We start from the raw sequence: 72,089 nt of genomic DNA on the forward strand, positions 1-72,089 counted from the left end.
AATGTAATTTGAAAATATGCTCTGAGACGCAGCCTTTGTATAAGAGTATAGGCTTCAGGGTCCACGTCTGTTTTCAACATCTCACTAGCTGTGTGACCTTGGACATGTTCCTTAACACCATGGAGCCTCAGTTTCCCAATCTGTATAATAGAAATAAATACTATCTCTCTGTCAGAGTACTTGTAAGAATTACAAGTTTCGTTTAGTGCCTGGTATAGGGTAAGAGTTAAAAAAGTAAACTACTAAAAAACATTTTATTAAAGTCTTAATGATTCAGAGATTGATTATTCCATTAGAAGATCATCATGCTTTTTCCCTTTCCTCCTCTTGCTTCCTGCCTGCCCACGTCACAGCTGCTTGCAAGCTATTATTCCAGGAGATTAAAAAATGAGATAAAATTCAATTCAGATGGCACAGCATCAGAAGTGGGAAAAGGACAGGCATTGGAGTCAACCAGGCCTAACTTGAACTCTGGATGGCTTTGGGTGGTTATATAACCGCCCTGAGCCTTTATTTTTTTCATCTGGAAACTGGAGGTAATTATATCTACCTATCAGGCTTCTTATGAGGATTAGAGTGTGTGTATGTGTGTTTGTTCACACACACACACACACACACACACACACACACACCCCTAGTACTGTTATTGGTAAACAGTAGGTGGGTAGGAAAGTATTGGATCAGTTCCAGACAGAAATGTCGTACTTGGCTAAGCTAAAGCTTCAGCATCCATCATAATTTATTTTGAAATGCTTTTGACTTCCCTCATCTCCATTACTAACATGGATGGCTAGAAGAAGTCACTCTCCACACAAAGGTCTTGCATCTCGTGCCATGAGGTTTAGTTTCCTCCCTTAGGGACAGCCTGAATGTCAACCAAGGTGGGGTAACTCCATGCATGTGGGGACCCAGCATGGCAATACAAATGAATAGAGAGTGAGGGCAGCAGGCAGACCTCCTGGGCATTCCGGAAATGGGTCAGAAGAAGATGAAGCCATAGCTGACTATGACATCTTTTCCACCCACTGCCTTGCAGTACCAAGAGTCAGGGAAACCAAATCAGAGACTAGGATGGCCTTTTCCTAACCACTACCTCCACCAGCTGTAAGGGAGCACTTCGGCTATCACAATGGAAATGACAGGGCTCCACCAGCTATACAGGATCACATCTTTGGAGGCAAGTAGTAGAACATTTTCATTATCAGCCTTTGGGAAATTAATAAGCTGAAGGTTCATGGGATGCTGACAGTGATATGACACATGCATTTTTACATAAACATTTGGACTTCATGTTTCTAGTTTAAATATTTTATCCACAGAGATGTCTGAGTCATCTCCTCACATCCTTCCCCCTTTCACTCTCCTTTGAAATGCAGACTATATATAAGATGCCAACTTCCTAAAGAAAAACATATAAACAAAAGAAAAAATTCCAAAAGTCACATTAACAATACATAAAATATCTGAATATCCGTTTGGACTCCTGGAGACCCACGTGTCACCCTTAAAGCAGCATTCAGAGATTTACTTTGCATTCCTTCCTACTCCCTAAATAATGCCCCCACTCAAAGTGGAAGGACTCTAACTTCATGACAGGCTAGGGGATGTTTTTACTGAAGCTCCTTAGTTGACATCACATTGCATAGAACAGAACACACTTGTCAATACCAGCATTACATTTCGCTAAGATGTGTATTGCAGGAGGAAGAAGAAATCTTATGAAAAGGCTCCTCTTTTTATAAAAAGGGACAATTATTTTAAAAATTGATGTTAAAAAACAACTCTTTCTGAATCACCCATTTTATATGAAACTTTCTAGTATAGACAAAATGGAAAATCAGAGTTCCACTTTATCCAACACCAGCCATAAGAAATGTTTCATACACAGAAGTGTTCTTTTTTTCCACAAGGCAGCAGCATTATTGAAAAAAAAGAAAGAAAGAAAAAAGCTCTGGCATTGCTCTTCAATATTGTTGTCTAATTAAACGGCAATGGAGTGGATGCGTAAAAATATGCATTAGAGGTGTGTAATGCGTAATGCGAAGAAGAGTAATCAAAGCCATTCAACAGGATTTAGGAAGGGATTTCAGTTGGCAGCTTACGAGACAGGAGCATATAATTTTGCTAATTTGAAATAGGTATTGTAACATATAAACATTACTGCTTTGCATATTTTAATGAAAACCACCTCTACACCAAAATGAATCCGTTAGCCTGAACTCTCTGCACACCACAGAGCTTCTACCTATTATGAGTTCAGCATAAATAAGGAAGGAACGCAAGCTGCATTAAAAGAATGGTCACCTCATTAAAATAGGTTAAAACCGAGCCCCTATTCCAAGCTACTATAACACCATAAAGTAAGTCTGATGACAGGTGTTGTATTAAATTTTTATATTGCAATGAACTTGTACTCACACAAACCAAATCTGCCTGTTTCCTTTGATATACACCTGCAACTTGTTAATTCAAGGGCCTTTATTAAGAAAGTATAAATTTAGCAACATCTATAGATTTGTAAAACCCCATTAGCTTGCTTGAGAATCTAGAGTAAATTCATTTAGAGTCTTATTTGCCTGGTTTACAAAGACATGGAAACTAATGATGACTTTTCCCAAAAGGATGTGCCTGCAGATAATACAGTTCTGCAAATTGACATATGTGTATTACCTAGACTTGGGGCTAAAAGCATTGAGAGAGATTTGGGTCCCGTGTGGACCTGAGGACATCACTTACCTGCCAGCCTGCTTCTCGCTGAAGTACTTTTTTCCAGTCTTCTTCCAGCCTGGGGGAGGTCTCATCCATTGCTGATGCTGCTTGCACAAACTGGATTCGCCAGCGGCTGTTACTCTCTTTCCTTGCAAGCCTTTACCAAAGCAGCAGCGAGGGCAGTTCAGGGGCAGACTGTCATGGAGAAAACGCCATGCCAGAGGATGAGGGATCGGGCAGGAAGAACCCACCAGGGAAAACATTTGGAATACATGGGGCTACCCCGATGGCTGCCAACTGGCCAGGCTAAAGGCCAGCTCAGCCATTGAGCATCCAGATATTAGGAACAGCCAAGCGCCAGGGCCAGTGGACAATGGGTCATTCTTATGCTTCTGGTGTAAAGGTCAGAGGAGGGCTGTGTGAAGGCATGCTCTATGCTCTAGAAATACGCATTTCTATGTGCGCTCCCATCTTCTCCTTGCCCCAACACACATACAGACACACACACACACACACACACACACACACACTCACACACACAGCAGAATTTGCACTGTTCTGCAGAGTTGCATCAGTGGGCTGGTGTATCCTAGAAGAAATAAACTACTTTACATAGTAGCAACACATTTCATTTGAATACATCTCTCCCAAAAAGCACCATATGAATCACTCAGCAGCCAGTAAACATGAATAATAGCAAGCTCCTTTGCGTGAAAATAGACTCATTCCCATAGTTGAATCCTGAGCATCCACAATGCCTCTCTCCTACCCCCATAAGATGTTCTGCAGCCAGGATTTCAACCTGAGCATGGACCTCAATCTTCTTCTCAAATTAGCATCCAAAATGATAGTTTGGAGGGACTCCTCAAATTTGGACCTTGACCAAGCCAAACCCAACCAAACTCTGTTCTCTTCTTTACCATTTCTCACACAGAAGGATACTCTCTCCTGCTGTTCAGAATCATGCCTCCCACCCCTAGAGAGTCTGATTTAATTGGTCTACGGTAGGGCCCAAGACACTGGTAAGCTTTTAAAGGCTCTCCAGATGCACCTAGGATTAGAATGACAAAGTGCAGTGTTGAGTATCAGCTAAGATTTCTCTTATCTAATCTCTCACCTGTTGCTTGAATCACTGTTACCCTGTCAATACTCATCCAAACAATCCCTACACCACCAATGACATGCAAACTCAGTACCTCGAAAGACAATCCCATTATGTGGTTGGTAACTTTGTCCCAAAATGAATTTATATCCTCTCCCTACAACTTCTACCCATGGATATACTGCTTCTGAATTCCATAAGGAATAAGACTAAAGCCTATTCTACTGGACAATGCTTCAGAGATCCAAAGACAGTAGTGCCCCACGCCCTCACCCTTCTACTAAAGTATCAGGTTAAATATTGTTAGGTCCTTCAGCAAACCATGTAAGATGGTTTCAGAGCATTTCCCCATTCTTGTTGCTGGCCTCAAAAGGCATTCTAATGCTCCCAGAAGTGATCATAATATCCCCGCTAGGATCTATCATTGCACATAGAGCCAAATAATCACATCCCTTGCTTGAAAACCTATCACAATATCAACCATAATTGTAATAACAAGAACAACCAGCATTTACTGAGCATGGACTTTGGTCCCCAACATTGTGTTAAATGCTTTATTAACCTTATCTAGCTTACCCTTTACAAACTTTCCTTGAAGTCATTATTATGCTCCTGATTTACAGATGAAGCATCCAAAAGAGATGAAGCATCCAAAAGAGATGAAGACATTTGCATGGGTAATGAGGCCAGGAGTGAGCCCAGATCTGATTCCAAGTTCTACTTTATGTTCGTCAATGCCCTTTGGTTGATGTAGTCTCAGATCCCATTGTCTCTTTCAACAATCACACCTGTAGCCTCACAGTTAACTACTACACTTGGGTTCACTCTTATCTGCAGATTATATGGGAATGTGTTTTATAGGCTGTAAATTGCTACACAAACCTAACTTGCCATTATTATCCTTTTAATAATCACAAGACTATACCTTCCACCTCATCTTTAGCAAAGCAGACAAATGCAAAACCCTTTCTTTACTTCCTTGGTTCCTCTGTTTTATTGGAAATATGCAGATGCTTCTCGGATGTTCTTCTGAAGTATAAGAAAGGCCAGAAGAGCAAGGGTCCAGGAAATTTCCCCAGTTGAGAAGCCTCACCAACCACCTGGTTCTTCCTCATCTCCTCTGAATCTTTATTAACAGCACCTCATAAGGAAAACTGGGAGCAATTAGTTTTACCATTTGAATCAAATCATCTGCAACATGGTTAAATCTCTTCTTACAGAAGGCAGCGCACAAAGCAGTTGGGAGCATAGTCTTTGAAGACAAACATATCTAGATTTGATAAGCAGTTCCATTATTTTCTAACATGATTTTCTAACTCTGTGTCCCTGGGCAGGTTATTCAGCTTCTTTGAACCCTGGTTTCCATGTCTGCAAAGGGGAAGTATGGATTATAGTCTCAGGTATATTATCATTCTCCAGTATCTCATGCCTCTCTGCTTCCTGGTGCACAGCAGACTGCATTTCCCTAACTCCCTTAAAATTAGGCATAACCACACGACTTGTTTTGACCAAGGAAATGTAAGAGAAATGATGGGCATTACTTTCCAGGGGGAGGCCTTAATCACTGGCACTTGACTCTCAGGCTGCTCTTCCTCTGCAGCAGCGATTACAGAAGCATGTGTTGATAAGACACACCTCACCATCGAAGCAGACAAGAATGTTTAGGCAACGCATGGAGAGCAGTTGCCTTGGAGAGTCACCTGGACCAACACAAAGCATTATGTGAACAAGAAATGAACTTCTCAGGTTGTTTGTTACCACAGCATAACCTAGCTTATCATGAGCAATACACTGTTCACTACAGAGCTGCTGTAAAAATAAAACGAAATAATCTAGCTAGAGCATAGATCCCAAGCATTGGGTAAGCCTGCAATATTATTTGAAATAGATTCCATTACTATCCCAGTCTGTTCTACTGATGCCTCTCACACCCCACTATTTCCTCTTTCTTTTGCAGTCTTGGTTTTTCCTGTTCATAAGGATAGTAGCGTTAAGTGTGGCAATTTCTACAGATGATGTAGAAATATGAATTTTAAAAAGAAAGAGTAAAAGCATTCAATAATATAGTGTCCCTCCGTCTCAGAATGCAAATTCAGAATAGCATAACTTTAATGCTACTGATCACTTAGCAAGGAAATTAATGAAAGCAACGTGAAGTATTAAATAGGAAATGTAGCTCAGTATGAATTCAGTGCTGATAAAACAAAAGTATGTGACTCCAAATTACAAACATAATGAGAACATACATGAATGCAAGAGTTTATTAAATAATATAGCTTTTTTCCACTATTCTTAAGTCAAGCAATCAAAAAAGAATCAGTTTTGTTTCTGTCTTTGTTACATGGTTTCACTAAATGAAGGATCAACTATGAAAATAAAGTGGAAAGAAAGTATGGATAACAATTCTGGCCAAATCATGACACTGATTATTTCAAGAAATCAAAATTTTTCATTTCAAGCGCTTGTACCTCTTAACACCATACAAACTTGAACCTGCTCTGGGAACCACTGGGAGAGTCTTCTTTTTAAAAAACATTTTCAAATGCAAGTGCTAACAACTATGCCTTGTGCAGTGGGTTAGCTTGTATCCTCCCAAAATATACATGGGAATCCTAACCCCAGTACATTAGAATGTGACCTTTTTTTGGAGATAGGGTCTTTACAAAGGTAATCAAACTAAAACAAGGTCATTAGGGTGGGCCTTAATCCAATATGACCAGCGTCCTTATAAAGAGGGGGAAATTTGGTTGCAGAGATGTATGCCCATGAGGAGAACGCCTTGTGAAGATGAAGGCAGAGATCAGGCTGATGCCTCTACAAGCAAAGGACTGCCAAGTACTGCCAGCAATCCACCAAAAGCTAGGGAGGGGTAGAGAATGGATTCTCCTTCACAGCCTTTAAAGGGGACCAACCCTGCTGATCTTGGACTTCTAGCCTCCAGAACTCCCATCCAAGTACTAACCAGGAATGACTCTGCTTAGCTTCCGAGATCAGGTGAGATCGGGCGCGTTCAGGGTGGTATGGCCACAGACAGAACTGTGAGACAATACATTTCTGTTGTTTAACTTTAAGCCATCTATTTCATAGTAATTTGTTAGGGCAGCCCTAACAAACTAATATACCCTGAACTAAAAATAAAATAAATTTTAAAATAAAATAAAATGTATGGCTAGAACGTAATCTTTAAATAGAGGAAACTAGGTATTTACAAATACTTTTTATCTACCCTCCCTATCCTCAAAATAAACAATACACTTTTAGAACACTGGGAATGTGAGCCTGTAGTCAGGTGGTTAAGCTGCCTGCCTCCCATATGGAAATTAATATCAAATTGATGCCAAAAAGTAATGGAAAGCCCTTTCCTTACCTACTATTTTTCCCCCAAGATAAGCAGCATATTAAGAATATGCTGACTAACAAGAAATCGAAAGAGTTTCAGAATTTGTAACATTTTCCTTATGTAAAAGTTATATATGAAAATAAAAAAGGAAAAATCTATACAAAATGCATCAATCAGTCCTCCTTTGATTTTTAAGGAAAATCCCTTTAACTTACAGAATAAAAATGAGTTAATACTTCATTTTAAGAATCAAAAGACTAGAAAATAAAGAGTTTTCCAGGTGAATTAAAACATGCACTCCACAGTGCTAAGTGCTGGCAGATTGCAATATACCTTGCTCTGTTAGATGTAGATACTCAGTCTAGAGGAGAAAACAAAAAGAAGCATATGGTGGCAGGTGCACGAGGACACTGAAAAAAATAAGTACAGAGCCATGGAGTCCCCAGGCATGGAAGAAATGCTATGATCTTTCACCAACCCATGGGATTTTGTACACACTGAAACTTAACATCCATGCCAGAATTTTTATGAGTCCCTACTGCCTGTATCATTATACATTCCCACCTTAAATTCATTTCAATGAAATTTACCCAGACTCAAATAGGGCATTATTTTCCCACAAACTTCTGTTTTTGCTTTTTTTTATTAGATGCAAATAGTAAGGTATTTATCTTCAGAAATTTGCTTTACCGTATCTAATCCACACCACCAGAGGTGTCTGTATATTAACTCTATAATAAAACAAAGAAACAAAAAATCACTGTCATAAGAGTGATAAAGCTAAAAATATGAATGCTGGCACTGTAGTCCTTATATTTCAGAAGGGGGGAAATATAGTATTGGTTTGCAGTTCACTGTTTCACTGGAATAATTATGCTCATCATTTTCTCTGTAAAATATCTCTACAGTGACACCCAGGACTTGGTGGCCAGTAGAACGCTGGTGGCTGATAGAATGAATACTTTCTAGTGTGCTCTTGTCCTTTGGGGCCCATGTAGCTGAGTTATATGCTTACCAAGATTCAGTTGTATCTGTTCCCAATCCTGTTTATGCCAGTTGTACCTATTAACGTAATTTCATAATTTAATTAGTTATATCTATAAAATATAAGTTTGGATGGAAAGAGAGTTGTTGCTTTTATGAAACAAGTCAAATGCTTTGGAAAGACCTTAAAGAAAAGTTGCTTTTCAAAAAATTGCTATGGGGGTGGAACAGGAATCACAAACTCTACACAGACTTGGCACTCAGGTTGTTGGTCACCGCCTTTAAATTCTTAATTCATTTTAAAGAAACTGAAGCTGATATTTGTAGAGGTTCCTTTAGGGATGTGGCTTACACAGCAAACACTTCGGAATTCCACTTTCTGGACCCAAACTTAGAGAAGAGGCCTCAGCAAAATAGTGGTGAATGAATGTGCATTTATGTATTTTAAACAAAAGTCAAATGTTTCATGCATGTATATGATTTATGATTCCCCAATTTAATCAACTTATGAGATTAGTCAGTCAACTACCATTTTCAAGTGTATGGAATAAGAACATTTCTATTATCAAAAAGAACAATGGTAAACCAAGAAGAAGTTTTTCTTGACCTACACATAATGAGCAGAGATAGAAAGCAATAGACTCCAATATTCAAACCAAAAAAACACAATCCATTTCAATACCTAAGTGTACTTACATCACTTAAGTGAGAAACAGCCTGGCTATGGTTATAAACGTTAAATTTCGTATAAATCTGAGCCATGTAGATGCCAATTAATTACTGCACGGCATTACCATGTCTTTCTATAACTATGTGATAATACCAACTGACTATAATCAGAAAGATTTAGTAGACACTTATTGATGGAAATCAGATGATTTCATCCACAGTGTCTGAATTACTTTGATATGTTTGAGCCCGAAGCAAAATAATGTAATAAAAAACAACATATAGAAGAGAACCTCAATTTTTCTCTACATATGAATCTGTCGCGGATTTGCGAAGAATCAAATCTAAGTCCAACCAGGTGAAGACATTCCATACATCATCCTTCCCAATTCAGTATAAAAATAATATTTGCCTTTCCAGTATGTTTATATCCTGTCCCTGGCCTTGTGATATCCTGGGCATCAAGAGAGCCCAGAGGCACAGAGTAGGGCCTTAGCAAATGTTCAACACAGCAGAGATGAATTACAGAATCTTTTCTGCAAAAAGTTTTCTTTAAAGACCATCTCAAGTCATAAGCCCCCAAAAATATAACCAACAGACTAATGAGTAGAGCGGGAAGGCAAATCTTATGAGTAAGCTGAATGAGAAATAGACCATATGGCATATTCGAAGCAAGCTGGAAACCTCTTCTCCTCTTCCCCTCCAGCTCCCCAAAAGTCCCCTAGCAGTCTAAAAATTCCACCAGTCATATCTTTGGGTTTTAAAAACTTTTCTGTCGTTGCCTATGAGATTGCAAATACTCCTAGAAGAGGATGACCTGAAGCTTTATTTGCTCACATTTTGTTACAAGTTATTTTCCAGTTCAGCTTGGAGAACAAGACTGCTTGCACCCAGGCAAGGAATGAGGATGGGACAAGAGGAAACTTAGAAGAGGCTACAGGAGAGGAGGTGGGGCAGTGCCAAACTCCCCCAGGCACAAATGAATTTAGAAAATATGAATTCAAAGACTCATGAAAATTGACTTTATAAGACACCAAAATCTTTTGATTGCAGCTTATTAAAACTACCCAATTGGTTTGTATACTTGTGACATGGAACTAAGTTCTGATGGCTGTTATAAGCCATCTGATGTCAGCTGAGGGGGAGGCATTTCTTCCCTCTCCATTCACTTCTGATACTAACATCTTAATGTGAGGGAAACCTCAGATGCGGTTTGAGAATTTCAAAACAGGAGGGAATTAAGATGGCAATTTGGCTGGAAGGTGCTCCAAGGCCTTGTTATCCAAAGCATACATACAGATCAGCATCACTCAGAAGCTTGTTTGAAATGCAGACTCTCAGGCCTCACTCTAGACCTACAGAATTTCATTTGCATTTTAACAAGACTGATTCCTTAAGTCTAAGAAGCAATAGGCTAGGAAGACTTACCTTGAAGGTCTGTTTGCATATCAAACTTTATGTATTATATTTATTTATTAACTTAAAGCATAGGTTTAGAATGGATTAGATAAAGAATGACTTACAAACATCATGAGGAAGAATTTAACCTCTTTCCCAACTGCTTGCTAATACCTCTGGAGAACCTTCTAAGTGATCACATTTTCAAAATTCTACTAGGATTTTTATAAGCATGATCCAGGAGGTGTGAAATGGTAAGACTCCAGCCCTTAAATCATGCAACACCTTCGACATACGTGGCTATTCCACTTATTAGTTCTGAAAAACAGCTGATGACAAGTGAATGACGCCTCCTCCGGACATTCAGATGACTGATTTTGTATAAATCAATATTGAGTGCCACAAAATGTCAGAAAATACCAAATGAGGAGAAAAGAATCAATAGATAACCTTGAAATTAAATGAGTGATGAATAATCTTTACCAACTAAAATAAATTACACCATGAAAACCAAGTTAAAGTAACATCGAGGGTCTGGCTTAAAACCACAAAAACAATATAATTTAGAGGTAAGGCCACTTGTGACTAACATGGCTGTTCATTTTTTTTTTTTTCCAGGAGAGTATTATGACAGGAACTACAAAATAAAAACTGAATTTAATTTCCTAGCTTCTATCTAAACAGCCGTAATTTTTTAAGGTTCTACAACAAATAAACTGTAATTTACAGATGTAGACCATGTATTAACCCATCAACCATGAAATTGAGCATACATTTGTTTAACACTTTCAGAGAGGTAGTAAGGGCAGAGAAACAAATTCCATGATTTCTTTAATTTACTTCATTTTAGATTTTAAGTGTTCCTTTCAAAAATGTTCCCAACACAAAAAAAATGATAAATGTTCGAGGTGATGGATATCCTAATCATCCTGATTTAGTCACTACACATCCTATGCGTCTATTAAAATGTCACAGATATTCCATAAATATGTACAATTATAACATATCCATTTTTAAAAAATAACCATAAATTTACAAACAGACCAAACTGGATTTCAGAATTCAAATTCAAATATTTTTCTGAGTCCTAAACTGGCATCATAGATACATTCAGTCCTGTAACAGAAATCAAGATAAATGTCTTTCTTCATGAATAAACAGATACAAAGGCATGTTTTTACATCATTTTATTGCCCCAGAATATGTTCATGGATTCATAAAGCACAAATTAAACACCTACTATGTGCTAGGTATGGTGCTGGATACTAACAATTGAGTGATGGGGAAAACACATTCATGCCACGGAGGCAAATCATGGCAGCTGCAAGTGGTACCTGAGCTCTGGAGAGCGGAATATGCCTGCCCGACCCAGGGATCACCCCATCCCAAACACTGCCCTGATATAGCTCAACTCATATTGCATAGTGCCCTTGCAGAAAAGCAGCGTGGGGACCCTGCCCCACCCGTAGTGGGCACCACCAAAACTAGATTTATAGTCGTAGTGTCTTTGAATAAAATCATTTCTGAAATGTTTTTACACCAGTGCAGACCACAGTACCAGGAATAATACCTCACGGTACTCTGACCTATGGATTCCTTTCTTCTTTTCAGACTCATTTCCAGATTCAAATATCCATGGATACCTACAAAACACCGATGTCCGCACAGGCTAATAAACTCTCCTCTGCTAGATTTCAGTCACTGAATAGCTGCTGAGGCCCAGTTTCTCCAAAGGTTCCCTGCAGAGGAAGGACAGCTAGAGACCAGCTGAGATGTTAAGTCTTTTGAGTTGCATTTAACAGCAAAGAGAAGCAAAAGTGCAGCTCCTTTTGGAAGGGTTAGGGATTGGGCGGGGACTGTATTTCTTGGACTTGGGCAGAAAGAGTGCAACCTGAGAACTTTCGATTTCTACCTCATTGGAAGAAATCCTCAAATATTCCCAGCTGCAGCTCCAGCCCTTAGGCAGGGGTTGCGGGCTATTCTTATTCATTGCGGAATGGCAGGGGAGGCAGAGAGTGGGAGGCCTCTTCTCCAAGAGGTAGCACAAGGGGCACAGATGCAACACTTGTAGATGCGAATTCTCATCTGAAGCTGAGGCTGTCACCCTACTGAAAACAACCCTGGGAATCAGGACTGTGAACAGATTTAGAAACAAAACTAAGCCAAGTCCGCCCCCTGGATGGTTGTTAGAGCATAGTAAATATATCGAACCAGGGGCATGAAATCATTCCACTGCTCCAGAAAATTCCCTGGCCTCACCCTTTGATACAGTGGTCAACTCAGAGGCCCAAAGATGTTGATCATCTGATACACACCACTCACTTCAATCTTTACAACAATTCTGTAGGATATCATCATCATCCCCATTTTAGAGATAAGGATACTGAAGCACGGAAAAGAACAATAGCTTTCCAAAGTTCCCCTGGCTTTAAAGGGGAGGAGCCTAGACCAAGTGGATGGTTCCAGAGCCTCCTCTGTTAGCCACACTCTCAACTGCCTTCCCTTCCTCATCAGCCTTTGCAACAACAGGCTAAAGGTGGTGTTGGTACCCGGCACCAGAGTTAAGACTCACCCCAGGGACTTTTCCAAGCCACATCCCAGCTGCTGCTAATACCTGGGTCCACCCAAAACAAATGGCAGTGACAGAGCCTGAGGGTGTGTGGGACACACAAAGGCAGGGCAGGGCATGCGGGATGGAGAGCAGAGCCCTCCAACATAGACCCCTGGGGCTCACAGCTGCCGCAAGAAGCCCTCGTCTCCCCTTCTGGTCCAATGGGTACTCACAAAGTCATTTGCTTTTAAGATGCGCCTAATGCCTTCTTTAAAACAGAAAAAAAAAAAAAAAAGCCTCGTCAGTATAAAACGAACCGGAATTAGAGCTGCTGCTTTGATGCCGTGTGTTATTTTTGGCTGAGTGTCCTGCTCCTCTGGATTCCGTTGGTAGGATGCTGAGGCTTACTCTAGTAACACAGGCTGACTGCTGTCCCCAAAGGACCCCGAGGAAAACAAGAGGAACTATCTCGCAGTCTTCAGCAGACAGGGGAGGTTTAACATAAATAAACTCCCACTTAACGTTTTCTCCAAAAAAGAATCCATTCATTATCTTTATTTCCGACACAGCATTTATGAATTTCCTTTCAGCAGGGCCCGTCAGGGCAAACGTCAGAACTCCGGGGTGCAACCTTGTGTGCGTGTTCTTTTCCTCCTAGGAAGATCAAGGCCGATGACTAGAAGAAAGGGGGATGTGGCCCCTATATTTAGCTCTCCTTACAACATCATGTCTCACGGGTATTAAAAATAGACCCACATCACTTGAAGACATACCGAAAAATCAAAGACAGAATGGCTTTCCAAGAGGAAGGTTTAAATGTTTTCTGCTTTCTTCCCTAGTCGAGTTCCATTAGGGAGATTTTTAAGAAGCAAAAGCTCCTTAAAAGTTGGGTAGGGTCCCCTTTTGTGGGAGGCCCAGCCAGGGTGGCTCCAGGGGTTTATGACATACTCTATCTCCTACTCCTCATTCCTGCAGCCATGGTTCTTTGTGGGCTGTATTGCAAGAGAAATCTGGGCTGGTCTTTGGTAAAAAGTGTGAAATAAGCTGTGTGGGGAAATTCTCCTCTGTCAATAACCTCCCCTCCCCTCACCCGGGCTCTGACATTCCCAAGGTCCCTGTCAGAGAGAAAGCAGCTCAGATTCAATTCACTGAGCAAATACGTGTTATTTGTGATGTGCCAGGCACTGTGCCAGGCAGGGCAAAGGGAGCAGAGGGGAGCAAAGGATGGATCGTCCTTGTTAGAGTGGGTGCCAGGTAATTCCACAAGTAAGGAAAGCTCGTCTCAGACCCCAGGCAACACAATTCAGAGAGAGATGACATCTTGTCATAAAGTATCAACATGAACGTCAAGCTGGAGGCAGGCGGCATTCAGAAGAGACAATGAAGAGGGTGGGGAAGGCGGACGCAATCTACCTGTGCCCAGGTGTGGAGGAAGGTCAGCACCGTGCTTAGTGTAACACCTCTCCCCAAAAATACATGCCCGGTGAACCCTGAGGAAAAAGTCTTTTAGAGCTGAGGGAAGGGATTTCCAGTTGGAGAAATCACAGAGTACTTAAAAATGCAGCCTCTTTCAGACACTGCAGTTTACCACCTATGTAACTTTAGGCAATTTACTTCCCTCTCCTGAGCCTCAATTTCCTCATCTGGAAAATGGGGATCACACTTCACTGGGCTGATGTGCTGATTAAATCATTTCATGACCGTACAATGCACGTGGATGGCACGTGGTTCGTGGTGAGCGCAGTGAATGGATATCACTCACGTGGAGGCTATTTACATGGGAGCACATTTCTCATACGCCTCAAATCACACGCAGCACCCACTCTTCTGGCAGAAAGGCTTAATGAACATTAGAGCAGAGTGAGAGTAAGACAGCGTGGCCTTTGCTTTTGGAAACGTCTAATTTTCAGACCTTGTGGTTCATCCTTCTTTACAGAGTAAGAAAACCTGACAGCCACCACCAGCTTCCAATCACCAAAGCAAAGAGGCAAACTTGAAGGAAATTATCTTCTAATGGGACTTATTTTCAGCTCCTCACACGTAGGGGTCACTCATAAAGAGTGATACAAACTTGGGGAGCATTTTCTGACCTATGGTAAGAGAAACAGGGCCTGGGGAGGGAACAGAAATAGCAGGGGGCGAAAGTCAATGTTTGGGAAGAGTACAGTGTTTCTCAGACTCCCCTCGGGGAATCTTACTCCAGTGCAGACTCTGAGTCAGTAGATCTGGAGCGAGGCTGGAACTCTGCACCCTGTAGGTGCCCAGGTGATGCCTGTGCTGTTGGAATAGCAAGGAAATGGTGCCTTCCTGGGGGCAAGAAAGGGCCCCACAGGGGAACCAGGAGAGCCCCAGATGAAGGAAGGGAATGTTGAAAACACAGTGATACTCAAACAAGATGGCAAGAGTACCGGATGATTTGAGGGGCAGCCAAGCCGGAGATGTAAATACAGAGACACGATGTCCGAGGGGAAGGTTTTCGGAGAAGAGGCCCCGGCTCACGGAGTTCCAGTGCATTACTCACGCTGGCTGGGAGTCAATCACAGCCTTTTAGAATTGTTGATGGCAAACATTTTGGAGAGTGCTGCGATAAAGGAATGTGCTCACAGCCATTAACTATGAAGCACTAACTCATTTCAGCAGCCTGACACAAATTATGCTACGCACTTGAAAAATAGCTATTGATCAGTGCCTTCTTTCTCATGCCTTCCAATACCCCAGATCAGCACTTCCATTTAGTCCCCTCCCCCGAGATGTCCTCACACACCTAGTTAGATCCTTCCCAAACCAAAAAATATGTCCCCAGACTTTACTTTCTTCTAGATCTTGCCTTTAAATACCAAGCCACTCAGAAAGAGGCAAACCAAAAGATATCTCAATTTTAAGTTTCACCACATATCTGCTTCCTGTGAACTTCCCAATGGCTTTTCTTTTCTCTGCTCATTATAGACACAAAGGCACAAATCAACTGATCTATCATTTCCTGGGTTAGAAGATAAGAAACTAAGAGGGCACACAAAGGACAGAACGTGGAATTAGCCATTAAAGAATTGAATCTGCTTCAGGGGCAGGTTGAATGGTAACACTTTGAGCACATTCAAGTAGCAGCTCGAGTCTCATGGAGAAAAAGGAAGCCCATGGTCTTACAAGCATCTTCCTCAATCTCCTTCTTAATCTCAAGAAAAACTAATGAGGCATGTAGATCTTCGGTGGCAGACTGATCGCAAAGATGTCTCCAGATCTCTGTCCCTCCTTATACTCACTTCTGTTGTCACGTCATTGCAACTTCTGCCAGTGGATAAGATAGTTGGGTCCATCTCCCCAGCCCTTGAATCTCAGCCGCCTTGTCTCTTGCTTTAGCCAAGAGAGTGTGGTGAAGGGGACAGTGTGTGATCTGAGGCTGGTGGCCTTGCACACTTCTGATCTCTCTCGTTTTCCTTTGCCTTCACTCAGAGAAAAAAGCCTGGGGTAGTCTGAGACCACTTAAAGCAAAGCCAAGGTTATCCTTGCTTGTTCAACCTGCCAGGCCCCAGCTGACCCACCAGCTGGTCCAGACAAAAGAGTGGGCCCAGCTGACATCAGCAGAGCCTGGCTTAGACCAGCAGATCTGCACGGATCACCCTTAGACTTCCGAGAAATAACAGAAACAAGAAATGATGGTTGCTTCAAGCCACTAAGTTTCGGAGTTCTTTGTGATAGAGCGTTATTTGGCAAAAATAACTTAGCTTCCTTTGGAAAAGGCATGATAAAAAGTCAAGGTATACAAATAACTTCAACAGGACATTGGCTTTCCCCTGAAAAAATTATTAATGGACACAAATACATTGTCATAGCATAATTGCATCATTCATAAAACAAGAATCATATTACGTAATTAGGTAATAAAAACATATTTCTATATTAGTTTTCATTTTTTGAAACACTTAATCTATTAATTAATAGACTATATTAACTTGTGTATATCATTTAAGTTTGCTAGACTTCAAATTCAGTCGGTCATTTCTTCTTCTGTGCATTTATTGGTTGAAGATTATGATAAACAGAGTGTGAGCTGGGTACAATAGTGGTTCTGAAGTTGAATAACACATTGATCCCCAATTCCAAATAACTGCCAATCTAGTAGGGCTGACAAAGTCATGTACTCAAACACTCTTAATGAATCTCAGCGGGTATGTCATGTTCTTGCTGCCATCTCGACCATTTTAAATCTCACCCATCTTGCCAGGTCCAGATGAAAGGAGCCTTTCTCTTTTATATCTTTTCTAACCTCACCCTAATTTTTTCTTTCTCCAGCCATAAGTGGACCATCTCAACTTTAAAAACACAGTTTGGGAGGTCTAGGACAGGTTCCAATAATAATCTAGAGCAGTCACAAAATTTAAAGTTAAAAAAGAAGCTTAATATCAGATAGATCAAGAAGGGCCTTGAGTAATGGTTGCAGTATGTGTAGTTCATTTTATAGGCAATAGGGAGCCATGGAGGGCTTCTGAGAAAGGGAGTGAGGCAATCAAAGCTCTCATTTAGAAAACATTATTGGGAGGCCTCAGGCCTTTACTGTAGGATGATGGAAACCCAGGGTGATGCAGTTTCAGAATGGATGAGATTGTCAATTGCAGATGCTGCATAGAAATCAAAGAGGATGAAAAATTCATTGAGTTTGCCAAGTATATAGCCACTAGTGACCTTGGGAAGGACAAATTCAGTAGAACACAAGGGGAAGGGAATGGAACAGATAGGGTGAAACCCTTAGCAACTCATGGATGAACCCCAGGCTCCACCCCCAAATTTTTTTTTTTTATGGAGGAGGCAAGGTATGATTGATTGTTTAAAAAGAAAACTTAAAGATGCACAGTATTTGAGAGAAGATTAGAGTCAGTCTCCCTCTCATGTTAATAAATTGTTTTGGTTGGTCTTAAAGACCTATGAAGCTCTAGTATGTCTCAGAAGGGCTTAGAGGCTGCTATTCGGAGAGGAGAAAAAGTTGAGATCTTGGACCATGTACCAGTGGGCAGGATCCAGACTTCGTGCTCCCATTCCAGTAAGATTAATCCTATTTATCTTCCTTATGTACAGAGGTTCCATGCTACATTTCATTTCAGAAAAAATAGGGTTCCTTTTATTGATTAAAAATAATCATAATAATTTGAAAACCATTAGACCAGATAATTTCCACAATCCATTCTGGTTCTAAAATAGCAATCCTATACTAATTATCTTTCAAAACTTAGAACGAGGAAAAAATCAGGAGGTGAGCATCTAACACCGCTTTAGTCTATTATATGTCAGGCAATGTGCTGTATATGTGGTATACTGTCCACGGATCCACTCCGTGAAGTCACACCACAGCTCTCTGCAGGAGAAATCATTAGCCCCATTCTGCACATGACGAAATTGAGGACTGTAAAGATCAAATAACTTGCCCAAGATCTCAGCACTGACTCCAGAGCCTGGACTCTGGCCCATTATTTCACAGCTGTGCACATTTTTATGCATGCCTCCTGGAACCTGGGGTTCATCCATGAGTCCCCAAGAATCACTGAATTTGAATTTCTAGGAGCACCCACAGGGGTAACTTTGGCCAGATGCTACTAGACTTAGGGAACAAAAGGGATCTGTTGAGAGGAAGAGATGGGAGGAGAAAGGTTGAAAAAGTTGGAAAGAATTGGCAGAAAGGATCAGTGAATTTTTAGAACTTAGAAACATTAGTAAAAACAAATCCTAACTCTGGAGCTATAAAAATCACACACACACACACACACACACACACACACACACACACACACGTGCGCGCGCGCGCGCGCGCGCGCCTGCAACCATAAATGCTGTTACTAGAAAAAATATCTAGGTAACAGACAAGGCATTCTTTATGTCAGGTTGAAATAGATTTTAATTTGGAAAATCTAAACTTGGTAAGAATGACTTGTTAAAATGTCCCAACAAGGCCTTATTTAGTGCACCCCATTGAAAATTTCACCTCCCCCCAACTCCTTATCCCCCTCTCTGCTTTATTTTTCTCCATAGCACTTACTGCCGTTTTGTAATACTATAGATCTTACTTATTCATTTGCTTATTGCCTGTCTCTCCCCATCAGCACGTAAGTTCCCGGGCCGGGGTGCAGAGAAGGTTTAGTGTTGGTTTTGTGGTCGGTCTCTCTGTGTCTCCAGCACCTACCATAATGTCTGGAGGCACTCGATAAATATTTGCTGAACAAATGAATGTGTTACTTTGTCATGATATTTATGGAATAAGCCCTTATATCTATTCATTCCCATCCCAACTTATGGTATCTGAAATGTTACAGTCCCCATCAATTACAAGTCTATTTAGCATTTATATGGCACTTCATATTTAAAACTCACTGTTCAATTATTGATCCCCACAATCGACCTTGAAAACAGATGCTGAGTAGTAGGTGTCCCACACCTCTCTCCCTTCTCAGCTTCCACACAGACAGGAGCAAGAAGGCCGGAGGGAGGCACAAGTTCAAGGGTGTGGGAGAAGGGGGAGGGGCAGGGAGGCAAGGCTTGCATTGCTGTTGGAAGTACATTCTCTGGTCTACCTTTGCCTCCTTAGAAGTGGCGGCACAAAGCCAGAGACCCTCCCCTCCAGCTGCTGCAGATGAGCTCAGCATCCCCACGGGGGGGCGGAGAAGCAAGAAGCCCCAGGAGCCTACAGAAGACGTGAGGCATGAGGGGAGGGCCTCGCAGCAACCGTCTCCCAGCAGGGCTCTCCGACTCTGCCCTCTGAGTGCTCCATCCTTTTACAGGTGGTGACCAGACGGCACTTCCTTCCACACCACTTCTTTGCCATGCCCCAGTGCTCAGCTGTCTACCACAGCAAGCCCGAGTTCCTTGGCTGGGATTCCAGGGCCCTGACCTAGCCATCTGGTCTACCCTACCCATTTCGAGCACATGACTTAGCCTTAGGTGAGAAGACCAATGGACACATTGTGTATGGAGGTGACCCAAATGTGGTTAAAAGCAACATCAGATTTTACCCTAAGAGTTCAATAAGCTCTGCTTCACTTCCAAATATCTCAACTTGTGGTTATTAGGAAGAGGTTACTCTGAGCATGAAATCAGATACACGCTATTCTGTTGCCTGAACTGCACATTCTAAACCAAACACCGTCTAAATCACTTAATTTAGTGCTGCGGGACTTAAAGTCTCAGCTCCAAGTCCAGCAACTGTGGCCGCAGCTCTGCCAGAAGAATCTCCAAATCACCAGAAAAATAATCAACAGGAAAGAAAGTCCAGGTGTTGGTAGCCAGATGGGAGTTTTCGGACAAGGTAAGAAACATAGGTCAGAACAATAAGATCATTTTCATGAGCAATAACATTGGCAATTTCTGGAAAATTCCACCTTGTATAAGGTGCAAAAAAGTTTTTCTTGACGTAAAAGGGAAGGGAACTAACACTTGACAAGCACATTAAACATCTCCAATGTGCCCAGCACTACGCGAGCTCTACACATTCATCATCTCACTTAAAGTTCTCAAGAACCTGATGAGATATATGTTATATCTATCTTCATTTTTAAAAGAGAAGCTGAAAAGGGCTCAGAAATGTTTGGTAGCTTGCTTAAGGTTCCACAGTTAAAAAGTAAAACAATTATGTCCGAAAACCAGGCCCTCTGACTTCTAAGCCCAGTACTACATATTCTAGCTGGTCATTATCTATAAAGAAATTAAATATTATTTTATTGCCCACTGACTTTGACTTTCTGATCATTTCTTGTTTGAGGGGCTAAAGGGAGAAAGCACTTAAGGTATTTAATCTTTCTTTGTTGATACTCTGAGGTCACACATCTTGCATTGCTCTAGGGAAATCATTACAAACATTACTTAATGCTGTTTGATCTCTGGGTGTTTATTGAGCATCTATTGATTGTTAATAGGGATTCCTAGTTGATGAAAAGGGTGGGAGAGCCAACTTTCTTTTTACATTGTTGTGTATATTGACTTCATTATCTGAAGCCTTCAGCTCAGCCTCATGAACATTCTCCAGACATATTTGATTCAAAGACATGTTCTCTCTACTGATTTTTCTAATCTTTGGTAGGTCATACATTATATACACATCAGCTAGTAACTACATTTAAAAAGATATTTTTGACACACATAAATTCACACTGCAGGATACTTCATGCAAGAAACTTCCGAACAGCTAACTTGCTACCAGACTGTTAATAAAAATGTTGTGGAAACGGCTTCTAAAGGATGGCAATTAGCTACAACGATTAGACAAAACATGGTTTCACATTAAATTAAATTGATATTTAAATGTAATTGTTTTTAGCTCCGTGGTGTCAAGGTACTACATAAATCCATTATTACTACTATTTAACAGCAATAGTAACAACTGCAATAACTCAACCAAATTTTCCAAGATTGTAAATTGCAGTGCCCCAAAGAAGTTAATTGTATTCTTGGGAGGTGGGTTAACTCTTTCAAGCCACTTGGGATCTTTTAGTGATAGTTCTTGAAAGAGTTAGTTGCCTTCCAAAATGGCTCCCAGTGGAGAGAATTTATACACACACACACACACACACACACACACACACACAGCTACACACATAGAGCCAAGAAACACATTAATTTACATTTAACTCCGCCCAAGTAGTTTTACTTCATTTAAAACTAACTGAAATGTCAACATGTTATTAAGAAAACTATTATCAATTCAAAGACGAAATTATTCTTGACTTTAGACAAAATAAACAAAACAATAAAACCTTTAGAAGACAGCAGTAATCTTTGCTCTGAGGAGTTTGAAAGATAAGTAGAATAATTTCTAAACAGGTAGAGTTTATCTGTTCTCTTTCGCCTAAATCTGAACTAAAACCTCAAAGTCAGGGATATGCAACTTCGAAGTTTCCACTGTCAGCCAGGGAATAAAAATGAGTCAAGAAGCGCCAGTGTATGACAATAGGGAATGGTAGTGCTTGTGGCAAACTGAAAAGGGCATGCCCTGTCTAAAGGAGTTGGGGCGTCTTAGTTTCAGGTAATTATTGCTGGGTGGGAATGTGAACCCAGATTTTCTGTATTTTTCTGTTTTTAAAAGAAAAGCCAGAAATCTGACTTTTTATCTTTTTTTTTAATTTCATAATTTTTTAAAATACCATGTACACCCAATAAAATGTGGCCACAGGCTGGATTTCACCACAAGCCTGAAGTTTGCCCCTCTGCCCTACATGGTTTCTGACATCAAGTCTAACTTGGCAGGTAGGCCATTTGTAGATGTATACCTGGGAGCTATTTATGTCATTTTGTCTTGGAAATATAGGCAAATACAGGTCTGTCTACTTCCAAGAGGGAAAAAAAAATACACAACATCAATGCCATGATCATTCATCACCGTTAATGTGGCTGATGATTCCTATTTCTTCTCTTGGTTTTTGCTGTAGTGATCTCGCCCTGGATGCATCACTTGGAGTCACTGGTGACACAATTCCAATAGCAATCTCATCAAAACCAGCCACCCAATTCATCCACAAATTCAAATGCTCTCATTATCAAGAGAGGCAAAGGAACGTCAAGACCCGTCTCTTGCCCTAGTGCCACTCCTTTCTCAACCAGCGACCACTCTGCCACTAGATGTGTCACCGGCGGCCGCAGGAAGCTGGGGCAAGAGAAGCAGTCAAAAATAACTCGAGAGAATCATGGAAATTTTTTTCCAATGAGAAAGCTGCAGAATGGGCTATTGTGTTTAATATGGGTGTTAGATATAAAATGCTCAAATCCCATTTTATTCCAGAAACCTTCCCCGATGCTCCCACTCCTGAACTCCCAGGTCAAGCCCTACTTTCTTTCTTGAATTACAATTACCTGGGCATGTGTATATTTCCAAAATATATTAGGGTTCCTCTGAGAGCACAATCCGTGTCTGATTTATTGCTCCATCCCATACAGCAATTAATATGTACCTGGCAAGTGGCAACTGTGCTTCAAATGTTCAGTAGGTGGGTTGGTGGGTGGATGGAAGAACGAATGGATGGAAAGAGGAAGCATAGATGAGAAATAACCTTCTCTATTTTGGTCCAGAGAACATGATCACAAGTGTGACTGACTAGTAGAAATATTTACTGTGCACAGACCATCTTATAAATTGTTTTGCAGTCAACAGAGCAGACAATAAATATTAGGTATTCCTTACCCGATAGCCATAACTCCACCTTCTCCCTGCAGAGAGAACCCTTGATGCTAGAGAGTAGGGATCCCTCTCCATGCCCTGGACTAATCCTGGTCATTTGATTTCTCTTTGTTAGCAATTTGTGTGGTGGTACAAACGGTCCAGTGACCCAGTTCTGGCCAACAAAACTTAAGGAGAAGCCTGCAGAGTTTGAGAGAGGAGCTTCACTTCTATGGAAAAAAAAAAAAAGATAAAAACTCACAAGACTTTTGCCCCTGCCCTTCCCTTTCTGCTTGCAAGGCTCAGTGTGAGGATACGATAGTTGGAGCTGTGGCAGCTATCTTGAGACCATGAGGCAATAAACATGAAGAGAAAAAGCTGAGAATAACAGAGGAAGGATGGAAAGAACCTGGCTTCTGAATGGCATTGCTGAGCTAATGAATAAACCCTGGGACCACCTATCTCCTATTAAGTAAATAATAAACGTATTATACTTATATAATTAACCATTAGTTGGGCTTTCTGAATCTTACAGTGGAAATCATTCCAAACTGATACGGCCTTTCACCCAAAGACAGATGACAATGACAGACAGGACGGTAATGGAGCAGAGAAATCAGTGACAGGGGCTGAACTGATTCCACCTTCACACCCTGCAGCAAGGCAAAGTTCCAGAAAAAGCAGAGTTTTAACTGCAATAGCCCGGAGTCTCCTTGCCCCACCTCACTAAGCAGCATGGTAAGGAAGGGCAGCCATACCCTCCAAATAAGTTTCCTTCCCGAGACTGACAACTCGGGGACTCATTCTTTTGTTCCCATTTGCCTCTAATCACATCCCCTGGCATGCCTTCCGGACGATATTTACGCAGGGTTGAATATATGGCTCACGTTAGAACAAGCAGAACTTCCTAAATTGGGCAATTTGTGACTTTGCACCTCAAGTTTCACTCATCCCTGATTCAAAATGCACTAAAAGCACATTATTACTGTTTAAGATGCAAACTACTGCCCTGAAAAATATTGCTTTTTACCTGAGGTGAAACAAGTTATAAATTAATGGTTAGTCGAGGGTAAGGTGCATGGGTAAATAGAAATTCCTTAGAACCATGTGCAGGCCATTCTGTTAATATGATGAGGCTATACTTGCTAGTGGATTAATTACTCTTTTCTTCTAACTTAATTTATTTCATACTTTAAGAAACCAAAATGTCCAGTAGCCACTATGCTTGTGACAAAGAAACACAATAAAAGCAATTTCTCCAGCACAAAAAATAAAGCGTTCCCAGTAATGCATTTCTGAATCCAGCATACCTTCCTCTAATGAGGTTTCAGCATGCTATAAATAACACTAATGAGACTTTGTCTTGCCCATGCAATATATTTCCTTGATATAGCCTTAGATTCTCCATGTTGCGTGGAAAACTAACAGCCTCAGAAAGAAATGTCGTCCAATAGCACATTAAAACGAAAAGCACAATTAAATATAAATGAATTCAGTAATTTAATTGCACAATTGCCGCTTTAAAATATTCAGAAGAAAAGTAATGATGTCATTTTTTTAAATCGGTAAATAATAAAAGTGCTTGTGGGGATGGTACAATATTTAAATAAACATTTTTCTGGTAAGGGTACACGCTTAGGAGAATCCTGTGGCTTGTAGAAAACTGAGTAGTGTGGCATACATCATTCTGCTCACGCGATGACAAAAAACAAACATCTCAATTTCAATCTTATCTTGAAAGTTTATCCCCTATTTGGAGGGTTTTTTGATTCTTGAGCATTTTCCACCAAGCATTATATTATTCCAATTAAAATAGAATGCAAGACGGCAGTGTACCTAGGAGGCTCTCTAACCAGCTCCTAGTAAAATGAGAACTCTATATGGCTACCAGAAATTGTTTTCATATACCAATGACATAGCACTTTAATGTTGACAAAGTCTTAGAAAATCATTAATGGCTATTCCTCGGTTCCCTCTAATCCAGACTGACCCAGCACATTCCTCACTTTGATTGTTCCCCCTGATAAGATCAGAGACATGAAATTTTGTCTAAAGGAAGATCTAAAGGTAGGCTTTGGGCTTCACTTTACATCGATTTTTATTCAATTCCAATCAAGAACATATCCAAGAAATTTACTTACTCAATTCCTGCATTATGGTGAGGATAATGGGGGAAGAGGCTTTTTAATTTTAAGTTAGCTATTATCTTGCATTCCCGTTATTGGAACTGACACAAGCAGATGGGAGGGAAGCCCTCATGCAGCCACCTAAGCAAGTTTTCTGACAGAGCACACTGGTGCATTTAAATATCCTAAGCAAATCTGCCCCTTTATTTTCCCTGTATTGGTGCTTGGTAGTTACAATGGTTTGTACGTAACTTTTGTTTACTTTATCTTGGATAACTCTCCAATTAGAGAGCTCATTTATTCATTTTCTCAGTCATTCTTTCAATGAATATTTATTGAGTGCCTTCTCTGCTCCAGGCATGGTTCTAGGCACTTGGGATTATGGAGTGAACCAGGCGGTCATGGTTCCACTTTCAGGAGCTAACACTCTAAGTGTTTGGGATCACAAAAATCAACACATAAGCAAATTAAAAGATTGTTTCTAAAGTGGTAAGTGCTATGAAAAATGTGAAAAAAAAAAAAAAAGACTGCAACAGGGTCTTGAGAGTAGAGGGCTGCTGCTTTAGAAATGTGGTCAAGGAGGACTTCCCTAAAAGCTGACTTGAGAGCATGATGAGAGACAACCAGCCAATGCAAAGATCTGGGAAGGGCATTCCTGGCAGAAGGAACAGCACATGCAAAGGCTCAGACAAGGAACCAAGGAACATGAAGAAATAGGCAAGACAAATATCATGGCTTCTACTTTACAAGGGGTGAAACTAAAAGCCCAGACAGGATTCTGTGAAAACTCATCAGAGTCTCAAACTCAGGACCTTCAGACTCCTAATCCTCTCTCTCCTCCACACCACAGCTTTGCCCTTCTTGTGTTAAAATACTCTGTCGCATCCTTTGGGGAGTCCACCCTCAGAACTATGCTACATTCTCCAACTGGGTTCTCTTCTGGCCTTCGCACAGTTTAAGAAAAAAAAATCAATTACCAGGAACGTACATAGTAAAGTTGAGTAAATAATCATTGGAAAAATATATATCTCAGGTTCTTCTAAAAGGATTACATTTGTACTGAGCAAGAAGATTCCCAGAAGGCTTTTGAAATCATAAAGTAATAATATCCCACAAATACAGAGCTTCATGCTTTTTCAAAAAGACCAAATGGCCTGGATTCATGTCCTGCCAATGCCTTTACCACTTGCATGGCCTTGAACTCATTTTATGCCTCAGTTTTCTCTTTGATAAAACAGAGCTAATAGTAGTAGTATCGGTGCTGTCTGGTTCCTGTGACCATTAAATGAAGAAATTCATGCAAGGCACCAGCCAGGACAGGGCAAAGCACATATGACAGTAACTAGATATGGCTGTTGTTGTTTATCAACATTATTTCTTTAGGAACAAGTGCACCCAGATGAGCAACAGACAAAAAAAAAAAAAAAAAACTCTTCCCCTTTTTCCTTTATCTTTAAAGAGCCTTTTGGAGGACAGTTACTGCATGTTCCTCAAATGCAGTTTTCTCATCCCTCTTGCCTGTATGTGCCTAGCGGGCAGAGAAAGTGTTTTTCCAATTAACTTTCGGCAGCACGTGGCACACAATGGTCCTTACAAAAGGAGTTCAGTGACTCCCCCCAAAAGATTGCCACCCTTTCCATAAATATCTGCCACTTGGTATGAGGCTGAGACCAGGTGACAGATAGAGGAGCACTGTGGAACTAAAAAGTCATTTTCAGGAACAAGACATAATTGCTACTAATAACAATTAGTAATAATAAGGAAGATCAATACATGTTGGATGAATTAGCCTCATGGCCACTGCAATTCTGGAACAGTAACCTAAAAGCGCCAAGCACTCCTTACAGCATCCTCACAAAAGTCCCCACCTTGTCGTCCCAGTTGGGCCTCATTTCTAATTCCCAGATCTCTACAGCACAATCTCTTTTTATGCATCCTCTGGAATTCCACACGACAGGAGCAACAGCTGTGTTAGGCCAACCCATCATTCATCTTGGCTTTCCTCGCAGTAACTCAAAAAGCCTGTGATCACTTGGAAACTACCTCTGATCCGTAGGAGGCGGCAGCAAACTGAATTTACAACAAAGCCCTGCCTGCAGAAATCTTCCTGTCACCTGCAGGCCACATAAACCATTAGCATCCCGGCCATAACGTGCGGTCAATGAGCTACACAGGCATTTCAAAACTGAGCACTTTGCCGCTATTTATGGGCCAAGTCAGGGGACTCCAGCAGCTCTCTGATTTTCTTGTCGGCCTGCCAGAAGAGGAGCTGCAAAGAACAGCTGCCTTACCCACCCTCCTACAGTTGGAACGTTTGGAGAAAATTAAAAGAAAAACCCCCAAACATTAAAAGGTGTTGCTCCAACATGCGATTCTCCTTGCGGAGTTTCTCTGGACCCTGCAAACACTTTTAGCTCCACTCCTGGTGACTGCCCTCTGCTAAAGAGGAAAACGGCAATGGGATATCATTTTTGTCTAATTGCCCTACGCAGAGCTCTCACCAAAGGCAAGCCACAGTGGAATATTATTATTTTTAGAACACTACCCAGTTTTAACATTTTAGCAGCCACGTGATCTCTAGAGCCACCATGGTTCTTAAATGAACCATTTTCCCCCATTCTCAGAAACAGATAAATATAGACACACACACACACACACACACACACACACACACACACACACACATTTTAAAATAAGCCCCTTACCCTTACACAGGCTGATAAAAATATACTCAAAAGCCATATCCACATCTATTTATAAGCATAACATATACACAAGGGATATTTAAAGTGTTGATTGGTCCTCCGTAATAGTTTTTTCCACTTGCATAGAAAATTAAGTAGAGGTCAACACAATGAAACATTTTCTAAGTCACTGCTGTTTATTAGGAAGTTCAGAATAATAGGTTCCAACCTGAAAAAAAAAATGTCAATGCAATCTAAAAATAACAAAAGGTGCATAACAAATTTGTCCTCATTTTGTTCTTAATAGAAGGTGTTTCTAGCGCATCGGCAAGAATGACCTATCAAACGCATCACCTTGTACAGTCAATTTATTCCTTTATCAGGCAGTCATTGGAGAGGGATTTTGTTTTGCATTGTCTCAACATAAAATGGAATGGCAAGCCTGCTTTTCCCCACGCAGTGAGGGAGGCTCTTTTGTCAGGAAACCTTTCTAAAAGACCTTTGATCAAAATGAAGAAGATGAGACACGGAGACTTTCCTCCTCTCTCCCCCAAATCCTGCCCCCACCTTTGAATAATAAAACCTCTCAAGCTAAGACCTAAGAATGAAGCCCAAAGTAGGACCCCTTTGGCTTTCAATGCCACCGTTTCACCAGAAGCACAATCAAAATGTTTCTCAAAAATTAACTGTTTCACTAGACCTGAAAGCCCTCATCTTAAAATGCAGCCATTGTCCTTCTAATTTCTCAGTTGTAAAAACTAAAGGGGGGACGGGCGCAGTGGCTCACGCCTGTAATCCTAGCACTCTGGGAGGCCGAGGCGGGTGGATCTCTCGAGGTCAGGAGTTCAAGACCAGCCTGAGCAAGAGCGAGACTTTGTCTCTACTAAAAATAGAAAGAAATTATCTGGCCAACTAAAAAATATATACAGAAAAAATTAGCTGGGCATGGTGGTGCATGCCTGTATTTCCAGCTACTCAGGAGGCTGAGGCAGGAGGATCACTTAAGCCCAGGAGTTTGAGGTTGCTGTGAGCTAGGCTGATGCCATGGCACTCATCTAGCCTGGGCAACAGAGCGAGACTCTGTCTTAAAAAAAAAAAAAAAAAACTAAAGGGAGAAAGAGGGGCTTCTCTGTGGCAACTGAGCGATCAAACTGTCAGGAGATCAAATTAGCATCTAAGGAGGGACCCGAGATGGTCACTTCTTCATTTGCACCTCATTATTTTAACAAGCCTAAAGAGAAGCTGGAGGCCTGCCCAACTTTACGATAATATAGTATATACACTGGACAAAGAAAAAATCATCAAGAGCAACTGGTTGGAGGATTTTTAACTTGGAAAATATGGTGTGTGCTTTAATAGGGAGAGCCACTAAGAAGAAATGAATGCAGTCACTTATCTGGGATGACTTGAGGAGACACGAGTGACTACAAGAGCCATCCTCTACCTACCACCTCCCTGAAAAACCCACCCACTATTTGCACACTCTTAACCACCTCCAAAATCCTCGTCTTGTACTTGTAAAAGGTGCCTGAAATTCCTCCACCTGGAACGTAGTCCTTGAATCTTAAATGCTTTTCTGGTCCTCCCAAGTCCCCTTCTTAGGTTACAAATAGCCTGAGGACAGATGATGCTCTAAGAGGCCTGGGCACAGTGTAAGTACCAGAGGAAGACAGCTAAAGGTAGAAGAAGAAACAAAAAAAATCTCACAGGCATAAAATTCCTGCAATGCACCAGCAACATTACACATATTGTCTCATGTAATCTCTGTAAAAATTCTCTTTAAAAGTAGACACAAGTGTTACTAATTTATAGTGGGGAAACTGAGGCTCTAAGGCTTAGCCAGTTGGTAAGTGGGATCTGAACCTGTGTCTGTCTGGTTCCCCCACTCCACATCCCAGGGCCATCATGCAAGGGGGGGACAAGGAGACAGCCCCTAGACACCACCATCTGGTTCCTCCCCAGCCAGGCTGGCGGGCAGGGATGTCAGGTCGGGATGGCTCAGAGACAGCAGGAACACAGCAGCTGCACAGACCCTGGCAGAGTCAGCAGCACGAGATTCATAACCAAGATTTATTGTGCATTCATTGTGTACTGATCCCCACCCTTTACATGCAATATCTCATATAATCCCCATAAGGACTTTTGAGAGAAGCATTGTTCCCATTTTATAGATGAGAATTTCAAGACCCAGAGAGAGTAAATAACTTGCAACAGGCTATTAAGTGGCTACTACGGTTTGAGTGTTTCTGTCCCCTGCAAAATTCATATGTTGAAATCCTAACCCCTAAGGTGATGGTATTAGGAGGTGGGGGGTCTTTGGAAGTGATTAGGCCGTGAGGGTGGAGCCCTGGTGAAAGGGATTAGTACCCCAATGAAAGAGGCCCCAGAGACACCACTTGCCCTTTCCACCGTGTAAGAACACAGCAGGAAGGTGCCATTTTTGACCTAGAAAGCAGCCCCTCAGCGGACACTGAATCTGCCTTGATCTTGGACTTCCCAGTCTCCAGGACTGTGAGAAATAAATTTCTGTTGTTCATAAGCTACCCAACTTATGGCATTTTGTTACAGCAGCCCAAATGGACTAAGATGATAGCAAAGCAAGGATTAAAACAGGTCATCAGACTCCTCTGTGAAATTCTGCTTTCTCCTTTCCAGCAGCAACAAGCATGAAATGGTTCGGCTTGCTAGTCACCAACCCAGTAAGCAACTAAACCTCTCAGTTTCCTCTGGAGAACAGGGGTGGTAATAACTGCCCGCCCAGGTCACCATGAAGATTCCATGTTACACATCTGGGACCTTCAGTGGGGCTGGATTGGAAACCCAAGCATCCGGGTGGCCAGAGCACAGTCCTGTGACAGTGGTCAGCGCCTCCAGAGAGCCAGCTTTGGGCAGGAAAAGGCTAGCAAGAAGAATGCAGGCTCCAGGCTATTAGAGTGAAGACTTCTTCCATCCCTGTTTTTCAGACAAGTTAGAACACAAACCAACCCCACCTTCTGGAAGCTCTGAGCATGCTTGTGGGTCCCAGGGGTCACTCCCACTAGACTATATATCTGGTCTTTCCTGCCCCACCTCCTTTGTTGCCAAGCACAACTGTTAGGGGGAGAGTAGTGGCCACAGGAAGATCACTAAGGACTAAACAAGAGCCACGGAGTGAGAGACGCTGACCAAGCCAGACACCCCACTGGCACCACCTCAGACCCAGGAGACATTCCTGCCAGGCCTGGGCACCTCTGGCCCACCCTCCACTTTCTGAACCACCCCCCGGGGACCAGGGGAGACGAATGCAGAGCAAACCGCAAGCCCCATGCACAGTTATATATTTTAAATAGCATCTCCTCTCTGCAGCCCTACGTGGGAGGGGAACATATGGTCCTACATTCATTATACTCCTGAGTTTAGGTTTGAAACATCATATTTTCATTACAAATAAGCTTTGATGACACTGCCTATTGCAATGATTTCAACGCATGGTTAATTTTATCTGCGGCAGTGGTGAGAGTGGCATACCAATTTACTGCCAGAGGAGAACAATCTGATTTTAGCATCTTAACCCTGAACTTGAGTTCCCTTTGTTCCCGAGAACCTCGTTTTAGCAAGCTCAAGACTCGCAGTGACTGGGAAGAACACGTCACTGATGCTGACTCAAAGGGAGTGGAAAAGTTGCGAGAGAAAGGGATGAGCCGGAGGAGCATTAATACTCGTGGTGGGGGAGCAGGGGAAGACGACGGCACGGCAAAGGATTTGGGTCTGGTGCGACAGTGTGCTTAGAACTTCAACAGGCAGATCAAGGCTTCACAACTTGGCTGGCGATCTGGTGAGAGCAGACCTATTTGTGAGGTTCTTTTCTGCTGCCTCTGACTTCAGGCCAAGCCAGGAAGTAGCAAGAAAAGCCTCACTCTGGAGCCCTTTGTTCTGGGCCAGGAAGTTTAGAGAAAAACTAAAATGCGGAATAATGTTGCTGGTGGACAGGGTAGAGAGGAAGGTACTCTAAGGTGCTCTAACTTCTTAGCCCCTCTGTGTGTGTATGTATGCGTGTGTGTATAAATATATGTATATTTTATATATATATATATATCAGAGAGAGAGAGAGAGCTCTTTCTATCTATATAAATTTTTTGCTTCACTGATACTTGATAAACTTTTCCGTAGCCATTTGGCTACATTTTATTTTAATTTTTCCAATCATTCAGCAAACATTTAATGAGCACTTGCTAAGTACCACAAGGTACTGAGAAAAGAAAACCATATTGAGAACACGATCCCTGTCCCTGAGCAACTCAGAACCAGCCTGGGACATAGAAATGGGATGAACCAGTTACAGAGATGTGATAAGTTGTTCAGATGTACCAAGAGTTCTGAGGAAGTACCTGATTCCTGTTAGGAGCTTAGGGAGGCCTTCAAGGAGATGGCTAAATAGCAGTTGAATCCTAAAGAACTAAGAGGAGTTAACTAGAGTGATACCACCAGAGAGAACAGCCCTTAGAAAAGCCCAGAGGCTAAATGCAGCTCGGCGTTGGTATGTGACGAACTACAGGTCCAAGAAGACCCCAGGCTAACATGTCAGGAAAAAATGTGAACACAGGTATAATGAAGAATTGACTCTTGCTCTCTGTTCAGTCCCATTTCTCAAATGAGGAGGGTTAAAGTTCTTTGTTCGTGTGTGTGTGTGTGTGTGTGTGTGTGTGTGTGTGTGTGGCTGACAGGGGGGGCCCACACACTGATTATTCTCCCAACCGAACTGCTCCAAACAAATGACAACTAGCTAGAGATTCCCAGGATCACTGCAGCTATCCTGAAAGTCCTAGCCAATCAGAATGGCTCCTTTCAACAACTAAACCAGAACAGACCTCTGTCACCAGGTGGTACAAAACTACAGTTGGGACTGGGATGGATTTGGATCTTGTAGCAAGCTCCCCCAAAATCCGGGAACCTAGTCTCTCATAGGAACCCCCAGTCATTCCATGCACCTCACAGCTAATGCTTCCTCCCCGCTCATCTTACACAGTTGACTTTTTGGAACCCGCTTGTTGCAGGTTTTACTGCAGTGGCTCAGTGTGACTAGCATGGCGAGTAGTGCAGACGGAGGGTAAGGCAGAGGGTAAGCATGGAAACAAAGCCCTGACTATTGAGTTGCATATTCCATGCTAAAGAGTTTAGACATCATCTTGAGGTCCAGTGGCAAATCAACACATAACCATAAGTCAGTAGTCCAAAGTCGAGGCTGTGCACGGATCCAATTTGTTTGGCCTGTGAAAGATTTTCAAAATCAAGTCATTCTGCTTAACCCTGGATCTCAGACTTCCTTAAGAAGCTGGGCTGACTTTCCATTTGCTGGAGTAGCACTGCTATTTTTGGATGGAGTGTGCTCTCCTGGTCTCCACAGTCCCCACCACGCCCAAGCAGCTCCGTGCCTTTGTTAAGCCTAATCCTGTAGGAACCTAAGTTTGCTTTACAAAAAAAAAAAAGAGCTGTGACAGAATCAAATTTGCATGTTAAAAAGTTCACTGGAGCAACAGTATTGAGAATGGGTGACAGGATGGGGAGGGATTAGAGGCAGGAGAAGCTGTTGGAGGGTTATTATACTCATCAAGGCTCCACATGCAGAACCCAAGGAAAGATGTCAGAAATGGCTATGAATGCCACCTTCAAAAACCAAACTAGAGCTGGATACACTATCTCACAATGCTAACCCATAACCCCATAATCTAAATGCAAATGTCAAGGTGTCATAGCAGCACCGCAGTTTGACAATACTGATGGGAAACACAATAAATACTGAGGCAAATACACCAGTCAGAAGTAAAGCAAATTAATAGTACAGCTTAGCTGGGATCACAAATGAATCACTCCAAAAGCAATTTTGTCCTGTTGTAAAATGAGATAAACACCTACTTGCCAGTTATTTTAGGAATAACACAAATCAGCCCATCTGTCTTAATTCAGTGGTACTCATCATGCATTTTTAAAGTTATCACTTCCTGAAGAGTCACTCTATTGATGCCAACAGACACTTTATGTTGATAGTCTGTGGCATGACCTGCAATCTGGGTGTCATTTCAGAGCAGCATGAAAACTCTGAGCTAGGCCGTCTGTGCCGGAAGTGACTTGTTCTCTGGAAAGCAGAGGAGGGGGGAGCCCTCAGTTGCTGGCCAGGTACGGTCTTAAAATGACATTGGAGAGGGAGCTGAAGGTAGAAGCACATTTTTTAGGAAGGAGATGCAAATGTTAGCACAGAGAACAATCTACTGCAAACTAAATTACTAATCAATATCTGGTATTGGGCAGACTATCCACCGTGCCTGTAAGAGTCATATCCAATCTATGATGGGAGATGCTGGAAAAGGAGACTGCTCTGTTTAAATTTTATTCGTGTTTTGTATTCAGACATAAATAAGCTTGCTGATCATATCACTGTCTCAGATTTATGGTAAACACAAGAGAGCACAAGAATTTCAGAAAACCTCCCTGGGTCTTGCAATTTTTCAGAGTAAATACTTCACACTCCCTTCTCGAATGCAAGAAAACACGGGATGAGAATTAATCCAGAAAACTCCTGAAATTCAGGGTTAGAAACTTAAGGATTCACAGAAAATGCTGGATGAGAGAGCCCGAGGTGGAGAGGAAGCATGATTGTAAAAAGATCTCAAAATATGTTTTACGACCAACACATCCTGTGTGCAGAATAATGATTCCCTGTTACAGAGAATCCAACAATGGTATTTTACACATCTTAAATTAATCACGATGGGGATCACATAATTAACTCCCACTTATCATTATCATTCTGGGCTCTCGAGAAGCTTGCCAGGTCCTCTCCCCACAAGAGTTCCAACAAAATGCCTATAAATTCATTTTTGTCACAGGCAGCAAGTACACAAAGAGACTTCCTTTCTATCCACTTCTCCAAGGTGGTCTCCATGCAAATATTTACCGCCTTCCTGATTATGCAATCTGGAGCTGTGAACCCCTGGCAGAAGACTCGCCACACACCCCGAAGCAGCTGTCACTGGTCCTGAAGTTACCTAGTTGGGACACTCTCTTCTCACGTAAGCAGTTCTGCGAGTCAGGCAACCTGTCTACTTTCATGATGCTACCAGGCTTCAGTGGAAAACTCCATGCCTGCCTTCCTCCTTTCTCCTTCCCCACTTCCTATCCCCTCTATTTGTAATTATCTGTGCAAGGGAGACCAGCAACTTACAAATAATGGCTCAAATCTGCAAAGTTGCTGACAAGTTTTATAGAGTACTAGAGATTCATAGGAGAAGAGTTGAGAGACAGAGACCTCATACCCCACACTGATTACACACAATTTATTTCTACAGCAGGGCAACTGGCTCCTTGGTTCCTTGAGGTGAGGGGTGAGGCTGGAAGGAGTTGTGGCTCATATATCTGACACCAGAGGGGTCTCACAGGGCTCCTTGAATAAATCAGCGAATATTTTCCCTTGCCTCTAAGACACTAAAACCAAACCAAGAGGAGGATAAGCACAAAAGTGTGAATTTTTAAAACCTTTGGCTGGCTTTGAAATGAAGGTTGCTCTTTAATCTTCACAATGACCTAGTGAGGAGTCATCATTATCATTTACACATAAGGAAAAGAAAATCGAGGATCAGAGAGTTCAGTGAATTGCCAAGGGTAGGGACTGTCCATTGTAAGTGAAAGAACCAGATTCAAATCAAGATCTTTTTAACTCTATAATGCAGCATAGATGCCAACAGTGCATCATTTGACGATAACTAACTCATCCCTCCTTGCTAAGTGTTAAAATAGAAATTTAAATCATTGACTTGGCCTGGCTTCTCACTGCATACACGCACACACACACAATCATTTTTTACATGAGTAAAATTAACTCAAAAGGTCTTTTAAATGAACTAATCAGTAATGCTCTTAGCAGTCTGAAGTTACACAAGGGGACAAAATCATTTCTCTAGTTCTTTGGCTTTAAATGAGCTACATGACAGTGAGCAGTTTAACTGGGATGTGTGACCCCAAGAGGAATGAGTAGAAGCCTGGGAACAGGATGGGATGGGCACTTTGCTTAGTCTCCCCAGGACACGTGGGTGTCAGAGATGGTGAGGCAGGAGCGAGGTGGGCTTCCTGGCCTTTTCCCCCTGCTCGATGATGATGTCTCAGAAGTTGTCTAGATGTCATGGCCAGAAGCCTCTAAGATCACCCCATGTATATCGAATGGTCAGCAGAGGAAGAAAAAGGTGAGGTGCACCCCGGGGTCTGGTGCCGTTATTGATGTTAATTACGACTTCCCAAGGGCTGCGTTCCAGCAGCCATTACCTGGAACCTTCAATTCTGGAGCCCGGGCTCTCTCTGCTCCAGTGAATGAGCCATCACAGAAGCTGGCTGGCCAGCCAATTTCTCCCATACAATTACTTTTTTATGATGAGGTTGAAGGAAGCTCAGGGCGTCGGGAGGACTTCTCGGATCCGCACGTCACATGCACAGCCCTTCTCTCCAGCACCCATTTGTAAAAGGACGAGTCAGCCTGGGTGGCCAGTCCCCACCCCTGAACCAAGCCCTGGGTCAGTAGCTGCTGTGGCTTCCTTTCACACTGCAGGTGACCTCCCGAAGTCCTGGATCACGGCTGACTAAATGAACCGGATAATTAAAAGGGGATGAGCCATGCCTTGCGATTTTGTCTGCCTCATCAAGAACACCATGCCCTTTTTATCAATCTACTTGGTTTTTTTGTTTTTATTTCTCCCCCTTTGAAAAATGATTAGCCTTGAGAAACTTCTTAACCATGGCACCATCCACCATTAGCTGCCAAGGCCAGAGTATTTGAAAAGTTTCAAGTTGCCCGGCACTTAGAAAGTTCAACTAATAAAAACTGGGAGGGAGGGGGAGGTTTAGTAGGAGCTTTTTCACACTATAAACCAAAGCACCAAGTTTTCTTCCAAATCTGAAGATTTTCTAACACATCAAAGTATTTGTTTAGAAACATGACTAGCTGGTGGGGCATGTATACATGAATGTGGATACATGTATGTTCTATCACAACTTTCCATTTCTTCCAAAAGAAAATTGCCATAATCGAGATACTGACTTGGGCCTAGAGGACAGGTATTCTCTTCCTCACTGTACAGTGTTCCATAAGTATCAGGGAATAGGAGTTCACAGGTATCTATGGAAGAATTACATAAACATGACTAGTACAGCCAGGTGCAATGGCTCACACCTGTAATCCTAGCACTCTGGGAGGCTGAGGTGGGAGGATTGCTTGAGCTCAGGAGTTTGAGGTTGAAGTCAGCTATGATGATGCCACTGTACTCTTCCCCGGGTGACAAAGCAAGACTCTGTCTCAGAAAAAAAAAAAAAAAAAAAAAAAACATGACTAGTACACGAGTACATTAGTACATCAGTAAGGGTGCCACTACAAAAAAAAATAGTAATAGGAAGAAAAATGCATAAAAATCCACCCAAAGCCTGATTCAGTCCCAGAGAATAGACTCAGACAAAGATTAGTTTCCAAGTTTTTGTCTAGGCCCATGGGCTTTGTAACTAATGTTTATACCAAATACAAATTCCAAATGCTTCTTTGGAACTTCTCACCCAAGTCATTGTGTCTCCACACCTTACTGGAATGACCTCCCTTCCCTCAGCGTCCTCCGCATGCATCTGTTGAAAGGAAGAGCAGCTGTTCAAGGCCAGGGATGCTGCTTCTGGGAAGCGTGCTCTGATCAACGTCACCCCGCCGCCTAGTGCACACCCTGGCTTACCGCTCTCCAGCTCCGGGCCAGGCACTCACCCTCGCTGCAGCTCAGTGTTTCCTTCTTTATAATGAAGATGATCATGCTAGGATGTATTTCATATGGGGTGTTGTGAAAATCAAATCAACCCATACACATCTATAAAGCCATTGAAACAGTGCTTCATAAATGCTAACTACTGAATAAGTGATATTGTTATTTACGATTATTACCTGGTTGAAAGAGGGAATCATGGATCCAATCTTGAGACGCTGTATGTCAGTAACGGAAGGAACTAAAGCAGATCTCAATTCCCAGGGCCAAAATCAACATTCAAGCCTGACACACGTGTGTGTGTGTGTGTGTGTGTGTGTGTGTATACAATGATAAAGGCATAAACTAACCAAAATCAGTATATGTGTGGGTGTGAAATTATGGGTGATTTCTACTTGTATTTACCAAAACTTTCCTCAGTATCTTAGATTGAATTTATAGCAATCAGAAAAACAAAACCCATTCTCTCCTCCATTCTCTCTTAAAACCAGCTTCAGTCTGGAGAGGTGAGATTCCTGATGATTTCCCTATACCCCAAATAGGATTCTTCTCACCCATAATGTGAGGAAAAGCTCTGAAGTTTGGGGTAAAATGAAGTAGGACCCCCTCTAACAACCAACGAAGCCTCACCGAGAGAATGACGCAGGAAGCAACAAAACCCTCTTCGCCCTCTGGGCAGGTGGGCGACCCGGAACACTTTACCAGGAAGAGCGGAGTACTTTGATGAGGAGTCAGAGTACACCGAACGACAGGAAGGCATCATGTAAGCAGAGCAACAATTTTTAAAGAGACTCCATATTTTAAGGTCTCCTATATTCGTACCAAGGTTAAAATGAACTTCCCGGGTGTTCTTGTCATCTGAAGCATACGTGGAAATGACAAGACTGCATCTCACAAACAGTAGTGGTAATGGAGAAAGGGTGATGACAGATAGAAGATTTGATCTTCCAGATTTCAATTCTTCATACATCCATGGAGACCAAGGAATGCATAAGTAATGAAGCTAACCCTACAATTAGAGCTAAATGCCTCCACGAATTGCTTGGTAAAGATCTACAGACGGGTGCCCAGTGCACCACAGGGTTAGGACTAAACAGCCAAAATCTAAATACCATCACCTAGCCAATGGCTCATCATTGTAACACCTAGGACAGACATCTGGTCAATTACGAGACCTCGGTGACTTTGGAGCTGTCACAGAGAGGGTCAAAGAAAAGCAGCATGGTATATTGGAGAGATTACTAGACTAATAATAATAAAAATAATAAATTAATAATGGACAGCATTCATTAAGAGCTTGCAATGTGCATGGGACTGCATTTAACCTGCATTGTCACAACAGCCAACGATGCAGGTAACATTTTTTACATTTCCATTTGTACCCTAGAAAGCTAAAGGGCAGAGAGGTTAAGCTGCTCGCCCCACATTGTCCAGTCAGAAAATGGAGGAGCCACACTTCAAACCCAGGCAACCTGAGACTAAAAATCTGGCTTTTAACAAGCAACATTCCCATTTCTCCAGCACGTCATGCTCTCAAAGGCCTTCAAATGCATTGCCTCATCCGAGCCTCACATGATACCTGCCCACCTACCTGTGTAGCGGATTGAATCACTACCTCCATTTTAAAGATGAAGAAACTGAGGTTTAGAAAGAAAAGTGACTGGTTTGATGAAATGCAATTAATAAGATGGCCAGATTCATTAATTTTTGACCCTAACCTATCCTCCTAGAAATCACCCCACTGGTCTTCCTACTATGGAGCATCATCTCCAAACCACTTCACATCTCCAGGCCTGAATTTCCTCATCTGTCAAATGAAGGAAATGTAAAGCTCTAACATTTGATGCTTCTATAAATAAAAATCAACTCAAGCCAAAAGCCACTCAAGACTTATCAGCAGCCACTGGCTACCCACAAGATATCCAGCCTCCTTGTACAGGGCACTGGCCCCACCTCCACCCCAGGCTCAACTTGCAAACACTCACCCCACTCCTATGCCCAGCCATGTTGAGCTATGTGGTCTACACTGTCCCCTCAACCTAGAATGTTCCCCACCACCACTGTGTGCTCCCCAAACCTGCCAAGATTTCCCCACCCTCTTCCTGCAAGAAATGTTTCTTGTCCCTTCCAGATAGAACTGACCCTTTCCTTGCCAATAGCCCTCATCACATTGTCCCACTTTACCGCATTTCTTTATCGATAGGTCTTCCTTCCGCTGCTGAAGTGCTGAGCTGGCACTGGGGACCACATCCCTCTTTAGTACAGTTCCAGGCACACAGCTTGTTTGATAAATATTTGTTGAATGAGCAGGGGAAAAATATTATAATCTGAAGAAGTATTTAAAAAAGAGTTTTAATCTGAGCACCAAGGTTATTGCTAACACCCCAAGCATTAGAAACTAACTTCCTAATTCCGTCACCACCCTACCATTACAACTTGCGTCAGTCAACAAAAAATAAACGAGTGTCTAACAAGGGCAAGCCATTGTTCCAAGAGTGTATATTGCACCAATAAGATGTGGTCCCTGCCCAGGTAGAACTTGTATGCACACTGGGAATACAGGTATGTAGTGTACTTCAGTAACTATCCTGCAAAAGTGGCACATGCTCAAATTGAGAAATTTTATACTGTAGCACAAAAAAAGGGAAGGTTAAGCATCCTTCTGAATATTTATCCAACTAATTACATTGAACAACGGGAAAGAAACCACTTACTGTGATTCTGTATCTTTTCCCTTCTGCAATTTATAAAATTCAGCCAAACGAAATAAAAACACATTAGTTAAAACATCACAATTTAAAATATAAACCAGAATGTGAGATATTCTAAAGGTGACTTCTATTCTTAAAAAAGGAGCTTAATAAGCCCAATTAGTATAGAAAACAATACCAGAAAGGACTCTTTCAAGCACTTTAGAAGAAACCATTTTGTATACAAACACACCTCTCACGATATAAGCAGAGGCCAGCAGTTCTGACATGTGAATTACGAATCATGCCACCCGGATTGTCAAGGCAGCGCTCTCTAGATGGCATAGCGCAATTCTCATGCACACTTGAAAATAATGAACCCACATTTATGTTAAAACATGGCTTGGTGTCGGCTTTTCTCTAATTCATACCGGCCTGCCTCTGACTTTGTGCTGAGCGTTTTCGGAGTGCTGAGGCAGACATTTTGCACGCCTCATCTTATCGAATCCTTCCAACAGCCCCATGAGCCTGGTGCTATCACTGTCTCCATTTGGACAAAGAGGAGACTGAGGCAGAGACACGGAACAGGGAACACCACGTCAGACCTTAGGCTCTTACAAGTGGTGTAGCCAAATCCATTCTCAGTTCTTTCTGACACCATATCCTCCGGCCATCGATACGCCACGGTACCTTTCATGGGGCTTTATACGTCAGGGGGAAAAAATCCACTATCAAAATCAATTATCAAACCTCCTTCTGCTTTGTGTGAAAAGCGATAACTGCTGTAAAGTTCATTTTGAAGACTGCCTGGAGTCCACATGACTTTGCTGGGACAATGAGCAGTGTTTCTCTTCCCTGTAGTTAAACAGTGCAGAACTCTCCAGTACTACAGCAGCTGCTAACAACACTGTCACCGTCACATTGTTTAGTCAGCGTTTGTATTAATACCTCAATGACTTTCTTCTCCTGATATGTGCTTAGGTTACCAAGAGAAATCTGAGAGCCTGCTAATGCAAAATATATCTAATGCAAAATGTTTTCCCTCCGCCCTCCGCTCTCCCAAAACTGACCTTCGCGTTGGGGTCCCGAGGATAAACCTTCCTGTGATTTAAAGCTCAATACAAAACCTGGCGTAGGGGGGTTCCCAGGTATTCATGCATTAACATTTGCAGTTTAGGTTTTTTTTTTTTTTTTTTTTTCAGACAAACAACATCCTTTCAAAGGGTTCCTCTGGTACCTTCTTCACTTGACCTACCTAATTTAGAGCAATCCCTGGTGCTGTCTTGGTGGCGACATTGCTCGGTGATAGCTGATACACACGCATACATTACTGCTGACATTTTAAAACATTCCTAACAGTTTGTGTGAGTACATGGTAAACAGATGCTATGGGATTTTTTACCCATTATCAGTCATCTCTGAAGACTGCAGTCAAGTGACAGGTTTTTGAGACTTTTTGGTTCTAACAGCGAGAGATTTATTTTTAATAGAATATTGATATTATGGTACAAAATGGCATTTGGTGTTTATTTCTTTTCCCCCTCCAGCAAGACAGTTCAGCTTGGTGGTTTATTCGGAAGCCCCAGCACCCTCTATTCTATCTGTTACTCTAGTGGTTTCCCCCCTCCTTGGGGGTTGGGTGGGGGGAGTTGCAGACTTTTATGAACTGTCTGATTAAAGTACCTCCATCTGAATGCAGATTAAAAGTTCCAACACCTGAGAGCTCAAAACCAATGAATATTTATACCGAAAACCAGCAGATGAATACACTCTAAATCTTCAAATGCAAGTCTAGTCATGGGTTTTATCTTATTTTAGGACTTACTTTTTATTAAAATGAACTCTTGCATATTTACACTACAGAAATAAATGTTATTTGCAAGCACAATACAGTAGAGACCTTACAAATGCATTGCCTCTGGGGAAGGCAACTTTGCTCCTCCAGCAGATTTTATTTCTTTATCTGGTCTTCGTTGAAGAGAGGTTTCATTGTATGTGATTGGCATAATTTGGGAGCCAGAAAATATATTCATTTGAGGAAATTATTCACTTAGTGGCCAAGATAATTGTATGTCCCTCCCTAGATGGGGATTTTCCTTGATTTAACAATTTTCCTCCTTTCATTGGAAACTTCTTTCCAGACTGCTTTTCTAGAAGGTAGAGATTTGTACAGGCAAGCACATAGGAACATTATTTCAATAACAAGTTTAGTTGCCTTTTCTGTCAGTGGCTTAACACATTTTGGTTTTGTAGTTAATGTCCCAGTTAACAATTGCTATGTGCTCCTTCTACTAGAATGAGGAGCAAACTTGAGGAATACCCTTAAATCATAGCCTGCCTCTTCAGAGAACAATCGGAGTGAACAAACACTGGCCCTCAGAACAATTGGCTCTAAGAAGTGGTAGGGGTTGCACAGTCAGGCCAAAGTCTGAGGTTGCCCAGACCAGAGGCTCCTAACTTACCTCATTCAATAACACAAAGGAAAGTAAATATTGTCACCAACTAACATCACAGGATAAGCAAATGACTCCAAAACACATAAAAAGTGATTATTTCAAAGACAGAGAAATGTTCTATCTCAGCCCATTCCTTCCCTAATCCCTTTGTAACCTCTTGCTGTTCATTAAATTGCAATAAACCCCACATGAAAAGCAAAGTGGGGTTCTCAGAATTAAGGGAAATATAAATTTTTCGTGAATGTACCACACAACTTGGGACGTCCGTGCCCTTAGATTGTGCAAATTTGCCATCACGTTCCTCAACTTATTCCTTCCTTTTCATAAAGTAAGCTCAGAGATAAATGTTTACAAATCAACCCAGTCATCATTTCTTCATTTTAATGCCTAAACGATTCATTTTGATTGCTGCCTTTTTGACATTTCACCAAGGAAATATGTTTGCGTGTTCGCAATGCCATTGAATCAGCAATTAGATCTCCATATTCCAGATGTCATGAGAGTTTTCAATGCATCTCCCAATAAAATTTATTTCTGAACTTTGGGGAAAAAAAAAAACAAAAGTACTTTGTATAAATTAAGCACATTATCCTTATTTTTCTAATTGCTACATTTAACACAGTGAGGGCTTCTGAATTTATTAATTCAAAGATTTCACCTCATTCTACATAATATTTTTTTCTTGCAATGAATACAATTTTGGATTATTTATGGGAACAACTTGTACACTTTGATGCGCTAATTTTTTTTCCGGTGGAATAGGAGACACGGAGATGAATTTCTGCTATTAGCAGCATGCTACACTCTCCATCCTTAGGAATCTCTCTTGCACCTTGGCACCTGGCTAGCACAGGAAAATTATTGTCAAAAATGGACAAAGACAAACATAATTTTGATCTCATCTGTGCTTCATTAAGACTTTTTTGACTTAACTCCCTTTCTGCAGACCTCCAATTGCTCTGCTTCCCCTCTTGCTCATGGGCTAGCTCATAGAAGTGCAGTTTCTGTGGCTATCGTGTGTCACTGCACAGCAATTCAATGCCAACCTTTTCCTCTTTTACCCCTTGGCAAACTGAATATATGGCTTCCCAGCTCTCTGCAACAGACTCTAATTGACTCTTTGAAAAAATACAATAAACCAAAATGGCTGCACGATGTGCAATTTGGCACCACTGTGACACTGAAATGGAAGTACAGAGGAACCTCTGTGAGGACCCATCCCGGGTGACTTCGGGCATAGTTGTACAGGGGAGAAAGGAATTTTCTCCGAGACTCTGTTCTGAACTGCAAATGCACATCATATCATCATCTTCATTAACGTCAGAGCATGGCCAGGTAGACAGAGTAATCCTTCCCTGTGGCCCCCCTTGCAGGGCATGTCCCCCACCACAGAGGGCCCTGGCACAGAGCTGAGGTTCTCCTCCTCTGTTTCTCCTGAGTCAACTCTTTGGCATTTTCTCCCCTAATATGAAAATGACACAACCCAGTGCTCCTTTTGATGGAAGGATTTTGCTTGGTATTTACCCAGTTCCAAAGGATAACACTAAAAGAGTTTGACTCCCTGTTCCCCTCCCACCACGAAATGTTTGCAGATGCCGCCTTCTAGCCCATCCCACTTCCTGAAAAATGCTCCCGAGCAAAAACTCATCTGTTAGTAATAGAACTGAAAAATGCCTCATTCCGGCTAGAAGTGGTACGAGAGCTGCTACTGCTCCAGCAAATTTATTTTGCCTTTCAAGGGTTTAATTGCACACAACATGGTGCAGTTTTGATTAATCCTTCAGAATTTAATATATACTCTGGGGGGGTCAATATGTTGCTTCTTCATGCATCACTATCATGGGAGTAACTGGAATGCGTTTAAACACCACAGGAGGTCCACTCTCAAACTTACCTGGCCCTGCCAAGGGTAAAAAGTGCTCATTAATGACTCAATCCAGGAGGGGAGCCAGCAGAGGGGGTAGGCTTCCTCCCTGACACTATTTCTGGTTTGCTTGGCAGGCACGTTTCCCTTGGGGAGGTCCCAGGTGAGGCACACACTGGAATCTTCCAGGTTTATGCCCTGATCGTTTTAATGAGAAAGCCGTGTCGAAATATTTGCACCTTGCATTCAGCCAACATATGGAGGTGCTGTATAGGCACTTAATTGAACTGTTTTAAGATTATGAAGGGTATAGTCAACTGGGTCAATGAGTGCTTATCCTGTGAGCTTGGGCTATAAAGAGGTCAGTCAAAGGTAAAAGTCCATTTGCCATTTACACAAAGAATAATCTTTTAAATTCTAGAATCTATGTTCCATAGTTCATAGCTCAGGAAGACTAAGAGTTAGGGTGCGTTACTAAGCATGTGAACATGTGTAATAAGATCTCAAGGTTGGCTCATAAGACAGGCAGGCTCTAAGTTATCCACCCCTCCCCAGAAAGACAGAATCAGAGGTGAAGAACCACAAGAACAGGGCTATGGAAACGCTGCACTTGTGAAGTCATTGTACCAAATATCCCCAGGAGGGAGGTTTGCTTCAGTAGAAGCAGAGAAACAAAATAGAGCACGAAATATGTAGAGTGAGTGAAGGACTCACATCTTGTCTCTACCTCACTCTGCATATTGTCACAGAGCCTTTTCCAGCCTATTTTCTCACTTGAAAATTGTAATCTGAGACCCATTTCAAAAGGGCCACGTTATGTGGGCTGAATTGTGTTTTCTAAAACCCTTATGTTGAAGTGCTAACCCCCAGTACCTCAGAATGTGACTGTCTTTGGAGATGGGGCTTTTAAAGAGTCAATTAAGGTAAAATGAGGACATGTGGGTGGGCCCTAATGTAATATGACTGGTGTCCTTATAAGAAGAGGGGATTGGGACACAGGCAGGCACACAGAGAAGACCATGTGAGGATGTAGGGAAACGATGGCCAACTACACAGCCAAGGAGCGAGGTCTCAGAAGAAAATCAACCTTGCCAATACCTTGATCTTGGAATTTTAGCCTCCAGGTCTGTGACTAAATAAATTTCTGTTGTTTAAACCACCCAGTCCGTAGTATTCTGTTATGGAAACCTGAACAAGCTAAGGCCATTGGGAATCTCCAGTGCAATCAGATATAATAGGTACTTAGCATAGCACAGGCCCTCAAGGAACATGAGTTCCCATTCCACTCTCCCCAGCCCCGTCTTACAGATGCACCAATAGAAAGAGATCAATGAAGACAAGTTGCCTAAAGTTAATACAGTGAGTGAGGAAGGAGGAAGTCACCTTCCAAAAGTCAGAGACCCTTGCTCAGTCTACTGGTCCATACTGCCTCCTGCAAGGAATGGTAGCCCAGTGGGTATAGGGAATCACATCCAGCGGAAGGCTACCTGACATTCCTGGCCTCTGGCCATGGGAAGATTCATATGTTGATATAACCTCAATGTTTCTAAGCCACAAATAAGGGGTCAGTGGCAGATCATTGTGTACAAGCAAATAACTTTTCCAAAATCCTTTCCCTGAAGTGGTATCCAAATAATCAAGAGATGTCTAACCCATTTTTTTCTTCATACATAGGCAAAGCTACCAGATAATTCTATGATGAAAATGAGTCCAATTACTAATCACCACCCCCAAAAGGCCATCTCACATGATTGTAAAAACCTTTTCCAGGCATATTTATGGGCTGTCATGCAAACACCGGAGGAGCTCCTTGCCAAAGGGAAAACCAGGACACCAGAAAGCCAGGTCAGCCTGGAACCCGAAGTTCTCAGTATATAGCTGCCCACACCCCTGGTCTGTGTGCTCACCAGATTAAACCAGCTACAAGATGTCTAAAAGTTAGAACAACAAACACACTGCCAGCTTTGCAGTTAACCTGCAGTCAGACAGGGCCACCAAGTCATGTGTGCCCCTCTTAATTGCCCCTGAAGGTCAGGGAACTCACCCACAACCTGAAGAATGCACATATCCACCCACAGCCTGTTCCAATTCAGTTTCTCTAGTTAAGTCAGGTCTCACTCAACCTTCAATTCTTGGCAGTTTTAAGAACCAGAACCAAAGGGACAATTGGACGCAGTCCAATTGCAGTGAAATTAGAAGCTTCCTTAGATACACCAGGGTATACAGAACAGCCGCTTGTTTACTCAACATATAAGTTAAGGTCAACAAGGGAAGGTGCGTTTCCTGTTCACAAATCCTTCAGGGCTGTTTGTTTTGGGGCCTCTGGTTGTTCCTGATGAAATCCCAGAGTCTGTGCCTGGGAGTAACCAGCTTGGTCATGTGAAATGCACTCTCTTTTGCAAATCACCGTCTTAACAGGCTTAACAGGATTCAGTTCCTGCTTGTTCTTGTTAAGAAGCAAAAGAGAATTGTCTCTTCTCACAATGGCAAACACCTTTGGCCATTAAAATGGTGAGTTCTCCCTTTAGCCTAGGAACTCAGTTCAACTGGAAACATCAGGAGAAATCCGTGGGAATGCAAAGATCCTAGTGTGTGCATATGAACACATTTCATCCTGCCTGAAAACACGCAGTGAGCGTCTATTAAGCGAGAGTATTGATTTTGAGACTAGCTCCTTTAACCCACAAGACACTGTGTGGCCTTTGTCCAGCACCTCCTTTAACTTCTTGTGTTTGGGGCCATATATTGTGATCTACAGAGGGAAGCTTGTTTCCATTAGCAGTATCTCCTTTGCAAACTTCACAGAGTTCTCGGGTGCAGTTTTCTTCTTCCTTTGAATCAATGATGGATACAAAGTGTGTTAAACAATTTCCATTGAAGCCAGTTACTAAGTTGTTTTTCTCCATCATCAGAAATGTCTAATGACACATTTGCTAGTGAATTTTTGCTGAATGGTTAATTTTAAAAAAGAAAAAAAAATCATTTAGCATTAATAACTCTAAGTGTAAAACACACAGATTGAGTAAACAATGCTTTTTGAAAAAACAGAGTGTAAGTAGAGAGAAAAACAGAGTTTCCTTATTAATTGATGCAATGTCATCCAAATGATCCCATTTAGTGAAAAATCCACAAAATCCCAACATAAAGATCACTGTCACCTGATTTATTTCCCATTCTCATGGCTCTGAGGACACCTCAGGATTCTTGACTATGCACGTCAGCCTCCTGTCCCATGGCCCCATATTAGGGTACACCTACTTCCCTCACATGTGTTAATAAGCATTTGAGCTCAAGCACCAGGTGGACTGCACACTCGATGACTCACAAAGGAAGTGCTCATTTGTGAGCTTAAATGCTGGAACTGAGTGCACCAAAAAAGGAGGTCTGTAAAACTCTGGTCCATTACGGCTCAATTATCCACAGGATTAAACCCCCTAAAAGGCAGCATCTCTGAAGCAAGTTCATCTGAAAACTCAACTGGAAGCCTTTCCAAAAAACAAACAAACAAATGAATGGAAACACGCTTGCTTTTTCCCTGTGAAGAATGGAGCCTGGGTATCTGCAGGTACCCAGCAGAGGCAGGCCCTTCCTCTACCATACTACTCCAGAGATCACATGGAGAGCGACTCTGTCAGGAGCCCCAGTGGCCCTCAGTGTTGGCTTGCCGTCTGGCTGTGTGAGACACTAGGCCACAGGGGTACGGGTGAGAGAATGCAATCACCCTCAGCACCACAACCAAGGGTAAATGCAAGGCATGGTGGAGGGCCAGCACTGGAAATCCATCTTCAAATGCAAAGGACACAGGCAGGGATAAAGGTGGGGACAGGTAGAGATAAACTTGAGTTATATTCGGGAAGGCATCCATCTTGGGTCACCTATCTGATCGTGGGCCCTGTAATCACATTACTTTAAGACAGGAACAAGGAATTTCTTTTGTTCACAACAATGCCAAGGATCTGTGATTTCGTGACCTGGTCACTGGACAGTGCTACGTTGAAAACTTTCTGAAAATAGCACTCTCCTTAAATGTTCGTGTCACCAAAAGAGGACTACGACAATATGCTCTGCCCTCAACCTAGTCAGACAGCATGCATGGCTCTGGAAATTCCTAAAATGAGTGCCAGGACCCGGCTGTAAGAAAAGCTGAATTATATGCCAATGGCCTAAAAATAGGATTCTGCTGACAAAAAGGGAGACAAAGAAAGGTGAATCTCTTTCTTTGTGCTCATATACCTGAGAAAAGCTTGACTTAGGAGGATTCTTTCAAACTCCCAGCTCCTGATGAATGTGCTGATCCTCAGAAACAATCGAGAGACGTCTGCCCTTTCAGGCAGTAGGGGACATATCCCCCACCCCACCCAGTTCCTCTCCAAAGGAAACAAAGATAGAGAGAGTCCCACCCGAAAATGATGAGGAGGGTATTCTTGGCAATGCAGATGTATCTGTTTTCCCTCCTCCAACCCACAGTGGATAATTCTCCAAGTAACGAAGGGACTAATAGAAGTGAAGGGACCCTCGAGAGAGCTGGTCACCAAACTCAGGCTTCGAATAGCCATTGGGGCCCCAGGAAATGCTTCTCCAGGACCCTCAGGGCAACGAGTTACGGAGAGAAGTAGGGAAACCACATGCAGAAAAAATCCCCCACTCCAGAGGAACTTCAACACAACTCCAACAAAACGCCTTCTGTGGTTCACGAGGTGGTGGGCACATTGAGGGGGCACGGACAGCAAGGCCCTGGCCCGGGGGCCTCAGAGTCCATCCAGCCAGCCCCCTGCCTATCCCAGAGCTTGCCCACCCCTTAGGGAATTCATCGCTACAAGCCTCCATACACAGGTGGAGGTTGTGACATCTCTTCAGTATCCTCAGTATTGACCATACGCTCAAGAATCACTGGGCTGATAGAGTTTAACACCAGATGTGGGGTCTACTAACCACCTCTGCCAAGTTATACACTTCTCAGACTAATGAGCAGGGACTATGAGCAAAGTGGCTCGAGGTGGAGAACACGCCATTCAAGAAATTACTTTATCAAGCAAAAACAGGAGACCCTAGGGAAAATGGTGCATGTTTTGCCCCTTCCAATGCCACAACTATCTCACTAGGAGCTATCATCTCAAAATGGCCATCACGGAGGCATCGAAAATACAAATGAGAGAAGGGCTGGTGAAGCAAATTTGCTTGTTTTCATAGCATATCTTACTTGCTTGGAGGCAAAATCTGTTGCTGCATTTGGATTCCTGAGAGAATGGGCTGCATCTCTCCCTTCAGGATCTAAAGATGTGACCATGTGAAGCACAGAAAGAAACACTCAGTTTCCTTCAGTGAAAATAAAAAACACTGCAGGTTGATAGGTTCTAAGAACAGCTACCAGGTAGCGGGGCCAAGCTTCTAATCAGGGTACACAGTCTGATGGCTCAAAAACCATGGCACCATGCTAAAAATGATCACCCATGAAACTAATGTATGAACTTTTTCTGAGGCACTCAAAGAACTATTTAGCTTTCATGATATAATTCCATTATAAGAGGATCAGCATGCAGTATTACATATGCTCAAGAAATTAAATCACTGTGGCCCACACAGTCCAACCTTCTCACATGATGGTGTCGAGGGGTAATTCTGTCTGCAAACATTTACTGAGACCAACCTCAATAAAGTGTTCTACGTGCTGTTCTAGCCGCTAGAGTGGCAGCAAAGAAGAAAACAAGGCAAAATTCCCTGCTCTTGTGGGGCTTACGTTTTAGGACAGGTGAAAATAGAGTGCTAATAAATAAGTAAAATATATATTATATCAGAGGATGACAAGTACTATAGAAAAAAACAAAGCAGGAAAAGGAGAAAGAAGAGTCCTGGGGTTGGCATTTAAAAATGGAGAGGGAGTGGTCAGAGAAGATCTCGAAGAGAAGGTGATAGTGGAATAAGATCTAAAGGAGATAAGTGCATGGGTCATGTGGATCACCAAAGAAAGAGCTTTCCAGAGAGAAGGAGCAGGACATGCAAAGGCCCTGAGGCTGGAGCACGCCTGGGATGCACAAGGCACAGTAAGGAGGCCACTCTGATTATAATAAAGTATTAGTGTGCTTAGTAATTGAAATAAAGAGGGAGCAGAGTGTATGATCATTATGTAGGGAACAAAGCAAGTAAGAAAATTATCAACATGGGGTAAAACTATGTTTATAAAAATATGTAGCTTTCAAAAATAGAAGAACATATACCAGAAATCATAAAAATATTAACAGTGGCTGTTGTGAGGGGGAGAATTATAAAGATTAGGATTGACAATATATTGCCTTCTTTTTCATCCCTTTAATTTGTTCATTCAGCAAGTGTTTATGGAGAGTCCACTGTACACCAGGCTTTGGGGACATAATGGTGGGCAGACAGACAGACAGAGGCCTTTCCCTTCTAGACTGACATTCCAATAGGGGAGAGGGCAATATAAATATCGGGACACCGGCCAACACTACCGCAAGCTGTGGCATGTGCTGTAAAAAATCAAACAACAGCTGAAACAGAGAATGACAGGTTTGGGAGAAAGTGGTACAGGAAGGTCTCAGTGACGAGGTGACTTAGGTTGAGCCCAAAAGGATCAAAAAGAGCAGAGCTGACCAGGCAACAGTAAGACGAGCTTCTAGACTGAAATAGCATGTGATGAGATGAATATGAATAGCTTTTATAATAATGAAAATAGCCTAAAGGTCAAATTGATAGAAAGATCTGTAGTCATGGTTTTGTATTTTGATCACTTGTTCATTCGATAAGCATTTATTGAACATATATTACGCGTGAGCAACTGTGCTCAGAATAAGGTTATAAATAACACAGACATCACATGGTCCCTGTTCTCAGGAAGGCTTAAGTCAAATCAGAGACAAAACCAGGATCTCAGAACTGCCACTTGGCATTACAGCAAATTGGGGACGAGCCAGTGACGAATTTCAGGAACCTGGCAGTCTTACTCCAAGTTTGCTGCAAGCTTGAAGCAAAAATAGCAGCTAAACTGGTTTTCTTTAGCATGCTTGTGACTGAAGGAGTGTATGTGCTTTTCACTTATTCACTCATTCATTCTAGCAGCCCCTGCCGGCCACATGCTCTGTACTATCACAGCGCTGGGGGGAAAGGAGTAGAGATGGAGGAAAGTTCCCCTGGAGGAGCTTACAGCCTATTTGACAAGAAATGCAGGTAAACAATATAGACAGAGTGTCCCAAGAAAGTGCCTGCACTTTGATGATTAATGTATATTTTAGCAAATAAAGTGGACAGATGTTAACTGTTTTGATTACCCTAAAGTCATAAATGTTCAAAATGCCATCTACCAGTGCCAACGTGTATGATTTACGATGTTAACTTCAGAAAGGTGTTTGTTATCATTAGGACAATCCGTGACCTAAGGAAACCTCTGAAGACGATGTACACAGATATCTGAGATTAACAACTGGGGAAAGGTCTGCTTGATAGCTTTAAGGACAACTTCCCAGGAGAAGTGATAGTGGAGATGAGTTTTAAGAGAAAGTGGGGGTTAGCTGGTAGCTTGGAGTACAGATTTGCAACCTGGGATTCTCAGGTGGGCCCCTTCTCCACGCCAATTCTAACTGCTGATGCCTCTCCTGGCTTTGGAGGGCTGCGTGGAAGGGAAGCCCCAGCTTAGGTCGGATGGTGAGACCAATGCAGGGTGGGAGTTCCCAAGGAAGGGCCCACACCTTTTCCTTTTTGCCCCCCTGGCCTTGTTCACTCTTTCTCCACCCCCTCCTGTTCTACCTGTCCTCTTTTGAAGCTCCGTTGTCACCTCACCCAGACACCAGAAGGACAGAGCAGCGAGCATCCCTACAAAACAGATACTCTGTTCAAATAAACGTTAGCCCCTCTCTGTTGCTGATATTTGGCAAAATCACCAAAGCAGTATTTTGTATCTCAGCCAGATATTTTGTATCTCGTGCATGTTTTCACTTGCAAGCTCTGTGTATGCAATAAATATTTGCGGGTTTTCTTTTTACTTTTAATAAAAGTAATAACGTTTTTAGTCAAGATTCTAAAAATAATTAGTATGTCATGACTTTCTATGCTCTTCCACAGTTTCAAGCACATCCGTTTTATGTAAAAGCTAGTGTTTGCTGAGTGTGTGTGTGTGTGTGTGTGCGCTCGCGTGTGTACGTGCATGCCAGACACAGGCCTAAGAACTTTGTATGAATTTACATATTTAATCCTGTCTTGCCTAAAGTCACTCAGCTAATACCAGCAGCCACACCCAGCCAGTCTGGCTGCAAACCTGCCCTGTCCTTGTAACTGTGGCAACATGGTGCCCTGTGCTACCCACTGTGGTAGTTAATACTGTCTGACCATCTCTGGAACAGATAATGGCACGCAATTCAACAAGTCTAAGTATCTTGCCAAGGTCATACCCTCAGACCCTTAACCTGCTTTCCTGAATCTATTGCTGGTTTATTTCTGTAAAACCCTTGTGCTCTGAGAGGTCTTGTGACCAGAATAACAGACACCACCTTGGAAAATCTGAGGACAGTCCTTCCAAGGTTCGGTAATCCCATTTGTAGGAGAGGGGATATTTAAAAATCACCTCATTCTTGTAAGTTGAACAGAAAAACAAAATAATACCACATTCTACTTAGGTTTATAAACACTCAGTATGAGACAGCTAGAGACAGCAGGATAATTCCAGACGCATAACGAACAAATAGCAAATTTAATAGTGTGGGCCTTGTTTATACTTCTGCCATCAACTTTAATGATGAGCCTATTTATGCTAAACTTCACTACATTATTGGAGTCATTAGTGCCTGTAAGTGAGTGATAATGTGCTTGAAACTCACACAAGTACGTGTGGCTTTCTCAGTCTTACATTTCAATGTTGGGAGATGCCAGCCCAAGGTGTATTTTTCGTACATACACCTAGAACAACTGTTAGGTCTTATGCCCCAGAAAGTGGACGTGTGGCCAAGCAAATCTGGAATACGAGTTAAAGAGAGTTAAGCAGGTTTGTCTTACCTCAAAATCCCTAACAAAGTAGAAGATACTAATGTGTCTTCGGAATCTCCAAAATGGGCACACAATGTTAGATTTTCTGAAAGTATTGACCAAAGAAACTTTTCAAAAGGTGACTCATAGTCACCACTCTGACTATCAATCCATTAAAACACTAGTGTAATAGATGTTGAATCAAATAACTGTACCAAAATTAAGTATTTAATGCAAAACCAAAGCACAGACAGAATGTGCATCAATTCATTACTTAGCATCAGCCATGTGCATGCCTGGGTCTAGCAGTGTTGGAATGCACATTTCTGCAAACATGAAGTCCTAATTAAAAAGGACTCAATAAAGTTAGGATCAAAACTTCAACAAAGAACCTCAAAACTCTGGATGAGCAGCTCCCCTCTGCCAATGTGAGCTAGAAGTTTCACGTAACTTCAAGTACCCCTTCACTTGGGACCACGGGCACCTTCTCCCACTGACTAGGGAAGCACAACCTCATTAGACCCTAATAGGAGGCAGACATTAAAGATCCTGATCGGCATGAGCATTTTTCCCAGAGATGGACTGTTATTAGCAGACAAGCTACATGCAGCCTACATGAGGCCTGAAAGGTAAAATCAATGCCATGGCCCACACTGAACCTTGACAGCAGCTCAGCAGGGAGCCTGTTGGAATGGGACACTAGAGCTATTGTCACACAACAAATATTAGCACCTTCTGCCTGTGTCCTCTCATCAGAGAAGTCTTCCCTGACCACCTTTCTGATGAATTACTCCCAATGGCTCCCCCTGTTATTGTTCCCTTTTATTGTTTTTTTATAGCACTTATTGTCCAAGATTATCTTACTATTTTTTTATTGCCTGTCTCCTGTCACTAAAACACAAGTTCCGTGAGGCCAGGGCTATATCTGTCACAGTCATCACCATAGCCCCATGCCTGGAACAGTGCCTGCCACAGAGTAACCACCCATCATGTATTTGTTGAACACTGAAGGGATGTCTGCTTTTAGGGAACTTTATTTCAGATGGACAGACACCTTGCCTTGGAGGTGACAGTCTTGGGTTTAAATCACACAATTCTCACTGCTCCTCACACTGGTATTAGCCCCAACTTAACCTAAGGCAAGAGAAGTAAAGGAATTAGGAGAGCCAGGGTGACAGGGGCAAAGCTCTGGGGAATAGACAAATTGTCATGTATATCCTAGGGTTCATACTCCAACCAAAAGGCCAGGGTCCTCAAGAAGAGCTCAACAGTAACATGCACCGTGAAAAAGGGGTTGTTGCCCAGCTTCTTGAAGCCAAGTGGACAATGGCAGCCATTTGCACCAGGCCTCTGGCCACAAAGTGCCTGTGACAGTCTTTAAACACTTGAGAGGACCCCTCCCTGTGCTTCTTCTTGTTCTCCTACCCAATCACACTAGGCGTACCTTACTGTCTGTCCTGCCCGCAGCCCTTTCTAAAGAACCCGAATCACTCAGTCACCCGGGACAGCTCTGCCTGCCCCCTCACCCAGTCTTGGCCAGCTGAACCAGAAATGGCCGCAAGGTCACAGCCAGCCAACCCCATTGACTGACCAGTGGCCGATCAGCTCAAATTCTGCTGAAAGACTATCTAAGAGCCACAGAGACCAGCATCTTCAGGTCTTCGGCAATAGAACCATGAGGTCTTCTCAGTTTCAGGCATGCACCATATTGGCCTGTGAATGACCAAAAGAAAACCAGTCAAAACACAGAGGAGCTGGAGAAAGCAGGAATGAGGGACTGCGTGGCTTCTGCAGGTGGAGGCATTTGAAAACCCAGACCCCGCTCCCTCGGAGACAGGGCGAGAGGCTTCCCGCTCCTAACAGATGTCTAACTCCATCTCACCTCAGGTCTGACCAGCTTCCATCTCCCGTAAACTGTATCACTTCCCCCCACAAACAGCTTCACATGAACTAGCCTGTGTGGATTTTCTGATCTCACAACCAAACATACTCTTGGCTGGAACACCCACTTTGGGTCTGAGACTCACTGGCATTCAAATTCTTGAAATCTCATCCCTAAGGACCAGTGACATAAATTCTGTTTTCTTCCCTTCCTTCATGGTCCTGCTCTAATCCCACCTGTTCTTTAAAGTCTTCTTTGAGCCCCCGTAGAATTATCCTCACTCTGCCTTATGAACTCAGTTGCGATCTCTAACTCCATGTGGCACCTACTGAATTTTCTTTCCACCTTTCCCTATTTCTTGAGCATCCACTGTGTACTCTGCCAGGTTCCAGGTATTAGAAGATGAAAGAGACATAGTCTCCAACCTCGTGCAGCCCCTAGCAGGATGAAAAGAAACTGGCACATCAACACGAACTGCAGAACGAAGTGTTAAGAACTAAACAGAACAACAAATGGGCTGAGAGCCCTGAGAGCCCCGGGTAGGGCAAGGGTCAGAACTGGTGCCTGTGTGTCTGTGGTGGACCCTGAGTTCAAACAGGCTAAGTCAGGGGGAATGACTACTTGCTCACCATATATATCAAAGGCATCTGTACAACGCAGAAAAAAACACACTTAGGCTTCTATCATGTAGACATGGACATGATACATGTTTGTCAAGGCAGATGAAAAATATCTCTTCCTCATAAGTAGGGACATTCGCAAACAGTAGCTGAGACAACCCATTACTGACATAAGACTAAATGCCTCTCTAAATGCAATGTAAACACATGTGCTCGATTTATCTGTCAAAACTCTAACATGCTCACTAGCATCAAAGGCTGCATCCAAATCACGCTGTGTCCAAATATTAATCTCTGGGTGGTCTTCCCTTTCACCATGCCCATTAAAATTATTACTGTACTTATCTTTAAATGAGAGAGATAAACATGCTTAAATGAATGGCAAAAATAAAATTGGCAAAATACAAAGAGAATGCTCGCAACTGCACGGGAATAAAGAATAAAATACTTCTGATCAAGAGTTTTCTACATACGAGTAGAGTTATTATTAGCTCTATCTATCTTGCACGGTAAATCAAGAATAATGAAGATATGCCACCTGTATATATTTCCATAATTCATTATTTGCTCCTAAAGCCAATATTTCTAAAAGACAAAACCAAGGTAAGCAGTATTAATGAGTTGTTGGATTCAGAAGTTTTAAAAAGATTTTAATATCCAGCATCTTTTATGACAGTCTTCTAATATAAAAAAATAAGTTGGCAGTGAAAAGACAGAACCTGTATCTACAGAATTAGGCTGAGGTTAAAGCAAAAAGGCCTGTTGGATTACCGTTTTATTACTAATTTGCTTTATTCATTTAGGGAATCAATTTGTGGCCATTAAAGGCTTGGGTTTCATATATTTTATAATTTACACACATTTCCTGATGTGAATGAGCTGTGCAGTTTGTAAGGGCTCAGACAAGCTCTCTTCTAATGGTCCAATAGATGCACATGTTTTTAAAATGCGCTTGCAAATAGAGTGGAAATGCCACAATAAATGGGACAAAATACTAAGCAGTGTGGAAGCTTTGTTTAGCAGTCATATATATTTATAGATCCTCCTGCAATAAGCCAGTTATGAAATAATAGAAATTAAGAGGGGCCTTCCTAGCCATAACTGTTTTCATCTGCATCTAAATCTAATTTTTCTCTGATTTACAGCAAACCTCACAGGAGAAGCTGAAATTCATTGATTTGAAATAGGATGAATGACTATCCTTCCAAAACCCTTCAGGAAGGTGGTGTGCCCCCAACTTTTGGGACAAAAGAGTCTTTACAGATCATAATAAATCAATAACTCATAGATGGTATGACAGATACAGAATATCCTTACTTAAGATGAAAAACAAATTGTGCATTGAGATCTTTAATCAATAAAAAGCTAACAAATCAGTAGTGCAAACAAGATGAGAGAATCTTATTTCATCCTCAGTCACGAACTGTAGAGATACAGCGGGCTGTGTTTTGCGGTTAAAAATTGCTCCCTGGATGGTGTGCTTGCGAACTATTGAGTAAGAAGGTCAGTAGAGACCAACTCACTGTGGGATTTGCAATGCAGAAAGGACAAGTGGGCGGAACATAAAAGGGCACTCTATACAAATGTCAATTAATGTATTATTCTTCTACAAACTTCCTTTAACAAGTATTTTGGTGGCTTTGAAGCCTCTGTTCTTCTCATGGGAGCAAGAATGAGACCTCTTGCTTTAGATTTTGACTAAATGATGTTCAGAAAAAAAAAACCTATCAACAAAGACTAAACCCTTCACATTAAAACTAGAGGGCTTGACCCACCCCAATTAGCCCAACTCCTTTGAAATTTTACGACCAAGAGGTACTTTCTCTTCTTGTGCCAGATTGTTGCTTCAGTGTAACTCCTCAGTTCCAAAAAACACATTAATAGTAGCCATCTTTTGAGTACCTTGAGCATTATGACATATGTAAATTATGCTCCTTCTACAGATGAGGTGATGACTCTGACACCCATAGATGGTACATCAACATGCCCAAGGTCAGACAACTGAAAGCGGCAAAGCTGAGACGCACATCCAAGTCAATCTGATCCTAAACCTAGTCACTTCTCAAAGGCCTAACCTCCCAATACCATCACATTAGGGATCAGGGCTTTGACATTTGAATAGTGAAGGGACACAAACATTCAGTTCATAGCACCTAGCTAATATCTACCTACTGCACGTATTTTGTGCCAAGTATTGTTCTAAGGTCCTTATGTTGATTAGATATATTAATTCACTTATTCACCACAATAATGTAGTCACAATAATATTACTATCCCTATCCTGAAGATGAGAACACAAAGACACAGAAAGGTAAGTAACAAAGCCCATCCATTCTGGAGCTAATAAATGAACACAGACCTTATGGTTCCAGAGGTCACACTCCCAACAGTGTAGCATCCCCATGTAGGTCTATGCCTCTGAAACACCACCCGGCAAAGTGCACCAGACATAGCAGGAACAAAAAAATAACTGCAGAGTGGTGGGAATAATCAAACTCAATAGAACGCAGAGTCTGTGGTCTTAGGAAGCATCTGGTTCATTTGTTTAAACAATAATGCACAGGAAGGGGAAATATATTGCCTGGTGCTAGAGCGGGCTTTTGTTAAGTAAACCAAAGAAGAAAAGTGCTGTTCCTCAAATAAGGGAATTGTTGGATACTTTGAGGTTTTTCTTTCTTTTTTTAAAGCCACTTCCACCCAAAAGAAGCTTCTTAGTAACCACAAAGTTCTGGTAACTGTTTCACTTTTCTATCTGTACTTAACAGATTTAAAAAGAAGCGGCTTTAAGAGCAAACTATATCCTTGGTATTAAAATCAATGAAACTCTGAAAATCAGCCTTCCATTCAGGCAAACATTTATCGGACACCTGAAATGTGAGAAGCACCATAAGTGGTCATAGAACAAAAGGTCTAAATCAACACCCATGGAGAGGAGGGTAGCTTTCCATACAATGCAAAGTATACCACCATAGGAGAAGCATAAATAAGGAGTTATGAGGGAACACAGAAGACATAGAGGTTGGATTGGGCCTTTGAAGTTGAGCATAGTCCATAGCTACATTTGCCCAGTACTACAATGTGAAATATGATAGAGTCTTTGCAAAATATTTAAATAGTTTGCCATTTATTATTAGTATGAGTATTAGTATTAGTGATAGCTAAGAAGTACCTTCCAATCACTACAAAAGGCATTAGATGATTTAATTAACTCTGCATCAAGCATTCCCAAAGTTAACTGGGAAAAAGATTAAAACAATTTTACCTTAACTCTAGGTCTTAAACAAATACATGTCTATTTACATATCACGAAGAAGTTGGAATTTCTCAAATCCCACCTTGTTTGCCACTCAGCAACACTTCCATGTGCTAACACTTCTGTTCAAGACAGAAGACATTAATTAAATAATTAGCCAAGAGCTCAGACATGTAAACAAACACAATTGATGAATTTGTTAATTGTTCTTCCCTGCTGTGGACAGGAGCTATTGTTAGCAACCGTAATAATAGCACTGATGTGATTTCAGAGAGATACTTTGGGTACAGGAAGCAAAATGCAGAACTCAGATTCAGAGAAGGCAGCTGCAGAAGAGCATAGGGCATTTTCAGAAAACACCAATTGTACAATTGCTCTACTTATATGGTTATGCGGAAGAGGACCGGGAATACTGGTAAACTGAAAATAACCTAGTCGATGGATATTTGAATTTGCACCAAACAGTGTCAATTCAATTATTTTTGCTGGGCTCCCAGAACTCAGAAATAAAATAATTTAGGAAAACTGGCATGCTTTGAGAAATATATCAAGCATTAGCACCTCCCTTCCTTTCAGCAACAAGAAGATTTGATCTGAATAAAAATGAAACTAGATGGTACGGATGGGTGTTTCAATGTTCCTCCAGGATTTCTTTATAAACGAAGTATAAATAGCAATTATCAGCTGACATGTGTAAGCTGGGCATGGCAGACATACGCTAGTTGACAATAGGTTTCCAGTAGAAAATATGAGGATAACTAGAAAGCAAAACAAAATATTTTTTTGCTGTTTATTAACAATGTTATCCTCAGTCCTTAGTCTATAAAAATTTCATATAATGGTGCAGACATTTCCCCATGTTCTTCATTCACAGGAAAACCAGACGATATAATGTCCTGTGCTGTGTTAATAGTGGTTTATAGTGACTGTTGATGAACAGAAGTGGTATAATCCGATTTTTATGGGCCATGCTGTAGGGTTTCTATCGCTGCAAGTCAGAAACAAGACCAAATTGAAACCAAACCAGACCATTGGCCTCACAGAGGAAGACTGGGCTTGCCAAACAAAAACAGATTCCTCTGAATGACAAACAAGGAGAAAACCAAAAACAAAAAAACAAAGCAGGGAGTGTAAATGACAGAGAGAGAAGAGGGAAGAGAGTATAGGATAAATTGTCTCAGAAAAGCAGGTTTTGTCACAAAGAAAGATAGAGGACCGTGGGCAAAGAAAAGGAACCCAGGAACTCAGACTCAGCAGCCACTTTTCCCATAAGACACTCAACATTGACAATCACTGTTGTTTTTAATTTTGTTAAACTTCGAGGCCCCATCTGAGTCCTGTCTCCTCCAGGAAGCCGCTCAGGGCCATCTAATGATGTTCCCCCTGACCCCAGGAACTCACACGTCTGCAGCAGCACTCATGAGTTGTGTTCGACGGCAGTGACGAATTTGTCTGTCTTGGCCCCAAAGCCAGACTATGAGCTCCCGGAGGGCAGCAGCTGAGCTTTGCACTCCTCAACTTCCCCACGGGACCTGGACATGGCATCCTGCACGTAGCACATGCTCAAAAAATGCTTGTCAAATGAATTAATCCAGCAAATGACTTTCTTCTAATATTTGTAAAATCTGAACATTTGTATTGTCTGACAGAGCTTTAATATTTTTGAGAAAACATGGGGAAAAATGCTATGAAAGAGTCTGGTACAAATCCTGGTGGTCTAGCACCTGAATAAAACTGAAAATATATGGCCAACTAACCCAATTAGAGACTTCCTCTCTGCTTTCTAGTGCCACATTTTCCCACTGACTTCAAGCCGGGTGAAGTGCATGTCCCTTTCCCTCCACAGTCAAGACACCACTAAGCCCAGTTATCAAACCTTGAGTGACTGAGGGAATGTGTGAATGAGCATTCACGTGAGAGCTAGGAAATCACAGATGGGGGAAGCTTTAGTCTTTGTCCTCAGGATGTACACAATCACTCAGGAAACACAAAGCAAGACGCAGATATAAAAATCTGTATTATACAAGGCAGGAAAGATCAAATCTCAAAAACCAAGCAAACAAAAAGAATGATGTTGACTCAATTAAAAGAGATTCTAACAGGTCAGGGCCCTAGAGAAAGCCCCTTGGAGTAGTTGCTAAGCCTGGCGTTAGACCTTGAGAAATTCATCAGGTATCTTCTGCTCAAGCGAGGGGCAAGGGTGTTCCTGGACCAGAAAGCGAGAACCAACATGGTGTAGTTTGCTCAGTGAGGAGGCAGGTTCCCGTCTCAGGTCAGCCAGCAATAAGATGGGGGGCTTGTGTGAATCCCTCTCTGCTTTGAACCTCAGTTTCTTTATCTGTAGGTAGAAAGGTCACTGCTAACTTCAACGGACTCTTGTATTGAAAATGATAATGTAGCTGAAATTGCCTAGCAACATATCTTGCAGAAGGCAGCGGCTTAGGATCTTAGGGTGCATTTGGGAAACAAGTCAGTGAGCTATTTTTAAGAGGGACATGCTATGAACCCAACACTCACTGCCAAAAATACAAGGGGAATATGATCGGTATGTTTCACTTCCTGTGCCCTCATGAAGCTTGTAGTCTAGCTGCATAGACAAACAGACACAGAGACAAGTGTAACCCCAGGCCTAATGGAAACTAGGGTGACCAATCCTCTAGGTTTGACCCAAACTGAGCAGGATATGGTTGTGTGTGTGTGTGTGTGTGTGTGTGTGTGTGTGTGTGTGTGTGTGTGCGTGCGTGCGCGCGCGCGCACGTGCGCTAAAATCAGAGAAGTCCTGGGCAAACCATAATGAGTTGGTCCCCCTAGTGGGGAGGTGCAAGTTACGAGTTCCACAAGCCATCCAAGAAAGAAACTAGCGCTAGGATCTGTATGATTGGGGAAGGCTCTGTGCAAATTCGGACTTTTAGACCCCTCTACCCAACTATTTTTGTCTGTCTTCCTATTTACAAGATCCTGAACATTTTTTGAAAGAAGATCCACTCACCTTAAAACTCAGATTTAAACAGGACCCTTAGCTTTGAAGATGAAACCTTGCTTTCTGTTGGGTATAGGCGAATGCTGTTTTTCTCATTTCGAAGATGGATAAACTGAGATCCACAGACAGGTTAAACAACTTGTTCAAATCAACGACACAGCTGGAAATAAAACCCAGTTTCTTTACCTCCTGGTTCAGTATGTATTTTGGGATATATAACATAGGCTTCAAACAGTGTTTAAGTTCTATTTAACCTTAGTGGGGAATATTCCAATTAACATATCCACCCCCCGGGCGTTTCTCCCACTTGAAATTTTCTTCCTTTTTCGTAAACTGAAGGAGATGCCACCCACCCCCTCCCCCACCCTTCCCCCTGGCTGAAGCTGGCGAGTGTCAGCACCTCCTTTGGTTCCTGCTCAGTTCCACTCAAGAGGAGCTTGAAATGTATTCCATTTTTTGTAACACTTAGGAAAGGACTGTTAAGGGGTGGGAAAGATCAATCACTCGTGGAAAATGCTAGGTGTCCCATTATGGTATGATAAGTTCAGCTGCATAGTATATGCATTTTTTTGCTCTCTGAATAAATGGCAGAAGTCAGTTCCCCATAAATTCAAAATGTATATTAGAACATGAAATCATATTTTAAGTGAATTTCACATATTGCTTCTCTTCATCATTCTAAATACCAAAGATTAAGCTTGCCACTTGGCTCTTTCGGTCTTCCCTCTCTCTCTCTCTCTCTTTTTTTTTTTTTTTTGTTTTTTTTTTTACTTTTGTTTAATCAGATATGAATAGTGGTTGGTGGCCTTTACTGTTCGGAGCTGCCTGAAGGGGAAAGAGAGAAAATGAACTCTGTCTGCTCTCTCCATTCCAAACGACGTTTATTTTCATTATAACTGTTTCTAGCCGCTCTCAGAATGGTACTGTTACCCAAATGGTGAAGCTGACAAAACACCTTTTCACTAAGCCCAGCTACAGTTCCCATCCCTCTGCTCCTTTGATACAGGACACTCTTTTCCCCCTCCATTTCATTTCTTCAGGGATCCCACATGGAGGCTGTACAGCATGGTGGTTAAGGACCCACGTGCTGCAGAGGTTCAAATCCCAGCTCTGTCACTTCTTAGCTCTGTAACCTTGGGCAAGTCACTTCACTTTTCTGTGTTTCTGTAAAAAGAAAGACAGCTGCTCCTCTGAGTACCATCAGTGATTGTTCCCAGGAAAAGTCCCCATGGACCACGTTCCCAGCCCATAATGTGTCAACCACTCTGCCATTACGCACAATCCAGCACTCAGCACCTTCCGCCCTTTGTTTGCTTTTCTTCTCTCCACTGACGTGCAAAGCTCTCCACCTTCTAAGGGCATCACCCTCTGCGGGGGCCTCTTCTGGGTCTCCTTTGTCTGCTCCGGCTCCTCTTCCTCTAAAGGCACCTTCTGAACTCTATCTCTGTTCTTTCTCTGGAAAATCTCACCTGAGCATTAAATAGTACCCCAATTTATATCCTTAGCAGTGACTTTTCCTCTGCACTCCTGACTCCCATCTCTGCCTGCTCCCCACCTCTCTTGGAAGACCAAGAACTCGCAACCACAGGTGTCTCCTGCACGTGCTCCATGCAGCTTTTTCCCAGCTCAATCAACGGCATGAGCATCCCATTCTGTAGTTCAGGCCCAAAGCCAAGGAGTAAGTCTTGGTTTTTCTCTTTCCTTCACAAATCCACATCCCAAGAGCTCCACCTCCAAACCTGCCCCAGGCGAACCCCATCTCTCCATTCCTATTCCCACCATGTCCTACTTGGTCTGGATCTCTGCAGCATCCTTCCAACAGGGCTCCCTGCTTTGATCATTGCTCCCTAGCCCTCATCCCACAACTCTCTCTCTACTCTGCAGCCAGAGAAATCAGAAAAAATGCAAAGCAAAGTAGACCTTATCACTTTAACAACCCCTCCCCCCACACACATTCCTGCTTCTTTCTTTAGCCCCTGATCAATGCCACCATCATCTAGCCCCTGCCTACCTCTCCACTTTCCCTTCTCCTTCTCCCCACTACTTTTACTTAGCTATCCACTTCCTTCTGTTTTTTAAATAGCCCAAGCCCGTTTCTACCTTAGGGGATCCTTGTAACAGCTATTGCCTCCGACCAGAAAATTCTCCGTCCCCTCCCGTCGTTCGGGTGCTCAATAGTCACCTCCCCAGAGTAAATTCCCTACTGCATCAATCACTTTCTATCTCATTATCCTGCTTTATTTTTGTCACAGACTTCATAACCACCAGAAATATTATTTTCTTTGTCACTCATCTATTATCTGTCTTCCCCCGAATTCCACGAGAGCAGGGAACTTGTCTAGTTCACTGTCCCAATCCCAACATTTAACCAAGACCAGGCACACACATCAGTCTCTCCATTAATATTTGTTAAATGAATGAATGGCCAAATTATAAAATTTCTCACTTTCCTGAATTCACCCACATTGCACTGGTGAGTTGTTCTGCAGGCCTAGATAATTATATTGTAATTAGCCTGAAAGAAAGGCTTTTAAGTTATAAGTGAGCAAGCAGATGAATGGCTGTGCGGAGGATGCTGACCAATTTCTCGTTACCTCCGGAGTGGAACAAACAAGCAGAAGCTGACTTACATTGCTGTGGGACAGCTTGACTTGCTGTAAGGAAAACCCTATTTGATTTTGAGGGTCATGAATAATTGAGAGAAGCTATAAAGAAAGGTGCCAGCATTTGATTTCTAAAGCACTTGGCAAATAATAGCCAATTATTTGCCTTAGATGCCTCACTAATTTGTTAATTTATTGCCATTATTAATGGGTTACATAACCCATAGTACCTACATTATTTCAACCATACCAAAATGCACATTTTCCCACATTTTCCCATCTCTGATATCAGAATGTATCTTACAGGTGATAGTGCATAATAGTTGAACTGACAACGTTTTCTCTTAGTGGTGTGCAAAATAGTGACGCTTATTATATTGCACCTTAGACTCAATAAAGTATAATCATTTATGGTAAGTCGCATTTATTCAATGCTGGCTTTGGGCAAGTATTTACGAATGTTTCCTTATTGTATTAATCCTCACAATCAGCCTATGGGATAAGTAACATTAGACCTATTTTATAAGCAAGAAACTAAGAAGAGGGAGATTAATAACTTTTCTAGATTCATAGAGCTTTTCAATGTTAAAGCCTGTAATTGCATCCGGATCTATCTGATCCCCAAACCAACACCCATCACCACTTTCCTAAAATAGTCACTGTTAAATTAGGTTTTGTACATAAAATACAAACGCCCATCACAAAAAAGTCACACAGTAGGCATCCGCTGTTGTCACTTCTCTTCCTCTCTGCTCCTTCCCATTTGCCTGAATGTAAGAGCATGAGCCGTGCTCTGATTCCATGATTTATGTAAAACCTCTTAGAGGGCAAGCTTTGGCAGGCAGAGTTTGAGGTCTGCCTTTTGAAAAGATCTGAGCCAGTATCAAAGGCAGCGAGTTAGCTCCGAAGTCAGCAGGACCATATAAGGATCACGCTGCTGAAGGAACACTCCCTGACGAACAGGAGAGAGCAAAACAGCCAAATTAACTCCCTGCCTCAGTCTTGACGACAGGAACGCTAACGAGATTAGACTTAGGAAGTAGGTGGGTCAAATGTGCTAGACCACGCCAGTGAGCCAGAGCACGGTGGGAATTGCCTTGGTTTTCAAGTCTGACCGTCTCGGCTCAAATCCCAGCTCTCCTCCTTACCCACCTGAACCACTTAACCTCTCTGGATCCTCCCCTTCTAATCTCTCAGTGAGGGAAGGTACTGCTTCCTCTGCAGGGTTGCAGGAAGGAATTGTTTATTTCACAAATATTTATTAAGCACTTTCTACATGCATGTGGGATACATCATTGAACAAAACAGATAAATGGCCCTGGCCTTGTGTGGCTTGTATTTTAGCAACCAGTGCCAATGCAGGTGGAGTGTCTAGCATGTTACCTGGTGGTTATTAAAGCTAGAGTGCTGCATGGCTGGCTCCTCCTTATGCCATAGTCAGTCAAATATCATCTTTTCAAAGAGGAGAAGCTTTCTAAATTTGCCTCTTCCCCCTACCTAGCCCCCTGCCTCCAGCACCACAATTTGGTTATTTGTCTCACAGCCCTCACCACAATCTGAAATTCTCATTTTTAAATGTGCTTGCTTATTTATTGTCCCACCCCCAACTAGAATATAAGTTCCCCAAGCACAGGGACCCTTGTTTTTTATATCTAGAACAGGTCCTGGCACTTAATATTTGCAGGAATGAGCATCAGCGATATACCTTCCACTGCTAGAAACAAGCTGAAAATTATAAATATACTTTGAACTCGAGGGTGAAATTGGGGTCCTCCTGAACAAAGCACTCAACCTGTTGCTACCAGTAGCCAGTGTGATGCAGGTTTGACAGAAGGCTTCGGAGGCAGGCTCCCAGGCCCTGGAAAGATAAATCACTCTGTTTCATTCTGGGACCTGCAAACTCTTGGAATCAAAGTTTTCAGATCACTGAACACTGAAGACAACAAAACCAACAAGAGAAAAGGAATAGAATTGAGGTAGGAGCCAAGGAATTCGGGTCTGCTTGATCACAGAACTCCTCTAAGAGGGCAAGCATGGGAACAAGGAGAAATTAATTCATATAGTTCATTTAGCCTCAAAAGAGACTTTTGACAATATTTCAAATCCAGAACTATTAAAACACTGAGTCATTCTGCAATTGTGAGAACTAGACTGACAAGGAAGGGGGATCGATGAATGAACAAGATCAACACTCACTATATACCTGACCGTGTCGGGTAAATCAGCTTAAAGATAAGACCAAGTGCAACAAGAAGGAGCCCCAGAGGCTACGCCAATACCGGCCTTCTTGAATATTTTTATAAATGCTCTAGATATAAGTATGCACCCGATCCTCCAGCTCTGTTGAGTAAAACAAACTCTTCAGGTTCATAAAATGTTGATCTGATTGAATAAGAGGGCAGAAAGAGTTCACAATGCTACCTGATGCTCAGAACGGTAGCGGAGGAGTAGCTTTGCGAGTGCAGAAAACTGTCATTGAACTGGCATGAGTCCCCAAAGCAGAGTAAACCGAAACATTACGGAGAGCAGGGCCCTTCTATCTATATTGTTTGCCACTGAATCCCCAGGTCTAGACCAGAGCCTACCACATAACAGGTGCTAGTTTTGTGAAATGGAAGGGAAGGGCACTGGGCAGCTAAGATGCCTCCTGCCGTGTTTTCAAGGTGCTGGTGGGGGAAGAGGCATTGGATAAGAGGAAAAGGAGCTAAAATTGTGCCCGTGGCCAGCATTGCTTCTTCATTCCTGGGACCTGAGCAGATAACGGACTGTTTGCCAAGAACAACAGTCAATGTCGCTAATTCTCACAACAAGTGGGAAGTAGTGAGATAGAGAGGAGAAGGCAGGTGACTTTCAGCATGGACAAAATGGCCAACACGGGCAACCTCTGTCAGATGAGAACATTTGGAAACTAAAGACTCTCCCGCTTCCCTCAGCCTAGCAATGCAAGACCTGAACAGCTAAGGATTTTCCTTTCTTGTGTGATCTAAAATAAACATTTGACAAGTTTGATATCCCTGGGCTTTCATATTATACCACTTTGTCACGGGAGCTCAGCGGTGACACTGTTTATGGTCTAATTTTTTAACTTCAAGAGGCTCCCTAGACAGAAACCTAAAACTTAAACAACAGCATGAGAGAAGAAAAAGCAAAACTGTCTTGTAGGAATAAGCTTTTGAGAATCTGGGCTCTGTCAAATGCTCTCCTTTCTAGTGCCAAAAACCAGGTGTTTGGTGAGAGGAGAAACCCTGGAAGATGAGGTAGGAGATGGTTTTAACCAGCCCACCCTGCTGAGCCTTCAGAGTGAAAACTCAACGTGGGGAGTGAGCTGCGTCTTCCTAGCCGCCTGCAGGAAAGCAATAACAGGAAATGTGTGGGTGTGCATCTCTCAAGACATGAGGGAGGCAGCTGCTGGCTGTAGGAGGAGTGACTGGAAAAGGAGTTCAGCAAAGGACTAGAGACACCCTGCAACAAAATGACTCTCGAGTCCTACAGACTGATCGTAAATAAGGAAGAGCATGACTCAGGACTGCAATGGTCAAGCAGGGAGAGTATAGCATTGTTAAATGACTGAGGTCCTTGAGTAAGCAAACCTAAAACACCTGAATCCCAATGACTATATCCAAAGGTCCCTTTCCTCGGGACTGGCTACATGCTCTCCCACCTCTCAGCTTTTGCCATACTTATGAATTCTAGCCTGCCTCCACCCAGAGTGTTCAACTCACCACAATTCCACCCCCGCCTTCAAGACCCTGCTTGGATTCCATGGGGAAGGGGCCCAAGTGTCAAAGCAAGGCAGATTTGAATTCAGATAACAAATCTGTCACCTGCAAGATGTGTGCTGATGGAAGGCCACTCAACTCCCCTGAACCCCAATTCCCTCACCTGGAAAATGGAGCTGCCAGGATCTACCTTATTCTTAGGGTTCTCATGAGAGGGTTACTAGAAAGGGGAACAGAGGCTGGAAAGGTGGCAAATTATAAATGAGCACTGTAAGAGGGTTTTGATTTCACTGGGGATAAAATATAAAGGGGCAGCTAAGAAAGACGCAGCGTGCAGATGTTCCAATGGCAAATTCAGAGAAGGTCAAAGAAGGGCTGGGTGGGAGCTACAGCTCCGCACAGTGCCAGCCACGGAATCTGGCACTAGGGGATGCAGAGGTGAGCAAAAATGGTATGATCCATTCATTCCTGAAGCTTCCATTTTAATAAAAAGAAATGGGCTTTGAAACCAGGCTGATCTGAGTGTGAATTCCAGCTCAGCCGTATTCCTGGGATGGGCCTTGGACAAGTCAGCCAACTTCACCAAAGCTGTCACCTTCGTGCTGAAGTGGGGTTAACAGTAGCTGCCTCACAGAGTTCTTACAAAGATTAACTGGGACACGTATGTAAAGAGCCTTTCCCACAGGAGAAGATGCTCAAGAAATAGATGCCAGAAATGTCCAAGTGTTTTGTTACATTTTCTTCTAAAGGTAATAAAACAAAATTAATAAAAGACAGACTCCAGGTATATGTTTCTATTATTATATACTTTTCTAAAAAATAATATTTTACAACTATTGTTGTGCACATATTATTTTGGGTGCACATGACGGCCCTCATACAATATTCTTTATTTCGTCCTGAGAAAGAAAGGATCTCATGATTTGAATGCTCCCCAACCCCTATGATCAACAGCAATGCCATTTGTGTGTGTTTCCACTAAATTATGTGCCATACTAGATAAAAGATTTGTTTTGAAAAACAGCCACTTCCAAAAATAAGAGAGTTTATCAATTCCAATCATTCTTATCCAAAATTAGTTGTCAAGTTTCAATGGCTGAAATGAATTTAACAGCATAAATTCGGTACCGCTGCTGAATGTCTAATGCAACCTCGTAGAGCAGCCCTGCTGGGGTTCACCAACCACGTTCAGAATATCAGCTCTTTTGTGTTATGGTGGAGCCTATTAACAACAGTTGACTGACATTAGATGTAGTCAAACTAAGCATCAATTAAAAAAATATGCTGACCTTTCCCAAAATTAAGAAGCAGTTGTCCTATACTCACCAAAGGGGAATCAGAATAATTACTGTGGCATTATGAAACCGAGTTACTCGACTAATAGACAGACAGCAATATTTTTTCCCTGCCACAAAGAGCCAGCAAATACATTATGGTACTGTAGCAATATTGATATTCATAAAATCTCATTAAGCCAACTGGAAGTCAAACATTAGCCAATCATACTCCTGATTCCTACTTACAGATCAAAGTTAAATACGTGCTTTAGCCAGTTAGAAACAAAATTGAATTTGAGATCCGCATCGCTCCCATTAAGCACCACTCTATTAGGCTGTGTTTAAAACGAACAGTCCATAGGGAGCTTTTTCCAAACCAGTGAGAAGTCCGCCTGTCCATATCAGACTTGAAATACCGTGACTGTTCATTTAAATAAACACATTTGAAGCAGCCTGGACTTCCACTACCCTGCCTTCTCTTTTCTTGGCCACTGTACCTCAGGCTGGTTTGTTTCCAGCAAAATGAAAACCCTGTTGGAACCAAATAATTCTTATTTTCAGAATGAGCATCTCCCTACTGTGGCCCATAGTAAAAACAGGCAACTACCTTCCTTGCATGTGTATTTCCTTCCCCTCTCTGACATTACCACTTAATTAAGAGGAAAGACAAACTGATGTAAACAAGTGTTATGAGTGAGCTGAGCTCCATGCAGAGGGAAAGGAAGCTGGGTCAGGCAATAGCAGAGTCGAGCTGGCACCCGATGCAGGAGCAAAACCTCAGTGTCATCGCTGCTGGGATAGAGCAGGGATTCCTTTTTCTGGATGAGACCACGTTTTAAAATTCCAATAAACAGCACAAACACAGCAGCGCCGGCAAAATGTGTCTCCCTTCACGCTGAGATGGTTCACCGCCTCGCCTACATCATTTATAGCCCACAGCTGGAGGTTATTCCACAGGGTCGCCCAGGCCAGGGGAGCAATACCAGAGACTGACAGCTTGGAGCTGAGTCTCCTGTCTGCAATCTCTATGTCCATGGTCCATATAGACATACATACATATATGTACATATATATGTATGTATCTCCCATCTAGTTGGTTTACGCAAGGGACATTAAACAGAAAGGAATTGATTTGATTTTGTTTTACCCTTTCAAATTAGTTGCCTTGGAGAATCTCTTTTAAAATTACCTTAAGCGCTGCCACATTACATACAATGCACAGCCTTCATGGGTTGCAAAGCATGGGCAAAGTATGATTTAGTCTTTGCTTTGTTTCTAGTGCACAGATTGGAGAGTAAATAAACCTTCTGGCTATACACATTGGCAGACCTAGAAGTTCTATGAGCAGAGGAGGGTAGGCAAGCAAATTGGGATGGGAGGTAAAGGGACTGTCTCAATGTGACATTCTGTGTAGCAAGTGCAGTTTTCACTTAGCACATTTACTTGGTGTGGGAAGGGAATCTGCCAAGGGGAGAGGTTCAAAGTCCTTCCAAGCCTCAAGCCTCGCTGATACAACTACTGGTAGTAGCTATAATGATCTTTTGGTCAGTGTATGACTTATTTGACTCCTATTTAAGCCTCTTAAAACATGAAAGCATTTGAGGAAATGAAATAACTTAAGTAAAATATTAGGGACTTTTTTTTCTATAACAGAAACTTGTAATGGACATATTAACAACTGAATTCCAAGGTTTAAAACAAAAGTGATAATTTTTTATTTTAAAAAAAACTGAATGCTGGTGTTTAGGATTCTGTGCTTAAAAGTATATGAAATTGAAAAAATAAAAATAAAAAAAGTATATGAAATTGGATCAAATTAAAATGACAACAGTGATAAGACCCAATGTATACAAAAGTATTAGGATAATGAAAATAAAACAAATATTAGTATAGAATTTATTTTTAATTTGCAAAACTTTTTCAAATTATATAATATAAATTCTCTGGATCTTTGCCGCAACCCTCTTAATGAGGTAAGCAAGATACCAATGTCCTCATTTTCTACAGGAATACCTGGTTTTACTGCACTTTGCTTTATCACACAAGGCAGATACTGCGTTTTGTACAGAGTGAAGGTTTGTGGCAACCCCGTGTCAAGCAAGTCTATCCACACCATTTTTTCCAGTAGCATGTGCTTATTTTTTGTCCCTCTGTCCCATTTTGGCAAGTCTAGCATTATTTCAAACTTTTCCATTATTATTGCACCTGTTAGGGTGATCTGTGACCACCGATCTTTGATGTTACTATTGTAGTTGTTTTAGGGAGCCATGAACCACACCCATAAAAATGGTGAACTTCATCAATAAATGTGTATTCTCATGGCTC

This window comes from Lemur catta, chromosome 4 (genome assembly GCF_020740605.2).
Source record: "Lemur catta isolate mLemCat1 chromosome 4, mLemCat1.pri, whole genome shotgun sequence".
Lineage (NCBI taxonomy): Eukaryota > Metazoa > Chordata > Mammalia > Primates > Lemuridae > Lemur > Lemur catta.